This window comes from Spinacia oleracea, chromosome 4 (genome assembly GCF_020520425.1).
Source record: "Spinacia oleracea cultivar Varoflay chromosome 4, BTI_SOV_V1, whole genome shotgun sequence".
NCBI lineage: Eukaryota > Viridiplantae > Streptophyta > Magnoliopsida > Caryophyllales > Amaranthaceae > Spinacia > Spinacia oleracea.
In genome coordinates, this window is record NC_079490.1 from 71,833,653 (window position 1) to 71,905,741 (window position 72,089).

General features: G+C 41.7%; 1 protein-coding gene across 1 annotated transcript; it reads right to left on the reverse strand.

Moving 5' to 3' along the window:
- Positions 1 to 21,661: 21,661 nt before the first annotated feature.
- LOC130471626 (uncharacterized) lies at positions 21,662 to 45,972 on the reverse strand. Its single transcript, XM_056841861.1, has 3 exons — positions 45,885 to 45,972; positions 22,331 to 22,962; positions 21,662 to 22,255 (listed from the first exon to the last, which is right to left on the reverse strand). Exons 1-3 carry the CDS (start codon positions 45,970 to 45,972, stop codon positions 21,662 to 21,664), a joined length of 1,314 nt encoding a protein of 437 aa, XP_056697839.1.
- Between the last annotated feature and the right edge of the window lie 26,117 nt (positions 45,973 to 72,089).

Below are 72,089 nucleotides of genomic sequence, written 5' to 3' on the forward strand. Positions count from 1 at the left end.
TTAATAAATCATATTAGGATTTTTGGATAAAACCACCTTTTAATGTTCAACTTTTTGAAATAACCACTTTATATGTTTTTTTTTAAAAAAACCACCTTAAATTTCCAAAGTTTAAGAAATCACCACCTTCTGTTAACTTCCGTCAAATGTTCTGTCAGTGGGTCCCACATCCAATAGCCAAACATTCGGAAGTTAACGGAACATTTGACGGTAACATTTGACGGAACATTTGACGGTAACATTTGACGGAACATTTGACGGAAGTTAACAGAAGGTGGTGATTTCTTAAACTTTGGAAGTTTAAGGTGGTTTTTTAAAAAAAAAAACATATAAGGTGGTTTTTTCAAAAAGTTGAACTTTAAAAGGTGGTTTTATCCAAAAAATCCATCATATTAATTTCATAAATTTAGGGCGAAAAATCTAAAATTTATTATTCAAATTAAATTCCGATTATCATTGATTCAAGTTTAGGTCATAAAAATTTAAAATTTAAAACTTATCAATTTTAACAGTTTTTATGGTGGTTTTTAATCATGGATACCTAATTAAATTGTCAATTAATTATGAAAAACAAATCAAATTCTAAATTATTCGAATTTCAACAAATTAATTACAATTACAAATTAGGTTGTATAATTAACAATCTTAGGCATTTAAATTTGTTAAACATATACAGTAGGTCAATAAAAAATTCAAGATTTACAAACAAGAATCGCAAATATTTATTTTAACATCTTAAAAATTACAAATTTTGCATTCGAAAAACTAAAACCTCCGAAAAGTCATAGTTAGGCTTTGAATTTGGGAATTCTGGGTTCGGCATCAAATATATGATTTTAGTCAAAATTTGAAAACGCCGTTTACATGCTAAATACACAATAAAATTATACGATTCCGACCATTATTGACTAAACTGCCGAAAATTCTGCGAACATATAATTAAATAATCGCACGAATTTGCAATTAATTACAAAAAATCAAAATTTTCGAAATTAATCACCCCTTTTAATTCATTGCAAATTTATAAAATTTAAACATGTTAACTAATTATTATGGAATTAGTTAGAGGCTAGTGATACCACTGTTAGTGTTGTGGGATCTTTTACGGTGCTGATGTGGCACGCGTTCCTCGGAGGTACCAAGTATAACCTGGCACGAACTTCTGGCAACCTGCAAAACAAGAATATTCCCGTAGGAATATTCCCTCCGATGCTTAAGTAAGTATAAGCTAGAGAGATAAGTAATTTGTAGAGAGAAGGCAGAGCAAAGATAAGTGTTTTGTTGGTGCGGATGAATTGAATGCCCTTTTACCTTGGGATCTGAGCTATTTATAGTGTTAGGGTTTCTTGGGGACTGTGCCCTCAACCCTAGCTGTGGGGTGTGTGCCCCTTGGGGATTTAGGACACGTGGCATTCGGCCCGCAATGATGAACCTTTTACCATTTGGACCTGCCTTCTCAAAGAGGATGGGCCTTCCAAAATGGGGTTCTGCTCTTATTTCGTTTGGGTACCAAGGTTTGGGCCTTCTTTCTAGGTTTGAGCCCAGCTGGCCGGTATTGATCGTTGTATCCTCTTTGGGCTTTGTGGTGGAGATATTCAAGCCCACATCATTTGGAGTGAAAACAGACGTTAGTTTTCGCTGCTCTTGGAGTGTCCAATGAGGTGATGACGCGTGGCAGGGGTAATCATTTCTTACCCCTCTATAAATAAGTGGCCAATTTGAGTGATTTTCCCCCTCATTTCTAGTGATCATTTGAGAGCAATAGGAGAAGGCAATTTCCGGCGTCTAACATCCACCGAAATCCACTGTAGCACCGCCACGATCTTCAAAGTCGTGTTCTTGCAGTTCTTCATCAAAGTTCTTTCAAAAACTCTCTTTGATCTATCAGGTAAATGCTTTCTTTGAAAAAATTTGTTTGTTGATTTTGATTCTTCCCAATTCTCTTTTCTTAATCATGCAAGGGTCTCGTCAAACTTAGGGCGTCAACTTGTCCCTTTGACGCCTTCTCTTTTCAAGAATGCCCATGTCTTGAGCCAAGTCTCCAGCCTGTGCAGGATTAAATGGCGCGGATAGAGGACGAAGAGCAATTCGAAGGAGAATCATCTTCTCCTATAGAGGGGGACGTCCCCGAATGCACCGATGTCGCGCTGGCGAGCACGTCAGGTGGGGAGGAAGGTCACCTTCATCCCAGTGCAATCTTCCCACTTCAGACGTGGCTGAACTTTCTCACCCTCAAGGGGAAGGTCTATGGGAAGTCTCTGAATCTAGGTTCGGAGTACAAGTTTCGTATGCCGGCTGGCATGGACTGCACCAGCTTTGGACTGGTGGAAGGAGAATTCGCCGTGTACAGCTCATTTCTGAAGCTGGGTATGAGATTCCCCCCTCATCCCTTTGTGGTGGAGTTGCTGGACGGCTTCAATATTGGCATGAACCAAATGTCCCCCAACTCCTGGGCGGGTGTGTTTGGCTATATCGCCCGTTGCGAGCTTGCAGGTATCACCCATTCCCTTCCGGCGTTCCTAAGGATCGCCTCTATGTCCCAAGTTTCAAGAGCCGCCGCGGGCTGGCTAATTCTTACGTACAAGGGAGCTTATCGGACGGTGATGGGGAAGGCATCTAAATGGCATCACTGGAGGAAGAAGTGGGTGGTCATCAAAACCACAAATCTGGAGATGTGCGAGCGGATGAGGCGTTGGAACGTCAAGCCCAACTTGGTTGGAAAAGGCAGCTCTTTCCCTCCAGTCTCCGCCAATCTCTGGGAACGGATCTCGTCGTTGTTCAAGGCCAAGCCACTCGTCATTAAGGACAAGACGGCCTACATACCCGAGGGGTGGTTGCCTCATCTGGATCAACTGGGCGATCCCGTTTTCCTCTCGGCTGTGGGCTTGTGTCCGTATATGCCGAGAGGTAATGTATCTATACTTCCATTCCTTCACTGTTTTATCAAAATTGTACTAATGTCTTTATTTGTTTTTTCAGACGAGGCCATGGATAAGCTGGATGATGCCTCCAAAGGCCAAGTGGATATGCCATCCTGGTTGGCGAAGGTACTCGACGCCAGCACCTATAAGGCTTGGCAGCGTCAGCAGGTGGCCGAGCAAGCCATCCCAGAGCAAATGGCTCCCCCTCCTGCTGAGGAGAAGGTATTGATCGAATCTTCCTATGTAATTCCCTTTACTGTTTGCAACTTATATGTTTTCATTTCTTCAGAAGACGAGGAAGGCGGCCACGGACGCGGCTCCTTCTTCTAAGCGCAGGGCTGGCGGCACAGGGAAACCCGTCTTCAAGTCAGTGGCTTCGAAGGCTTCTAAGGGGTTTGTCGTCCCCAAGGCTGCATCCGCTTCTCCTAGCTTCCAAAAAGCTGGTGAGACGGCTGATCCTCTTGCGGGGATTCCTGAAGTCGTCCGCCGAAACATCCCTCTGAAGACGGCGGAAAGAGCTAGGAATTCTGGGGGTAAGTTTTACTCCAACATCGTAACCACCTGCCGTTCCTCGTCTAGCAGTTCTCTAGTTTCCCCCAGGGATTCTAAGGCCGTTGTTTTTCCCATAGAAATTCCCGATCCTCAGAAAGACATTGATGCTGAATTGGATCAAATCCCTTCTTCAGGCGGGTTCAATTCTCATGACCGCAGGAAGATAATGACGTTGATGCGCAATGCCATTCCTCCCCAATATGCTGAGACTCTCCCCGGGGCGGCCAAGAATATGCTTGCCGCCATGCAGTCCTCGGCACTGGACGTGAGTTTCATTATGCCTTTATTTTTACACACTCGTTTCTCTTTGTTTGACTCTTGCTATTTTTGTGCAGATGTTCATTCTGCTGGACTCACTGAAAAAGTGGTGCACTGCTTTAGTGCATGAAGAAGCTCGACACCGTCTTCTGGCCAGTCAGTGTGGCGACCAGCATTTTGCTGAGCTGGAGAAGCTTCGCTTCGACAGGCGGGAGCAGATTGACTACCGCCCTGGCCTCCCAAAATGCTGAGAACACAGCTCGTCTCCTGCAAATTGATCATAACTTTTCTGAAATGGAGGACCTTTCCAAGAAAATCAAGGAGAAAGAAGCTGAGTTTTCTCGTCTTCAGACTCAGTTTAAGGAGTTGGAGGTCCAGCTGGAGGCGGCTAGCAAGGAGGTTGCTTCGTCACAGAGCGTTCTCGACCAGTCGGCCATGCTAGGTGAGAAATCAACCCGAAGGGGTATGGAGCTTGCATGGAATGCTGAATTTGCAAGTGAACGTCCCATTAGCTGGTTCGAGAAGTTCCTCACTTATCAGATTGAGGTGGAGAAGGCTCAAAAGGAAGGACGCACTCCTCCTGAGTTTGTACCCAGCGAGGATGAGGAATGAGCTCCTACGCGTCTTGTATTTATTTTGAACATGTTTTCGTGACGCCTTGCTTAGTGGCTTTGTGCATAATTTTTGTAATTATGACTAACTTTTTGGGAATGACATGGCGTCTTTTGAACGTCTTATTGCTTTTTAGCTTTTGTCATCATTTTTTTTTGCTATGATTATGTCTGACGCCTCCAACTTGAGACGTCAGATGTCTGCCCTGGTCTTTTTGTCGAGGTCTTTTGCTACTTTATATAGTTATGTGTTAGAAATGTGTAACCCCTATGTTCTAGGTGATCAGCCTAGTGAGGGTGCTAATCTGGGCCACTTCTTACGCCTTTAAACGACTAGTCTTTTTTTGGGAGAGCATTAGTTTGCATTTCTCCGAGGAATTTGATAACATATTTGCCATAAGGATTTCCCAGCAAGGCCGGCTTGCAGGGAATTTTTCATTTAATGTTTAAAACATGCTACATGGTGCGTCTAGGTTCTAGACGTCTTTACAAAGCATATAATCAAGATAAGTGTCAATCTAGAAAAAGTACTTCTTGAGGTTATCCGCATTCCATGTACGCAAGATCGGACGTCCCTGCATGTCCTGGATCCGGTATGTTCCGTCTCGAACCTCCTCGTAAATCTCATACGGACCTTCCCAAGTAGGGGTGAGTTTCCCTTGTTCATTGGCGCGTCCGACGGCTTCCATTTTCCTAAGTACAAAATCTCCAACTTTAAGTATTCTTCAAGAAACCCTTTTGTTGTACTCCCTCGTCATTCGGAGTTTGTATAGCTGCTGTCGTAGAGCCGCGTTCCCTCTGGTTTCTGGTAAGAAATCCAAGGCCGCCTTCATCATTTCCCAATTGGCATCTTCATCAAACAACATGACGCGCAGGGTTGGTTCACACATTTCAATGGGTAGGACTGCTTCAGCCCCATAAGCTAGCAAGAATGGTGTTTCTCCTGTGGAATTTTTCGCCGTGGTCCGTACAGACCATAAAACATTGGGTAACTCGTCGGCCCATAAACCCTTTGCCTCATCAAGCTTCTTCTTCATCCCTTCAGAGATGATTTTGTTGAATGCTTCTACTTGTCCGTTAGCTTGGGGGCGTCCTACTGATGCAAAACATGCTGTGATACCATGGTCAGCCAACCAATCTTCCAATTTGGGCGTCTTGAATTGTGGCCCATTGTCGAAGACAATAGACTGAGGCACGCCAAATCTTGTGATTATGTTTTTCCAGATGAATGCTCTCACATCTTGTGCCTTAGTGTTCTTTAAAGCTTCAGCTTCTACCCATTTAGTGAAGTAGTCGACAGCTACTATTACATAACGCAGTCCTCCTGGTGCCGTCGTATAGGGGCCTAATAAGTCCATCCCCCACTTGGCAAATGGTATAGGGGTGGTGATTGGCGTCAGTTTCTGTGCTGGTCGTTGAATTAGGTGAGCAAATCATTGGCATTTATCACACCGCTTGACCAAATTGAGGGCGTCTTTTTTGAGAGTGGGTCAATAGTATCCGGTTCTTAAAGCTTTTTCGGCCAGGGCCCTCCCTCCTATGTGAGAGCTGCATAATCCCTGATGAAGATCTTCCAGTACCTCTTGCCCCTTCTCGGGGGTTACGCAGCGAAGAAGAGGCCGTGAGAAGGCTTTTTTGTATAGAGTTTCATTCCATATCTCAAACCAGGTGCATTTCTTTTGTAATCTTTCTGCCTGGTTGAGGTCATCAGGGAGTACTCCATTCATTTTGAAGTTGACAATATCATCCATCCAGGTGGCTGTTCGGTCTAAGATGTCTGTTCTCGAGGCGTCAATGCTTTTGGACTGTTTTACCTCCCAGAATACATGACGTGGGGTGTCGCAGGATGCTGAGCTTGCCAGTTTGGATAAAGCGTCTGCCTTGTTATTTTCAGACCGGGGTATGTGTTGTACTTCAAAGTTAGACAGCTGTTGAACTTCTTGACGGACTCTTTCCAGATATTTTATTATGGCCTCATCCTTGGCCTCATATTCTCCTTTGACCTGACTGACGATTAACTGCGAGTCAGACAAAACCAGGACGTCTGTTGCCCCTGCGGCTCTGCTCATCTGAATTCCACATATCAGGGCTTCGTATTCAGCTTCGTTTTTTGACGCCTGAAAGTTAAACCGCATTGCATATTCATAGATATCCCCTTCTGGTGATTCGCAGATAATGCCGGCTCCTGACCCGTTCTGAGTGGCAGAGCCGTCCACATGTACTATCCACTGGGTTTTCTCATTCTTCAAATAGGGTGGCTTGGTCAGTTCCGCGATGAAGTCAGCAAATGCATGTCCCTTTATTGCCTTCCGCGGTTCATACGAGATATCAAACGCGTTAAGCTCAATTGCCCAGTTGAGCATTCTTCCGAACGCTTCAAGGTTGGTGAAAGGCCGCTTTAGCGGTTGATCCGTGTATACTACCAGTCGATGAGCCAGGAAATATGGACGAAGCTTCTTACTAGCCAAGAAAAGAGCAAAGCCAAACTTTTCGACTGTTGGATATTTGAGTTCAGCATTCTGCAACATGTGACTGACAAAGTAGACAGGTAGTTGCGTCCCATCCCTCTCTGTAAGCAAGACGACACTTAGTGCGTATTCTGAGATGGCAAGGTACAGATACAAAACTTCCCCTAAGAGAGGGCTGACCAGTCGTGGCAAAGTATGCAGATGTTCTTTTAGGCGAAGGAAGGCAGCCTCAGCTTGCGGCGTCCACTCAAACTGGGTGCCCTTTTTGATGGTACTGAAAAAGTAGTGACACTTGTCTCCAGCTCTAGATAAAAATCGTCCCAAGGCGGCAAGACACCCAGTTAGGCGTTGCACATCTTTGACCGTCCTTGGCGACGTCATATTGATGACCGCCTGCACTTTGTCCGGATTTGCTTCAATGCCCCTTTCGTCAATCAAGAAGCCAAGGAACTTGCCAGAAGATACCCCAAATATGCACTTCTTGGGATTGAGTCTCATCTGGTATGTCCTGAGGGTCTCAAAGGTTTCTCTCAAATCGTCGAGGTGATCCATCTTCTGCTTGCTTTTTACAATCATGTCGTCGATATAGGCTTCTATATTCCTCCCCAGCTGCTTTGCAAAAACTGTGTTCACCAACCGTTGGAAGGTGGCGGGGGCATTTTTTAAACCGAACGGCATTACTTTGTAGCAGTACAATCCTTGTTCCGTGACGAATGATGTCTTCTCCTGATCTTCGGGCCATAATGGGATCTGGTGAAATCCGGAGTAGGCGTCCATGAAGCTCATCATGGCATGTCCGGCTGTTGAGTCGACGAGTCGGTCTATCTTTGGCAGTGGGAAATTGTCTTTAGGGCAAGCTTTATTGAGATCGGTGTAATCAACACACATCCTCCACGTCCCATTGGGCTTGGGTACCAGGACTACGTTAGCTACCCAGTCTGGGTACTGACACGGACGTATGAAGCCTGCATCCATTAGTTTCTTAACCTCGGTAGCGGCGGCCAAATTTCTTGCTTCTCCATGATTCCTCTTCTTTTGTCGTACTGGCTTTACAGCGCTTTCCACATTCAACTTATGCACGGCCACCGCCGGGTCTATGCCTGACATCTCCTCTACCGTGAAGGCAAATATCTCCTTGTATTCTCGGAGTAGTTGCACTAATGCTGCTGACATGGGGTCGTCAGGGTGGACCCCAATGGGGACCGTTCGAGACGGGTCTGCTAAGTCCAGAATTATAGCATAGTGTGCTCCCACTGGCTCAGGTCGTCTTTCTGCATTGTGCTCCGTTGGTGTCTCCCGGGTTTACGACGGCTTGCCAGAGGTTTTGCTTGCTCTTTTCCCTTCGGAGAGGCTCCCCAGGCCGTCGGCTCCAATGTCGATAAGTAACAATCCCTGGCCAACTGTTGATTTCCATCGAGAGACCCAACGCGTCCGTTACTTCCGACAAATTTGACCAACAGTAAATGAGGAACGATCACAGCTTTTAGGTCGTTGAGTGTTGGATGGCCAAGTATGATGTTGAATGTGGTGAGGTTTGCTACAATTATAAACCTGATGACAACTTCTTTGGTGACTGTGGGAACTCCAACAGAGGCCGGAAGCAAAATGGAGCCGATTGGACGAACGATGCTCCCTCCGAATCCTACCAAGGGCCCGTACACTTTTTCTATGTCTTCAGGATTGTGCCTTAATTTCCGCAGACATTGCAGACTGATTATGTCGGAGGAGCTCCCCGTGTCCACCAGTACTCTCTTCACCTTGAGATTAGCCACCTTAATCTCTATAACCAGAGGGTCATCATCATATGGCGCTGCCGCCCTTCTGTAATCGTCTTTGGAAATTTCTACAGAGGGTAGATTCTTCTGTGTTGGGCGAAGATGAGATGGACCTTTTTGCCGTCCTTCCTTACATGGTTCTCCTGCAGCTATTCCCCCTGATATTACCATAACTCTTTCGTTTGAATACTTAGAGGTGGGGCTCACTTCTTTGTGTGCGTCCTCTAAATGGACGTACTGGCGGAGGTGTCCTTCAGCCGCGCAATCAGTTAATATCTTCCTCAACATCCGACAACTTTGGGTGTCATGCCCTTCGTCAATGTGTAAAGCACAGAAAGGGGCTTGTGGGCAGGAGGTGGTCAATCGTCGGGGGGACGGTTCTATTCCCAGACTCGGTCCTTCAGCAAGGAGGATCTCGTCAAGAGCCGTGTTGAACATAAAGGGACCCCTAGAGGACGACCTCCTTCGCCCCCTTCTTTCCTCGGAGCCACAGTCATTCTTCCTTCGGGTGACGCTCTCATGCTGTCTTCTAGGAGTCTCTAGAGCCACAGTCATTCTTCCTTCGGGTGACGCTCTCATGCTGTCTTCTAGGAGCCTCTGGAGAGTAATGGCCCTCATTTTTCTTCTATAAAGTTCGTCTCGTCCATCTTCCTGGACGTTCCTCTTTGACATGCCGACTCGCTCCCTCCAGGGTGCGTCTCTTCATAGGTGAGTCGGGATCTTCTGACAAAAACTCTACCATCCTGCCATTATCGTGCTTAGGATTGACTTCGTGAGAACCATCCAACAAGGGCCGCACAGAAATGACGGCAGCAGGCTGGCTAGCTGCCGCGTCACAATAAGTGTTGGACCCGTCTTTAAACACCCCTTCTCTGGCTGGGAGTTCTGATTTGCCCTTTTTCCGCAGTTAGTTTGAAGTTCAGCCATGACACTGTACCTCCCCACAGACGGCGCCAAATGTTGTGGGATCTTTTACGGTGCTGACGTGGCACGCGTTCCTCGGAGGTATCAAGTATAACCTGGCACGAACTTCTGGCAACCTGCAAAACAAGAATATTCCCGTAGGAATATTCCCTCCGATGCTTAAGTAAGTATAAGCTAGAGAGATAAGTAATTTGTAGAGAGAAGGCAGAGCAAAGATAAGTTTTTTGTTGGTGGGGATGAATTGAATGCCCTTTTACCTTGGGATCTGAGCTATTTATAGTGTTAGGGTTTCTTGGGGACTGTGCCCTCAACCCTAGCTGTGGGGTGTGTGCCCCTTGGGGATTTAGGACACGTGGAATTCGGCCCGCAATGATGAACCTTTTACTATTTGGACCTGCCTTCTCAGAGAGGATGGGCCTTCCAAAATGGGGTTCTGCTCTTATTTCGTTTGGGTACCAAGGTTTGGGCCTTCTTTCTAGGTTTGAGCCCAGCTGGCCGGTATTGATCGATGTATCCTCTTTGGGCTTTGTGGTGGAGATATTCAAGCCCACATAAGTTAGGTTATGATACATATAAATCATATATAAATCATGCGGAAAAACCATAAAGCCAGGAATCCAAATTAATTGCCACATAACAATTAGCATAATTTAGGATACATACACTTTGTAGTGTGCCCTCCCTAGCTGCGCCCGAACCGAACAAGAACAAGTCTAGGACTCCAAATGTCGTCCCTCCGTAGATAGTCCACAGCACGTTCGGATCCGCCTTAGATTTAATTAAATAGAATTGCACCTAAGGTATTATGAATATTCGAATATTTGAGGCAAATATTATTGTTAGTTTTAATCCTTAAAACTAGATGAATACTTGAAATTATGTGTTCTTAAATTGTGAATGCCATCACATATTTATAGGGTAGGAATAATGGAATTAGAAGTCTACTAGGATTCAAGTAATCTAAATCTATTAGAATTAGAGTTTACTTAAAACTAGTAACTTTAGGAAATTAATCTTTTAATCTAATCCTAATTGCTTAAGGATTTGATGCATGCACAAACTTCAACACACACACGAGCACGACCCACAAAAGAGCAGGCCATGCCCGCGCGCGCGGAGAAGCCCAGTGCAGCTCGCAGCCCGCGTGTTTGCTCGCAACCATGGGCGCGCTAGGCCTGGCCTTGCGCTGGGCCTTGCGTGCCTTTGGCTGCTCGCTGCTCATGCCTTGCGTGCTGGGCTTGCTAGGCGTGGGCCTGGCTTCGTGTTGGGCCTTCACCTAGCAAGCTCGTCCGATGTTTATTTCGTACGACGCGCTTCCAATTAATTTTCCGATTTCGAAATTCATTTCCGATTCGAACAATATTTAATATTTCCGATTCCGGAATTAATTTCCGTTTCGAACAAATATTTAATATTTCCGATTCCGGAATTATTTTTCCGATTCCGATAATATTTCCGTTTCTGACAATAGTTCCGTTTCCGGCAATATTTCCATTTCCGATAATATTTTCCGATACGTACCATGTTTTCTTTTCCGGCAACATCTACGACTTGGGTAATATTTATATTTCCAATACGATCCATATTTCTGTTTCCGGCAATATCATCGTTTCCGGAGTATTCATAATTTGCTTTTTGACGATTTCAGCTCACACTGGAACCGGGATCCGTCTATTCCGAATATCCATAAATGGAGTATTTAATTCCTTTAAATACTTGATACGTTCACGTACTATTTTTGTGACCCTACGGGTTCAGTCAAGACTAAGCTGTGGATTAATATTATTAATTCCACTTGAACTGAAGCGGCCTCTAGCTAGGCATACAGTTCACTTGATCTCACTGAATTATTAACTTGTATAATTAATATTGAACCGCATTTATTAGACTTAGCATTAAATGCATACTTGGACCAAGGGCATTATTTCCTTCACAAATAGTTAGCAAGATTTGGCAAATGCAAACAAAAATAAGAAAAAATGGTCCTAAAACTACAAAGAGAAAGTAATCTCCGAAAGAAATGCATTTATCTTCCCCTAGAATGGTTCGGTCGCGATCTTGGGAAGGAAAAAGTCAAATTCTTGATAAAAGAAAGTCAATTCCATGGATCCAAGCCGCTCATGAAATGTGTTTGAGAAATAAGCTAGAAAAATAAATAATCCTCACACATGGGTAGCAAATAACATCCTTTCCGGTTTCAAATAACTAGAGAGAACGACACCATCTTACCACAAATCAAAGGTTCAAGAATCATGCTCTCCATAGTTCTAACCAACTACCTTTGCATGAAAATTCTAGGTTAGACCCTAGATATCCAAGACCGTGCACAACTCTACCAATTAGGAATGAAAGCATTCAAACACGCAAGTTCCATTTTTATTTTTTCCAAAACTAAGAACGAAACAAAATAAAAACTTGTCTTGATGAAAATATTTTTGCATTTTTCAAATATGATACAAATCAAAAGCGGATAAACACATATTCATGCCAACCAACAATCAAGGGTTCACCATACAAGGTGAAACACTCCCCCAAGCTTTAATTAAACATTGTCCACAATGCTTAAAATGAGAGTGAAGGGAGCCAACAACAACAAATCCATCCAACCCCATGATCCAACAACAGATATGCCCATCCCATGAAGAATGCAAAGAAAGAGATAGGAAAGATATTACCAGAAATATAGTGGGATAAAGTCTCGCAAAAGACCCAAATATACCATATCGAACAACTTTCTATACATAACGTATTGTGCGTCCCAAATGCTAGCACTGGTTGCCTCCCGGGAACCACTTTTTTTAACGTCATTAGCTTAACGACCTTTACCTTTAGTAAAATAGTCCGACAATAATCGCAATAGTTTGTCAAATGCATTAGAAAACATATCCAAGAATAACATATAGGCAAGAGTCAAGTATGAAGCATGCACAAAGTTAAATGCAACTCTATTCCTATGGGGGGTGGGGTGCCAAAAAGAAGAAAAATTAAAAGAAATTTTAGAAAATAAGAAGAAGAATCAAAAGGAGAGAGAGAGAGAGAGAGAGAGAGAGAGAGAGAGAGAGAGAGACAAGGACAAAGAGAAGGCTCGTTCTCCTCACAAAACATTTTTTGGGTGGCATTCGCACTTATTTCCTCAAACATGATCGAATTGGGCACTTGTTGATGAATTGAGGGGTGAGAATCCTCACGTGGTTGGGCTTGGAGAAAATAAGGAAGAGAGATAGTAAATGAAGGATAAAGGTCGGGCTTCTTGATTCGGAAAGGGGTATGTGGGGGAAGGAGTAGGAATAATGACTTCACAATCAACTTCCCTCATGTAACAAGGGATAAAAGAACTTTCAACCAAGGACCCTTCGATCAAATTCACATCATCAATTTTTTCAATATTCTCGAAAGCATCCAAAACCACCAAATGGGGTGCCTTATTCTCAAGGACATCCTAAAACGAGCTATCACATCCCAAATGAATTCTTAACAATTTGACATCTTTTTCAAAAATCTAATGGGCAATCATCAATGGGGTGAAGGTCAAATTATGGAGGGATCTCAAAAGTCACATTCACATCTATGTCTCCCACAAACATGCCTTTGCTTTCGCTCAAAGGAGGGGAGGTGGAAGAAAAAGGGAGTTCAAAGTTCAATACCTCAACCTCCTCAATATCATTACCTTCACTAATTCGATCATCATCCTTAGCAAAACACGAATTATAATCATCATCATCATCAATGACATCGTAACACATGAATGGGTTAATTGGTTGGCGAATGTCTTCTATTTGAGCATTAACATTGGAAACATGAGGTATATAATTGACATTCATGCAATGATGCAAAAAGTCATGAGAGTATTCATGAGTGACATTATCATGTGAATGCGCCTCATTAGAATGAAAATCCAAGGGAGGGGGTAATCTTCATGCAAAATTGGTTCAATGTTTGGAACATCAAAAGAATCATTATTCAACCTATTACGCTTATGTGTATCCCTAGGAAACCATAAAAATAATTTCACAACCTCTTCCAAATGCATCTCTTGAAGCCTCCCATTACAAATGGAATTCATAATCCCAAAGGTTTCCTTATTCACACCCTCATATATGACAACACAACAATCCCATACTTTTAAACCATTAAGAGTGCCATGGATACGACCATACTCAATCAAGTTAGTCAATTATTAAAATACCTCCAAAATAGTTCATGAACACCTTGAGGAAATGAAAAACTTAGCCACTCTTTTTAGATTTGAAAATGAAAAGAAAAGAAAATTAACTAGACTAGTGAACTAGAATGAAAAATAAAAAAATGATGCCATTCCCCGGCAACGCGCCATTTTTGTTGTGGGCAAAATTACCGTGCCTTCGTGTACCAATGAGGATGTGACACCTGGCACGTATTGCGCCCCCTAAGCAGAAATCATACGAAGTCTACTCCGGGGCATGAGTATTAATCTAGGTATCTACAATGTATGTATTTAAGTGTGTATAAATGTACGTATAAAACCTATACCTGGAAAAGGGCTTAATTAGTATGTATCCCAAGTGAATGACTAAGCACAATAGGCCCAAATAGCCCACTATTGCCAAAAGGGACCAGAGAATTGTAAGGAGAAAGGACACGTGTCCTCCTCCCATTCCCCAGCCAATCATGTAAGGGGAATATTAGGTCATTCCCACAAAAACCTAGTACTATAAATATTCCCACTTCCCTAGAAAAAGGGGTCACAATCAATACATAAAAAGAGCAATTGCTGCTCTGCCTTCTCTCTACTTTCTCTCTCTATAAAAATACAATCTTGTTAAATCCTTAAACGTTACCGGGAAACCTCCAAGGTATCTCACCGGAAAAACCCCACAACATTTGGCGCCGTCTGTGGGGAGGTACGGTAACATGGAAGATCAACGACAGGACAACGATGCTGGGCGGCCTACGCGAGTAGAGCGGCCACCCCTCGAAAGAGAAATGCCGACTGAACATCATACGCCGGCCACAAGAATCACCGAAGATGCCGCGCGTATATTTGCGGCCGGGCACACCCCTCGTCACACTGCCGAGGTAGAGGTGCTCAGCGAGGAGGACGACCAGACCAATCGCACCCCTCCTGGAGGACACCTGGATCCTTGGGTGGATACGGTAATAGAGGAGAACCCTGATATGCCTGTCTCTGTGGGTGCTCTTCGGGCTATTTTGGCTGAGTTCCAAGCTGATGTGGGAAAGACAGTTAATGCTGAGGTACAGAAGAGTATGCTGATTTACACCACTGCTGTGGCTGCAAATCATGAGAGGCCGGCAAGCAATAGGCCAACACTTTCTTTGCGCCCCCCAAATGTCTGGACCAGGCTGACAGGCGAGGACCTGAGGAGACAGCCGCCAACAAGTCAGCCCAATCAGGCAATGTCTTGCCTACCACGCCGAATGCCACGGCGGCTGATCGGAGAAACGTCCCGAGGACGTGAGCAGCCACGCGCAGAGCAGTTGCCTGACTCTGAGTCTGAACTTTCTGACACTGGGTCAACCCCCGTCATGCCGGATAGACCTCTCCCTCATCCAACTTATACGCATCTGAGCCAGGCGCGTCCAGGGGCCACCCGTCCAACCCGTCAAACTCGCGGACGCAAGTCTTCCCAGCGGCTACCCTACTCAAGGCGTCAAGACCCCGTATATCACATTCCGGAGGGGGTGTCCAACATGGCCCTAGGGCACACCACCCCATTTGCAGACTCCATCATGAGAGCCCCGAGGGAACCCAAAGTCAAGCCGCCCAACATTGATGCTTACGATGGTACCACAGATCCGGACATGCACCTCTTGGTTTACCGGCATCACATGTATGTCCAAGGAACAACTGACTCAACCTGGTGTAAGTATTTTCCGGGCACACTCAAAGGAGTAGCCTCTAAGTGGTTCGACAGACTTCCAGCCGGAACTATTCGCTCTTTTTCGGAGCTCGAGCTATTGTTCTCTACTCGGTTCATGGCTCACAAGGAAGAGAAGAAGACGAGCATGCATCTGAGTAGGATTCAGCAAGGGAAGGATGAGTCCCTGAGGAGTTATGTGAAGAGATTCAATCTAGAGGCAGGGCAAATTCCGGATTTGCCAGATGGTGTTGCATTCGATAACTTCATTCGAGGGCTTAAAAAGGGCTCTTTCAAGTTTGATCTGGTAAAGAAAAGCGTCCGAACAATGGCAGAAGTGCTGGATGAGGCCGAGGCCTTCATTCATGCAACAGAGATTTGCAGCGTCCCGAAAGATCCCAGAGGAAGTGATACCGCCGAGCTAGCGGCAAAAAAGGAGAAATTCGAAAAGAAGAACCGGCCTAACGGGACGTGGGCTATTGCAAAAGATTCAGACAGGGCTCCCGGAGCGGCAGGTCAGAAACAGCCCAGAACTTATGATCGGGAGCGGTTCGAGTATAACACAGACATGTACACAATTCTGATGGACGTCGGGTCCAAATATGACATTGATCGTCCATTTCCCATGAAGTCGCCACCAGAAAGTAGGGACCCCAAACTGTATTGTCATTTTCACAGTGACATTGGGCATGACACCAATGAATGTAAGAGCTTGAAAAAGGCATTGGATGGCCTAGCCACCAAGGGGTTCTTAAAAAGTTATATCAGCAGGAACACGGGAGGTTCTGGCAAACCCTTCTACAAGAAAAACAAATCCCCTCCCTCGGAGGAAGATGGGAATCGTACCGACCCAGAGTGCGTGGCAGTCATCTCAGGAGGATTGGCCGCCGACGGGCCGACCATGAGGGGCCAGAAGGATTATGCCAAGCGATTGGGGCAAGTGATGCTGTCCGGCAAGGCCACAGTTGATCCGTTTCCGAAAGTTGAAATCGGCGAGGCCGACCGTGGGAAAATCTCCACCCCGCATGACGATCCTTTGGTAATTGAGTTAAAAGTTGCTAACTTGAGGGTTAGGCGTATTTTGGTTGATACAGGAAGTTCGTCGGACATAATTAGTCTAGAGTGCTTGAATCGGCTGCAACATGATCCCTCAAAGATTGAGAAAATCCACTATCCCATTATAGGCTTCGGAGGTAGTGTCATCCACCCAGTCGGCATAATTACCCTTCCTCTGAGGATGGGAAATAAAAAGGAATCTCGGCAAATGGATGTCCGTTTTCTCATAGTGAAAGATCTGACGGCATATAACATCATCTTGTGGCGTCCCACGTTGAACAGGGCAAAGGCTGTCATTGTGACTCATCTGATGCTTCTTAAGTTCATTTGTGACGATGGGAGCGTCAGCACTATACATGGTGACCAGCAACAAGCTAGAGATTGCTACCTAACCACCTTGAGTCCAGAAGCATGGGGGACGGGTGAAGAGAAAGGGACATCGAGCAACAAACGAAAATGTGGCGACACGCAACCCAAGGTCGTCAAAGAAACATTAACTATCTCAGCAGGGCACATGGAAGAGAGACGCCCAGAGCCTGTTGGGGCCCATTTCAATGTGGTATTAAACACAGATAAACCTGACAGAGTAGTGCCCATCGGGATTTCTCCTGACGACCCGCTGGCGGCAGAGTTGGTCCACCTTTTGAGAGAATTTGAAGATATCTTTGCTTTCACATTGGACGAAATGCCGGGTATTGACCCTGCTGTAGCCGTCCATAAGCTGAATGTGGACCCAAACTTCAAACCGGTTCGTCAGAAGAAAAGGAACCATGGGGAAGATAGAAATCAGGCGGCAGCCGCCGAAATACAAAAGTTGATGGAGGCTGGGTTCGTCAGGCCTAGTCAGTACCCCGATTGGGTTGCTAACGTGGTCCTCGTCAAAAAAACTAATGGTACCTGGAGAATGTGTGTTGACTACACCAACCTCAATAAGGCATGTCCAAAGGACAGTTTCCCACTGCCCAAGATTGACCGGCTCGTCGACTCTACAGCAGGGCATGCTATGATGAGCTTTATGGATGCCTACTCAGGGTTTCACCAGATTCCGTTGTGGCCTGACGACCAGGAAAAAACGTCATTTGTTACTGAACAAGGCCTTTACTGCTACAAGGTGATGCCGTTTGGGTTAAAGAATGCACCGGCCACCTTTCAGCGTCTTATTAACACTGTGTTCATTAAGCAGCTCGGCAGGAATATTGAAGCTTACATTGACGATATGATCGTAAAAAGTAAGCTGAGGGCGGCGCACATAACTGATCTCAGGGAGACATTTGAGACTATTCGAGCTTACAACATGAGGTTGAACCCTAAGAAGTGTGTGTTCGGGGTGACGGCAGGCAAATTCTTAGGTTTCTTGATTGATGAAAGAGGAATTGAAGCCAACCCAGACAAAATCCAGGCAGTAATTGATATGAGCTCACCAAAGACAGTGAAGGAGGTCCAGCGGCTCACAGGTTGCTTGGCCGCCCTGGGCAGATTCCTTTCCAGGGCTGGAGACAAGTGCCACTACTTTTTTAGGTCTGTCAGAAAGAAGGCCAAGTTTGAATGGTCGGACGAGGCCGAGGCGGCATTGGTCAGATTAAAGGAGCACTTACATACCTTGCCTCGTCTTGTTAGTCCCTTGCTAGGAGAGACTTTGTACATGTATCTCGCCGTGTCCGAGCACTCGTTGAGTGCCGTTCTACTGACAGAGAGGGAGGGAATACAGATGCCGGTATACTTTGTCAGTCATGTTCTTCAAAATGCTGAAGTTAGATACCCTACAGTGGAAAAGTTTGTCTTGGCTCTGTTCATGGCCAGCAAAAAGCTCCGTCCTTATTTCTTAGCTCACAAAATAGTGGTCTACACAGATCAGCCGCTCAAACTGCCTTTCACAAAGCTGGAGGCGTCAGGACGAATGCTGAATTGGGCAATAGAACTGAACGCCTTTGATATCACCTATGAGCCGAGGAAAGCTGTCAAGGGGCAGGCATGTGCCGACTTCATTGTTGAAATGACGAGGCCAGACTTTGCCAAGAATACAAACACGGTGTGGACAGTGTATGTAGACGGCTCATCCACACAGAATGGATGTGGAGCTGGGATAATCTGTCACTCCCCAGAAGGAGATACTTTTGAATATGCTATGCGATTTAACTTCCAGGCGTCAAATAATGAAGCCGAATATGAAGCCCTGCTTTGTGGCATTAAAATGTGTAAGGCGGCAGGCGCCGAGGAGATTGTAGCACTATCTGACTCCCAACTGATTGTGAGCCAAGTTAATGGGACCTATGAAGCTAGGGATCCGACTATGGTCAAATACATGCAGGCCGTCCATCAGGAAGTAGAGCCACTGAAAAGTTTTGAAGTAAGGCAAGTCCCTCGCTCGGAAAATAACCAAGCTGATGCCCTGTCAAAGTTGGCAAGTTCCGCGTCTTGTGATACCCCTCGGCACGTGTTTTGGGAGGTAAAAGAGCACAAAAGTGTTGAGCAAATGGAGGTGGAAACTCTTGACAGAACGTCCACATGGATGGATGACATAGTAAACTTCAAAATGAATGGAGTCTTGCCCGAAGACTCAAGGGAAGCGGCAAAACTTCAAAAGAAATGTTCTTGGTTTGAAATGTGGAACGGCACCCTCTATAAAAAGGCCTATTCCCGTCCTTTGTTAAGATGTGTAACACCTGAGAAGGGGCAGGAAATTCTAGAAGACCTTCATCAGGGGTTGTGCAGCTCGCATATTGGTGGGAGGGCTTTGGTTGAAAAGGCACTTCGAACCGGCTATTATTGGCCGACTCTTAAGGAGGACGCAATTTCACTGGTCAAGAAGTGTGACAAATGCCAGCGTTTTTCTCACCTAATACACCAACCGGCACGAGTTCTGACGCCCATTACAAGCCCAATTCCATTTGCTAAATGGGGGATGGATCTTCTAGGCCCATTCACGACCGCACCAGGAGGAAGGCGTTATGTCATCGTTGCTGTAGATTACTTCACCAAATGGGTGGAGGCAGAAGCGCTCAAAAACATAAAAACTACTGATGTGAGAGCATTCATTTGGAAGAACATCATGACTCGCTTTGGGATTCCACAGGCTATTGTCTTCGATAATGGGCCCCAGTTTGAGACGCCTAAGCTGAAAGAGTGGCTGGCAGATCACGGTATACACACTTGTTTTGCATCAGTCGGACGACCCCAAGCCAATGGTCAGGTTGAGGCGTTCAACAAAATTATCTCCGAAGGAATGAAAAAGAAGCTTGACGAAGCCAAAGGTCTATGGGCTGATGAGCTGCCAAATGTCTTATGGTCCATCCGCACCACGGCTAAGAATTCAACCGATGAAACACCCTTCTTGCTAGCCTATGGCGCCGAGGCTGTCCTACCCATAGAAATGTGTGAACCAACGCTGAGAGTCATGCTGTATGAAGAAAATGCTAACTGGGAGACAATGAAAGCAGCCTTGGACTTTCTGCCCGAGGTTAGAGGAAATGTAGCGCTCAGACAACAGCTGTACAAGATAAGAATGGCAAGAGAATACAACAAGAGAGTCTCTAATAGAGTGCTCAAGGTGGGAGATTTTGTCCTCAGGAAAATGGAGTCCACAGGACGAGCAAATGAACAGGGTAAGCTGACGCCCACTTGGGAGGGACCTTACGAGATCTATGATGAGGTTAGAGATGGAACCTACCGCATTCAAGACATGCAAGGCCGGCCTATTTTGCGCACTTGGAATGCCGACAATCTCAAGAAGTATTTCTTCTAGATATGTGCTAAGCTTTGTCTTACTTACCACGATCCATTGCCCAAGGGGCGGCCTCTAATGGTCATAGTAGGGTAGTAATTACTTTTGTAACCGGCTAAATTCGCCTTGCAAAGTTATAAATAATACTACTCTATTTGTCTCGTAATATTTATTGCTCGCACAATGAATATAAAAATATACACTCCAATGCATAACCAAAGCCTAATTGTATGACGGCCTGAGAAGTGGCCCAGATTAGCAAAAACTCAGCAAGACTAATTGTTTGAAGCCTAAGAAGTGGCCCAGATTAGCACCAAGTTATAGGCTGATCACCTATCCAACTCCCTTCCCAATATAAGCAAGCCGCTGGCCGACCAGTACAGCATAATAAGTGCCAGCGGCACAAATAAACTTTAATCATAAGTTATTTGTTCAAAAGCCCAGCGGCATGTACAACTTTGAAACATAGGTTGTTTGCTCAATAGCTCAGCGGCACCAAAAAAAAAAAAAAACCATAAATCATAGGTTGTTTGTTCAAAAGCTCAGCGGCATGAACAACTTTGAAACATAGGTTGTTTGCTCAATAGCTCAGTGGCACAAAAAACCATAAATCATAGGTTGTTTGCTCAAAAGTGCGGCGGCACGAATATATGGCCGTCCAGTCCATTTGACGAGCGTATCTAGCGGCAATCATACCTATTGATTGACTTGCGTCAATCAATAACGTTATAGACACGCTCGCCAAAGAAAGAGACGACCACATTAGTGCCTAGCGGATGCTCAGTTGCCTGCGGCACCAATATCAAAGAGACTAAGGTTGTTTGCTAAAAAACGCGGCGGCACGCACGTTTGGCCGACCAGTCCATTTGACGAGCATGTCTAGCGGCAATCATACCTATTGATTGACTTGCGTCAATCAATATCGTTATAGACACGCTCGCCAAAGAAAGCGACGATCACAGTAGGGCCTAGCACATGCTCAGTTGCCAGCGGCACCAACAACTTTGAAACAAAGGTTGTTTGCTCAGAAGTTAGGCGGCACGAACGTTTGCCCGTCCAGTCCATTTGACGAGCATGTCTAGCGGCAATCATACCTATTGATTGACTTGCGTCAATCAATATCGTTATAGACACGCTCGCCAAAGAAAGAGACGACCATAGTAGTGCCTAGCGCATACTCAGTTGCCTGCGGCACCAACGTGCTTAGTGTACACTCAGTTGCACCTTGGCTACCATACCTATTGATTAAGCCTATTGATTAAGGAATAATCAAATTATGAAGAGCAAATAAATGCGAGATAAGAGAAGCATCAAAAACAACCTATTTACTTATAAAACAACGCCCGTAGAAGGGCGTGTAAAAGTAGCTCAGAATTCAAAAACAAAAAGAAAATTGTTGTGTGCTCAGCAGGCACAATGGTACAGACGCCATCAGCGCCAAAACTTTACAAAATAATTGTTTTTGCCCTTAGGCACGAGAACGCTTGAATAAAATTTTAAAAAGCGGGAAAGGAAGCAAATCAGGGAGCGGCCGCATCGTCCTCGTCATCAGATGATACAAACTCAGGGGGCGGCTGACCAAGACGTTCAGCAGCCAACACAGCGGCACTGTGCTCCATTCGCCGCTGGAACCACGCAAGATCATACTCTGACATGTGGCTCTCCCAGGCGTGCTTAACAGCGTCCTTGGTCGCTTGTTCCCCCTGATCATAGGATTCCAGAAGACGCTCACGCAAGGTGCGAACTTGCGATCTGGCCGTCTCCAGCTCCCCACGAAGATGCTCGGCTTCCTCAGCCGCCTCTTTGACCTGAGGGTACTCCCGCAACTGGTCCTGAAGCGTCCGTATTTCCGCCGCCGCTGTCTTGGCCTCCTCGACCATTGCCACCATGTCTTTGTCCTGCGCCAAGATCTTCTTAAGCAGCTCGGCCTTGTCAGATCTCAACGCAGCTACCTCCTTCGCTTGAAGGTCTATGGTCGTCTGCATCTGCAGGCGGACCTCTTCAATGGACTTGAACGCATAGTCGCCATGGTGGGTGGACTCAGCCACCTGAGCTTTGAGCTCCTCAGCAGTGCGGGTCTTCCAACTCTTGCAGAATTCCATGCGGCAGAACAACTGCAAAAGGAGCTACATATTAGTAAATGACTCTAAAAGAGAAGACAAGTACAAGCAAGTTGGAAATAGACTTACGTCGAGAAGAGTGGCCTGGATCGCACCAAACTGGGCGTCAGTCTTGCGGCCAGGAAGAGAAGCAACATACTCTGCGGGGACGGCCTTAAAAACCTTGCGGCATATAGCCACCCTATCCTTTGACGAATAGTGGGGAGTAGCAGGTACGTTCTCGTCCTCTGCAGCAGCTGCATCCTTCCCTTTGTCTTTGGCTATAGGAAAAACAACGGCCTTAGGATGACGCGGAGAGTAAGAAGACCTGCCAGAGGAGGCTCGATACGTCTGAACGACGTTCGAATAATAATACTTACCGCCCGATGACCTAGCTCGGCGGGCCACCTCCGCAGGTATCTGAGAGCGGACGTCGGCCGGGATTCCAGAAAGAGGGTCCTCCAGCTCGTCCGGATGCCCACCGGACCTCGATTTGGACACCAAGTCCACCACCAGAGACGGCTTGTCCACGCCCATCTCATCGTCATCAGGGCATCCCCCCTCAGCAACCTTCGACTCGTCTTTCTTCACGAGACGGCGGGGTAGGGGTTTTGGCTTCTTGAAGGTACTCGGAGTCTCCGAGCCAGCTGGCACAGCTCTCTTCTTCAGCTGGGACAGAGTCGTCCCCTTCTTCTTCCCTGACGCCCTAGCCGCGTCCTTAGCTTGCTAAAAAAGAAAGTAAAGGACAGTCAAATATTAGGCCTCGTCATCCATCACAAGTCACTCACCAGATAGTGGCTCGTCATTAAAAAGGACGCCCATCTTAAAAATGACGAGGCGTACCTTATCAATCACAAGTCACTCACAGAATAGTGGCTCGTCATTAAAAAGGACGCCCATCTTAAAAATGACGAGGCGTACCTTATCAATCACAAGTCACTCACCAGATAGTGGCTCGTCATTAAAAAGGACGCCCATCTTAAAAATGACGAGGCGTACCTTATCAATCACAAGTCACTCACAGAATAGTGGCTCGTCATTAAAAAGGACGCCCATCTTAAAAATGACGAGGCGTACCTTATCAATCACAAGTCACTCACCAGATAGTGGCTCGTCATTAAAAAGGACGCCCATCTTAAAAATGACGAGGCGTACCTTATCAATCACAAGTCACTCACAGAATAGTGGCTCGTCATTAAAAAGGACGCCCATCTTAAACATGACGAGGCGTGCCTTATCAATCACAAGTCACTCACCAGATAGTGGCTCGTCATTAAAAAGGACGCCCATCTTAAAAATGACGAGGCGTACCTTATCAATCACAAGTCACTCACAGAATAGTGGCTCGTCATTAAAAAGGACGCCCATCTTAAACATGACGAGGCGTACCTTATCAATCACAAGTCACTCACAGAATAGTGGCTCGTCATTAAAAAGGACGCCCGTCTCAAAAAGGACGAGGCGTACCTTATCAATCACAAGTCACTCACAGAATAGTGGCTCGTCAACTAAAAAGGACGCCCGTTTCAAAAATGACGAGGCTAAACTTATCAATCAAGTCACTAAATAGTGGCTCGTCATTAAAAAGGACGCCCGTCTCAAAAATGACGAGGCGTACCTTATCACTCACAAGTCACTAAATAGTGGCTCGTCATTAAAAAGGACGCCCGTCTCCAAAATGACGAGGCGTACCTTATCAATCACAAGTCACTAAATAGTGGCTCGTCATTAAAAAAGGACGCCCGTCTTAAAAATGACGAGGCGTACCTTATCAAGTGCAAGACACTCATAGAAAAATGGCTCGTCATTAAAAAGGACGCCCGTCTCGAAAATGACGAGGCGTACCCTATCAACCACGAGTCACTTGTAAAAAAAAAAAAAAAAAAAAAAAAAAACAAAAAAAACAAAAAACAAAAAATATACTAACTAAGGGGCCCGTCATTAAAAGGTGACGAGGCGCACCTTGGCAACCGCAGGAAAAACACTAACTAAGGGGCCCGTCATTAAAAAGTGACGAGCACTAAAAAGACGTCCACTGTGGACACTGGACGGGGGAAGCTTAACTTGCAAAAACAACCTAAGAGAATACTCACCTTCTCCTCCAACTCGGCCTTGGCTTTCTGCATCTTGGCCTCATAAATGTCTGCCATCCAATCGGTCATATCGCCCTTCCCGGTATCCGCCGCCGACAGCTTGCTCATTCCTTCCTCTGTGAACAAAAGAAATCCAAAGTTAGAAAAATGAATAAGACCAAGGCAGAGCGGCACATAAATTGGCATACAACCTCGAGTCATGCAATATCCTAAGCCTACGGCCGCTAGAAAGGCCTCGTTCCGAAACTGGCTAATGTGCGGCAACCATTCGACCGGCACATGGAAACTCTTATCCACTGTTAAGTGGTAAGTGTTGGCCCTGAACAGGACCATTATCTGATCCCACTCTTCGGCAGTAAGGGGTGGAAGGGGCTCGTCACGATCCATGTAGTTGGCATTGCAGTTCTAGCGGCTCATCCGCTCATACATCTCCTGGTCGTCCGTGTAAAACACGGCCCACCTCTTTCTCCACATATGCCACTTGCTGAGCTTGCCGACCACTGTCTGGTAGGTACCACGGCTGCTCAGATTAAACCACCCTTTGGCGGCACTAGGGGAACGAGAGAGGGAGACTAGATGCAGAAAAGCGTTGAAGGACGGCTCCACGTCGTTCAGCGCACATTTGGCAATATAGCCAAAGATATCCGCCCATGAGTTGGGGGTCAGCTGGGCCACCCCAATGTTAAAACCATCTAACACCTCCACAACGAAGGGGTGTGGAGGGAATCTCATGCCGAGTTTGATGGATGCGGCATACACAGGGAATTCTCCCTCGGCAAGCAGGCTGACGGTCGAGTCCAGACCGGCCGGCACGCGCATTTGATACCCTTCCCCCACACAGAGGTCATCCCTCATCTTGGCTCCGTGCCTGTCTAGCCTCCGCATCCAGCCCACGTCTGGGTGAATCTCTGACGGAAGCAATTGGGCCTCCTCCCGTCCTCTGGGCCTAACAAGCTGGGGAGCAGCCTCTTGCTCCTCGGCGGCCGAAGACAATGGAGCGACGCTTGGCTCCCCCACTGCCTGGGTCGCTGTACCCTCCTACGAGCTTGCCGCCTGCTCCCCCGCCTCGACATACTCGTCGATCTCTTGAAAGAGTTCCGCAAATTCTTCGTCGACTGCCGGGGCGGTGGAAGAATATCTCTCCCTAGGGGGTGTCGATGCTTCTTCCCGCAAGCGCAGGCGCGTAGGATCTGCCGTTTGCTTGGTTCTAGCCATGCCTTCTGCATAGTGAACGAAGCACGGCTTAGGAGTGACCAACAATGAAGAAAAAGACGCGATTGGACGTCCGCCCCGACAAAAGATGAACGGCGGAAAAATCTTAAATAAAACCTTCAAACCCTTACTAAGAGGTCGGCCGCTAACAAAGAGAAAAATGACGAGAGGATAACAAAAACAAGAAAGAAAGGCGAAAACTAACCTTGAAATATCTGCGAAGTACTCGGTGAAGAACAGGATGAGTTTCGCGAAGAACAGGATGAGTTTGACGAGGAAAAGGATGAGTCTCGTGGTGGCCGGAAATCGCCTGATGGTGGTGGGAATACGCCGGAAATCGCCTATGAGAGCTCTGTGAAAACGAAATGTAAAAAAATGAAATTTACCCCCCCCCCTATATATATAGGGAGGGGCAAAATGGAGAAAGGTGACACGTGTCACCACCTCAACACCTGACCCAAAGATGAAGATGCAAATCAAAGGTCAAGAAGCGATACCCGAAAAGTGTTTCCAGAAATGCCCTTCTTGAGGGGCAAATGTTGTGGGCAAAATTACCGTGCCTTCGTGTACCAATGAGGATGTGACACCTGGCACGTATTGTGCCCCCTAAGCAGAAATCATACGAAGTCTACTCCGGGGCATGAGTATTAATCTAGGTATCTACAATGTATGTATTTAAGTGTGTATAAATGTACGTATAAAACCTATACCTGGAAAAGGGCTTAATTAGTATGTATCCCAAGTGAATGACTAAGCACAATAGGCCCAAATAGCCCACTATTGCCAAAAGGAACCAGAGAATTGTAAGGAGAAAGGACACGTGTCCTCCTCCCATTCCCCAGCCAATCATGTAAGGGGAATATTAGGTCATTCCCACAAAAACCTAGTACTATAAATATTCCCACTTCCCTAGAAAAAGGGGTCACAATCAATACATAAAAAGAGCAATTGCTGCTCTGCCTTCTCTCTACTTTCTCTCTCTATAAAAATACAATCTTGTTAAATCCTTAAACGTTACCGGGAAACCTCCAAGGTATCTCACCGGAAAAACCCCACAACAATTTTGATAAGCGATTTTTGCGTCGTTGACGAACACCACTTAATCAAACAAAATTTATAAACTCCGAAACGAACCAACTATATTGATTGTAGCGGCAAGCATACGGATCGTCCAAAGAGAATGGATGGTTCGGAAAATGTATGTATGTATGTATGTATGTATGTATGTATGTATGTATGTATGCATGTATGCATGCATGCATGCATGTATATATGTATGTATGTATGTATGTATGTATGTATAAAGCCATGAAATCAGAATATATGAAATATGTGTGAAGTTATGATACATATGAACAACATAAATCATGCGGAAAAACCTTAATGCCAGGATACATATTAATTGCACATAATCATATAATTAGTCTAGGATGCATACACTTTGTAGCGTGCCCTCTCTAGCTGCGCCCGAACCGAACAAGAACAAGTCTTTAGGACTCCAAGTGTCGTCCCTCCGTAGATAGTCCATAGCACGTCCGGATCCGCCTTAAGATTGACCAACTAGAATCGCCCTTAAGGTAAGTAATATGGCTGATTTTTCTGCTTAAAAATCCCAACTTTTATTGTTTGAATACTTATTGAAAAACTCGTGTATAAATTTCTAGGCACATATTTATAGAATCATGGAAAAGGATTTCGAATCCTATTAGAACACTAAATTAATTAATTAGAATCCCTTTAGAACTCTATTTAATTAATTTCTATCTTCTAGGATTAGGATTTAATCATAGCACGAATTCAGATAACTTTAGGATTCGTATAGCACGCACACGAGCACGAGCACCGCACCGCACAGCCCGCGCGCATGCCTCGCGGCCCACACGAACTGGATGGCGCCTGGCCCATGCTTGCAGCCCATCTGATCCGCGCGCGCGCCACGCCTTGCTGGGCCTGGCCTTGCGCTGGGCCTGGCGAGGCTTCGGCGTGTGGTTTTGATGTGTATCGCTTGCTGGGCGAGGGCCTGGCTTCGTGCTGGGCCTTTGTCTAGCAAGTCTCGTCCGATGCTAATTCGTACGATACGCTTCCGATTAAATTCTCGATTCCGGAATTCATTTCCGATACGAACAATATTTAACATTTCCGATTCCGGAATTAATTTCCGTTTCGAACAAATATTTAATATTTTCGTTTCCGGAATTATTTTCCGATTCCGATAATATTTCCGATTCTGACAATATTTTCGTTTCCGGCAATATTTCCGATTCCGGCAATATTTTCATTTCCGATAATATTTTCCGATACGTACCATGTTTCCGGCAACATCTACGTCTTGGATAATATTTATATTTCCGATACGATCCATATTTCTGTTTCCGGCAATATCATCGTTTCCGGAGTATTCATTTACTTGCCTTTGACGATCTTAGCTCCCACTGAAACCAAGATCCGTCGATTCCAAATATCCATAGATGGAGTACTTAATATCGTTAAATACTTGATCCGTTTACGTACTATTTGTGTGACCCTACGGGTTCAGTCAAAAGTAAGTTGTGGATTAATATCATTAATTCCACTTGAACTGAAGCGGCCTCTAGCTAGGCATTCAGCTCACTTGATCTCACTGAATTTATTAACTTGTTAATTAATACTGAACAACATTTATTAGACTTAACATTAAATGCATACTAGGACCAAGGGCATTATTTCCTTCAGTCTCCCACTTGTCCTTAGGGACAAGTGTGCATTTCCTAATTCCTTTGTCGCTCGATGCTTGCTCTTGAACATAAAGTAAGAGTTGTCATCCTTATTATGTCCAGACGTGTTTCTCGGTTTCAGAGTTCAACTGATCAAATAAACAGATAATCAAAGCCTATGATTCATCTGAGCACGGCCATGCATTTTACAGTTTCTAGCACTCCGAGTGGCCTTGTACAACTTTTAGCATCTCATCCCGATTTATGGGAGGACAATCCCAATCTTGCGATCTTGAGATTAAACTTCGTTTGATAGGTGATTACCTGAGCGTTGCCTTTATCGCCTCCTTTTACGGTGCGACGGTTGACAACGTCAAAGTAAGCAGTTCTAAAAAACAAGTAATCTCAAATCACTCAGGTATTGAGGATTAGTGTCTAATAATTTTAATGAAATGACAGATTTTCATCTCTTACAGTAAAGTTTCATAGGTCTGTCTGATACTAGTCTTCCCAATGTAAGTATCTATGCAAATGATTACGACATTGCCATGTCCACATAGTTTAAGAAACAGAACTACTAGTCATCTTGCATTCTAGTCGTCTAACGTTTTCTATGCGTCCATCTTTATAGAAAACTCCGACCAGGGACCTTTTTTTCAACTTTTGACATTCAAGTTCACTTGATAGACATTTCTTAGTCACAGGACTGGTCCTGACAGTCTATCTTGAATATATCGTCAAATTTGAAGGGACTCATCATTTAATACTAAACCAAGATTAAATGGAATATGAAAATACTCATATATGATAAATGTTCAACCCCAATGTTTTACAACCATGGGCCTCAAACCCATCTTTAAAACAGTTCATGGAATTCAAAGCTATGCTCGATTTCCAGTGCTACAACGTGAGTGTTGCTTCTCACTTGTTGCATAGGTTTAGTTATCATGCTTTGCCAATCTTAATATTCTTTTCATCGAATGTTCTTCGAGATATGATGATAAGATCTTTTGAGTATGTTTATTTTGTGATCTAGTCTTTCTTGCTACATTAGTGGGTTCTACGCATTTTGCAATGAAGAACCATTAAGTCAACAGACATGTGATCTTCCCATGTTCAATGAAGAACTCATTAATATAAACAACGCTGTTTTATTGCTTCTTAGGCAATAAGTACTTTTACTTCAACTGTTTAGGTTGCTAGTGATGCTTTGTTTGGATTAACTTATCCAAGCAGTTCACAAATATGTGGAAGACTTTCCAGCTGTATCTTAGAACATAGAAATTAATATTTAATTTCCCACGCAACAACTCATGGTCTCCGATCCATGTTGCCATTTCAAAACACGATGCTTTATAGCTCGTCATTGCCAATGGTTAACTCCAAAGGGATCTTGCTTGATCCTTTACCAGTGTTTATGCGTGTAGAATCAATATTTAGCATATCTTTATTTCCTTGAATCAAGAACTATTCCTATGTACCTTTTCAAGTACCATAAGTATTCTTGATCTCAATCTAGTTGATCTTCACTTAGATCAATAGAGATTGGTATATGTTCGTCATGCCTAAAGTCATACGATACGTTTTTGGCGATCCTCATATTATATCATACATGATAAATTCTTTTGCAGAATAATTCTCAATTGAATTCTATTCATGTAACTTTAGCTCATTCTAGTTTCAGTAGATACTAAATCCAGCTAAATTCTTTGACATAATATAGGTTAAGAATCTCACTTAGATCCTTTGATGTTTAACTTAGTAAATGCTTATACATAGTTCAAACATTCATTACTTAGATTTACTCATATGGATCGAATATCTCCAATGGAGTCTTTCGTGTTTGATTTAGTAAATGCCATTACTTAATCCAAAATAATATTATAAGATCTTTGTAAATAGATCTTAATACCCAGTATGTACTAAGTTTCGCCTTGGTCCATCATTGATGAATAATTTCAAACCTAAGTTATTAGCATTTGAATGTTATTTCACAATAGAGAGATATGTGTGTGATACACATAGGACCAATTAAGTTTTTATGTACTCCCACTAAACTTCTTATATATCTATAAGAATCATGTACATTTTATGAAACTAAAATACTTATTAGCTTCACTAAAATACAGTTTTAATTCCTAATTTGCTTGCTTAAATCTGTACTTAGATTTCATAAGCTAGCTTTCCTTTTCAAGTATTTATTTGGATCCACAAATCCTATGACATGCCACATACATAGTTTCTTCCAACATTTGATTGAGGAATTCGTTTTTGTCATCCAATTGCCTTATGTACCAATATGCAATCATGGCTTGAATTATAGACTTAAGCATTACGATTATGCATGAGGTTTCAACACAATCCACGCCGTGAATTTGCTTGTAACCTTTAACAACTAATCTAGCTTTGTGTGTGAACACAATTCCATGTTTGATGGTTTTCATCCTTAAAACCAATTTGCAACCAATAGGTGTTAACCCATTCTTGCAAATCGACAAAATTTCAATTTTGTCATCAAAACATTGGTTATGTTTTATGGCCTTTAACCATCTAAAACATTTGAGTCTATATATGGCCTTTAACCATTTTAGGGAATCTAGGTTTCGTCATATCTTTCTTACAAGTCACAAACTTATTAATCTACATGATAATAGTTTGACTGCAAGTTGTAGGTTTCTTCACTATCTAATAGAAGAATCGCATAGCTTCAGTGACTTGAACTCCATGATTCTTCACTATCTAATAGAAGAATCTCATAGTTTCAGTGACTTGGACTCTATGCCTACTTGGGTATAGAACATCGATCAAACAATAGAATATCAACAGCCACTTGAAAGTCCTTTGAATATTATGTTCTCCTTGAAGCACTTGTAAAGTCTTCTAAGAGATGTCTATTCTTTAAAATCCACTTCTAAAGTCCTTAAAGAATACGTGTTCGGATTTTCTAAAGAACTTCGAAAAGCCTCCGGAATGTCCGTTTATGTTTGTTGTTCGCCTCGAAGATTTTCGAGGTCTATTTTCTCCCACTTGTCATTTTGGAAACGAATCTCCAAAAGGACATCATTTCGAGCAAACAAACATTATGTTCTCAAACATTCGTGGTAGAAACAATACCCTTGTGTCTCATTTGAATAAATCACAATGAAACATATATCTATACTTGGGCCTTAGTTTGTTAAATAACAAACATTAAGCTCCCACTGAGTTTAGCAACTCTTTAGATATATAATTATGAAAAGATGTTCTGAAATTACTTTTCAATAGCTTTGACGAATTTGGTTTAGTTTGGTGGTAGTTGAGCATTTTGTTTTAGAAATTATAGGAAAAGTCTTTATAATTCATCATTGATCGAATCAAGTACTAATTGAATTCGATCATTCCAACGTAGATATTTCATATCTTATGGAGCTCGATCGTGAAATTACAACGCACAATCATTGATGATCATATTTGGTCTTAAAGTAATCATCGTCATGATCTAACCTAGATCTTTATGATTTCTTGCCAAGTGGATTTATACTTCTGAATCTTTGAACTAGCCAAACAGATTCAAATTTATATCACTCAAATCCAGGTGAAATAATAAAGTCATAAAATCTTTCTTTAGCTTTGAACTCTATTTTCTAGGCGTTCTAACAATAGTTCATATCTTTTATTACTTTCAACAAGTAAGACTAGCTTGTCTTGAATTGATCTAGAAATCAATCAACTTTCAAAAGTCCATCGAAATAGAGCTTATGAATGTTAACTTGTTGATATGGTCTAAGCAACAATGCCAAAGATTAGCGGAACTCAAATCAAGGGGGATTTGAACCTAGTAAAGTTTTTATTGTTAAAGAGTTGTTTGTTTTTAACCAAGCATATTGACTCAAACCGTAAATGACCATTTCATTCAAATAAACAAAGAAACAAACAAACAAGCATTGTTTTCGTTCTTCTGAATGTGAGTCTTTCTGTGTTTGAAGCAGAAATTTAGGTATGCTGATTATGGAACAAAATAGCCATTAAGTTCCAGCCTTGAAAGGACTTAAAACAAACTAGATGACCCTACAACTAATGTAGCATCGCCGTGCTTCATTTCCCTGTTGTAGGTCATTAGTGTAGCCTAGCTTCCATTGTTTGAGTTATTACCGAAGTAAGAACCTCAAGCGGTATATGATACCAAGGAAGTTTGATTGCTAGGAGACTTCTCTTTAAACATAAACTTTTAGGTAGAAACGGAATCGTAAATTCCTTTCATTTGTTCCTTGTTTTCCTATTTCTTGTACCCTTTCTTATAGTCTTAAGAATTGAATTCTTTAGTGTTGACTTTTATACATTGTTTAGACATGTCCAATGTCACTCCAACAAAGTTCTTACCATTTAATTTTTGTTGAATGTTTTGTTTCAACTAGATGATCTTACCAGAAGCTTCTAAAGTTCTCTAAGCATCGATATATTCGAATGTCTAGGGTCTAGACTCATTCGAGAATTAAACGGAAAAAGATTTTAGGTTGTTAACCATTGGTAAAGCTGAGCGTTTAAACTCAATGTTTTATGATCTCAAAACTACATTGTATTTTGAATCCACAAGCACCAATCGGTTTTCCATTCGACTTTGATACTCGAAAACAACCATAAAAGTCGCTAAAAGAAACATACATTTTAAATTGCTCATTTTCTCTCATTTCCGTGAATCGTTCTTGGATTCACTACCAATCGAGGAAATTTACTGTTACCTTTCTAAAAGGATTTACTGCAGTGTAAGATATTTAATTATAAACAATAATTAAAACATACATTGAAGCATGCAAAGTCTAAACATTTATCATGAGTAATACTTGAAAATTAAAGCATTCATGCAATTTAAACAAGTCATTAGCATTTTATTCGAATTTATTCTTCCGCCAGGTGTGAATAAAATGATTCCAAGATCCTTAAATCATTGAAGAATTAAGCACATTATGTACTTTGACTCAATTCTAAAATATTTTAGGTAAGAAAAAGCCTTTTGCTAATAGTCTAGAAACTACTCTTGGTTGATAGGTACGTCTAAGAACTTATTAGGAAAACCTATCGAATTTGCCACGCCATAAAAGGACTCCTTACTTATATCGTTGAGTTTCACCAAAACTAACATGTACTCACAATTATTTGTGTACCTTACCCCTTTAGTATCGATAAGTAACACCTCGCTATGGCGGAAAACTATTACTAAGATCAATGTAAAGGATATCCAAGTAAGTGTTATTTTGGCATGGCACCTTTTAACTCAATTTTTAAGTTTGGAACTTAAGGCTCTTACTATGTTGGTTAGATTTTAAGTGAACTAAAATCCTTAATCATGCAACATAATCAAGCTTCGATCTCATGCATATTTAAGACATATTTAAAAGCAATAAATAACTTAAAACATGCATAAGATAAATGTGATCTAGTATGGCCCGACTTCATCTTGAAGCTTCAACTTCAAAGTCCGTCTTGAAAATCTTCGTGGGAGGCGCCATTTTCTTTAAATAGGATAAGCTATAATTAAACTAATTACAACTATTTGATGGTACGCAGACCATATTTGAATTGAAAAACAAATTTGGTGCTTTAGACCAATTACATTCAAATTAATGGTACGCAGACCATATTTTCTATCCTATTTGGGTCATACTAGTCACTTCATAACCTGCTAAACAGTACATATACAATATATACCATTCACCCATTCATTATCATGAATGGCCCACATAGCTGGTTAGTAAAACACATTGTAATGCATCACATAAATATTTGCAGCAATTAATCAAGGGCACCAATAATCTACCAATTATTCAGTCCTTATTAATTATAATCAAGTTGTTTTAACCTTAAAGGATTTGTACACCTAATTAAGAGTTTATGACTAAAAATGCTCCCACTCAAACCAATAACTTTATATGCTTTACTAATTTTAAACATAAAAATGTATTTCTAGTCTAACCGGAAACATACAAGTTTATTTAAAATTTAAAGCTCATATAAAATTATAATCGAATCCATTTATTTAATTTATTTTCAGTTGAATTAAACGAATTTAAATTAATTCAAGGTTTAATTTTAGTAAAATAATTAGTATAAATTAAGATTTATAATAATTATAATATTCAAAATTAAATTCCGAGAAAACAATTTAAATTATTAATTTTAAAGTTAATTAAAATTATATCCGAACTGAAAATCTCAAATTAAAAACAAAACATATCAATCGTAGCAAGACGAGGCACTTGGTCTTGCGCCCAAGCCCCATCGAGCCATGAGGCCGCATCGCCCCTCGACTGACCGTTGCACAAGGCACGAATAGCAGCAGCCACGCGCAAACGCAGCAAGCCAAGCCACGCTTGCGCGCAGCCTGCCCACACACATCGCATCGCAGCAGCTCCCCTCGCGAGGCATGGCTCGCTGCACGCGAGCCATCGCTCGCTGAGCAAGCCAGCGCTCGCTGGCGCGAGGCAGTGCGCGCTGTGGCGCAGCACGCTTGCTGCCCACACGCGACTGCTCGCAGTGCCTTGCCTGTCGCCCATCGCTCATTGCCCATCGCATAGCACACACGGCCAGCACCATTGCCTCGCGCGCGCACCATGCTATGTTGCTCGCTGCATTCGTACTGCACGGGCGACGAGCTCCCTTGCTCGTCGTCGCGTGCCCGCACTATACAACACCCCTTAAGGGTAACACGTAGCTTCCATTGCTTTGTGCGTGCAACATTTATGAGCGTTTTTCATACAAATTTAAAATTTTTAATTCAAAATTAATGACAAATTAATAAATCATATTAATTTCATAATTTTAGGGCGAAAAATCGAAAATTTATTAATTAAATAATTTCCGATTAACATGGATTCAAATATAGGTCATAAAAATTTAAAATTTGTCACAAATTAACAATTTTTATGGTGGTTTTTAATCATCTAATTAAATCATTAATTAATTATGAAAATCAAATCAATTCTAAATTATTCGAATTTCAAAAAATTTATCATAATTACAAATTAGGTTGTATAATTAACAAGTCTAGGCATTCAAAATTGTTAAACATATACAGTAGGTCAATCAAAAATTCAAGATTTATCAACAAGAATCGCAAATATTCAATTTAACATCTTAAATTTACAAACTTTTGCGTTCGAAAAATTAAAACCTCCGAAAAGTCATAGTTAGGCTTCGAATTTGGGAATTCTGGGTTCGGCCGAAAAATAGTAATTTTTTCAAAATTTTACAATTCCTTTTACATGTGGAATTGACACAAAAATCACTCGATTTGGATGAGTAACGAAGAAACTGCCGAAAAACTGCGTACATATAATTAAATAAACGCAATTTGCAATTAATTAACAATTACGAAAATTAATCACCCCTTTTAATTCTTTGCAAATTTGTAAAATTTAACCATGATAAGCAATTTATAGATTATGCAAATAATAATAGGCTCGTGATACCACTGTGAAGTTATGATACATATGAACAACATAAATCATGCTGAAAAACCTTAATGCCAGGATACATAATTAATTGCACATAATCATATAATTAGTCTAGGATGCATACACTTTGTAGCGTGCCCTCCCTAGCTGCGCCCGAACCGAACAAGAACAAGTCTTTAGGACTTCAAGTGTCGTCCCTCCGTAGATAGTCCACAGCACGTCCGGATCCGCCTTAAGATTGACCAACTAGAATCGCCCTTAAGGTACTATTATTTTTCGGCTAAAATAGGCAAGTAATATGGCTGATTTTTCTGCTTAAAAATCCGAACTTTTATTGTTTGAATACTTATTGAAAAACCCGTGTATAAATTTGTGACACTAGGCACATATTTATAGAATCATGGAAAAGGATTTGGAATCCTATTAGAACACTAAATTAATTAATTAGAATCCCTTTAGAACTCCATTTAATTAATTTCTATCTTCTAGGATTAGGATTTAATCATAGCACCAATTCCGATAGCTTTAGGATTCGTATAGCACGCACACGAGCACGAGCACGAGCACCGCACCGCACAGCCCGCGCGCATGCCTCACGGCCCACGCGAACTGCACAGCGCCTGGCCCATGCTCGCAGCCCATCTGATCCGCGCGCGCGCCACGCTTTCCTGGGCCTGGCCTTGCGCTGGGCCTGGCGAGGCTTCGGCGTGTGGTTTTGATGCGTATGGCTTGCTAAGCAAGGGCCTGGCTTCGTGCTGGGCCTTCGTCTAGCAAGTCTCGTCTGATGCTAATTCGCACGATACGCTTCCGATTAAATTCCCGATTCTGGAATTCATTTCCGATACGAACAATATTTAACATTTCCGATTCTGGAATTAATTTCCGTTTCGTACAAATATTTAATATTTCCGTTTCCGGAATAATTTTCCGATTCCGATAATATTTCCGATTCTGAAAATATTTCCGTTTCCGGCAATATTTCCATTTCCGATAATATTCTCCGATACGTACCATGTTTCCGTTTCCAGCAACATCTACGTCTTGGATAATATTTATATTTCCGATACGATCCATATTTCCGATTCCGGCAATATCATCATTTCCGGAGTATTCATTTACTTGCCTTTGACGATTTATCTCCCACTGAAACCAAGATCCGTCGATTCCGAATATCCATAGATGGAGTACTTAATGCCATTAAATACTTGATCCATTTACGTACTATTTGTGTGACCCTACGGGTTCAGTCAAGAGTAAGCTGTGGATTAATATCATTAATTCCACTTGAACTGGAGCGGCCTCTAGCTAGGCATTCAGCTCACTTGATCTCACTGAATTTATTAACTTGTTAATTAATACTGAACTGCATTTATTAGACTTAACATTAAATGCATACTTGGACCAAGGGCATTATTTCCTTCAATATGCACAAGTAAAAAAACTCTAGAGATTTCGGGAATTTGCAAAGGAATTTGAATTGGGAACACCGGTGATCCTAAATGCTCATGACATGCAACGACTAAATGAATGAATGCATTGACCAATATATGGCTTCGAAAACCTTTTTGTTTCAAGCACTTTTCAAGTAATCCTAATCTAGATTTCGCTAAAATCAAAACTTGAAGAGGGACTCAAGAACGAACGAGCCAAAGTAATGCAAGCCCCGAATCACACTTTCGTGCCCATTCGTAACTAAGCACTCCAACATTCTAGCCATTTAGGTTAGCTAATCCTAAACTAACTAGACATAGAATCAAAACTTATGTATTCAATTTAATCATATTAACATTCACACAATAATCTCCAAACTCCCCAATCCTACATCCAAATCTCCGACCCTAATATCTAGATTATAACTACACTATAAGTATGCTTAGAACTAGAATTAAACTAGAATAAAACCTAATCAAGAGTCTAAGTAAAACAATTAAACTAATTCAAACATTAAAAATCAGAAATTTCAAATAACAAAAACAAACCAAAATGTCAATAAAATTCAATCACCAATTCAAAAATTAAATAACAAAATCAAGCATAAAATTAATCAATTACTAACAACAAACAATTAAGAGAGAATTAAAGAATATGAGGAAGAAATTATACCAGTAATAATCGAACAAAAAATCATAAAGTTGAAGAACAAATATTCATAAAATTGAAGAACAAACTCAAACCAAAAGAGAAAGAGAATCTGAAATTTGTGAGTAGTTCCTAAAATCGAAAATCTAATAAACTAAAATTGAATTCTAAGTGTTCTAGTCTTATCTATGTTGCTCCTGTTGTTCCCCTACTCGCAACTGGTATTCGCTGCTGTAATCTTTTCCCATAATCGCAGCTCAAGAATGAAAAAATAAGAAAACAAAACGAAAAAGAAATATAATCTGAAAACGAAATTCAAATTCGAGGATATGAATTCTCTTCTAATTGCTACTAATATATCCTGTAACCCTGCGCTATTTTCTACTCCTAATCGCTACAGCTTCGCTCCTCTATCGATCACAAAAATCAGAGATCATATGAAATCGCTGCTTTGCTTTTTTTTATACGGGTTGCAGCGGTAGCCGGTGCGGGCGCACAGATTGTAGGTGCGGGGGCACAACTCTACAATGTAAAATTTGACTCCAAGGGAGAATGAATTTCAGGTACAAGATCAAAGAATATGCGGGAGAAATGATTTGCTTTGCGGGCGTAGCGGGTTTCTGTGTGGGCGCACAACCTGTCTGTGTGGGCGCACGAAGTTGTATGCTAGCTGCTTGCTATTCATGGCTCGGTGGCTGCTCATGGCTTGGTTGCGGCCCATCGTCGCTGCCCATAAAATGCATCGTACAGCACGTTAGAAAATCGTATAGCATATTATTATAATCGGATAGCACGTTATTTAATCGTCTAGCATTTTTACAAATCGTAAAGCATAATAATCACCGGCTAAGCATAAAATGAAACAAGTTAATACTCTGAATGACCCTACGCAATAAAATTGAGCATATACCCAAAACAAATAATGATACAATTTGTGCAAAAACACGATAAATAAACTAAAAATGATAAAAATAAGTAAAAATAATAACAATAAAATGCTAATAAATTGAAATAAAATCCTAGTCTAAGAGCGACATAAATGTCGCTCATCATTTATCCGTTTTTCCAACATAATCTTAACCACGTTACAACCCCATAATGGCCCTCCTTGAGGTTAAAAAAAACATAAATCCTTCTCAAACTGTATAACAGAATCCAAACTCGGGAATACCTGAAACCCGAGCACCAATCACTCGGCAATAAGAATTTAATCAACTTTTCAAAATGAAACATAAAAAGTAAATTGATTCCTGTGAAAACTGCGGGTACCAACCGGTTGGCGCTAGATATTTCTAATAGGGATAGAAAATTATAGCGCTGGAAAGCTGCGCACAGGATTTTTCAAGCGTCTGCGCTTAAGTATTCTCAATTTTCCTGCACCTTTACAGAAAATTTTGAACACTTGAAGGGTACATCCGTGCATGTTCCGATTATTTTTTTGGAATATCGAGCAAATAAAGTTGAATTCATATAAAAGAGTGACTCAATATCAAAAACCAGAACCTTATAAGGCCTGATTCCAACCTAGATACGTATGCAACCTCCTAAAGGCGCGGACACATTAGTCCAAATTCATTTTGGACATTTAATCTCAGCAAAACGAGCGACCCACTCCGGCCAAAAGTAACTAAAGCCCATGCCATAACATTCAACTTAAGTCATCAAATACAAAAGTTATAAAAGTCTTATTAATTAGGCACATGATTCTATTATCAACCTAATTACTTTGCCATGGAAGGAACTTGTCTCTTTAGGCATAACTTCGTCCAAAAAGGAAGCATTAACTTCCTTAAATAACTTTATTCAAGTCATTCGAACATATAAATAATTTTCTTAAATAAAAGACGAATGTACGTCGTCTTAAACCTTGCTAAAAAATACTAAGTAAGACAACAAAGCCCTCTTTATAAACAGCAATAGGTAGGACAAACTATCCTTATTATCTCCTGACATATCTTCATGCAAGGATATCTTTCACCTTCTTACCTTTGAGCATCTAAACTTCATCCCGAATCGAGTGACTATACTAAAGGAAATATGCCCTTGGTCCAAGTTTGCAGTTAATGCATTTAACACAGGTTCAATAAATGAGCTTTATGATTTTAGTTCATTTTATTAGCACTTTATTATTATTTTTGCTTAGTTTATCGTTTTTAGTTTGTTTATCGCATTTTTGCATTAATCATAATATTTTCTCGTCTTGCGTATGTTTTAGTCGTTTTTGCTCTAAACGTGCCTTTTGTGCGCATTCTCATTGCGTAAGGGTCGTTTTGAGCATTGACGTGTTAAATAATGTGTCATTATGCTTGACGATGTTTAAAATGATTTTACGATTTGTAAAAATGCGATGCGAATTAATAAAATGCTTTGCTGATACGGTTATGGATGAAAGTGATAGTCTTATGCTAGCAATTGGAACCAAAACTGATTTGGGTTCAATGGCTCATTTTGTGTGCATGGTGACTTGGATTGAGTGAGCTCGTTATATGGTCCTTATTATCAAGGTGGTACGTTAATCAAACTGGTCCGTTTAATCACATTGGTCCGCTTGTTTAAACAGATTGTACGCACTTATTATTTTTAATTGCTTTGGTTAAAGTCGGTTTAATAAAGGGATATTTGTTTAAATCCCCAATTTAAATTCAGTCATTACTTAGCTTTGATTATTGCTGTTTGTAAGGAGAGTTTTAAGCCTTTGTAACCTCCAATTTAGTGACTGAATTAGGAGGCTTTAGAGCTTGTAACTGCCAGTTTTAAAGGCTCTTAAATGGCTCTTAATTAGCATTTTAAAGCTCTTGTAGCTGTTGGTTTTTGGCTATTTATAGTCAGCTTTGTGATTGGAATAAACAACCAACTGGATGATTAAAACACTTGTTTGTTACATTTCGAATTATAGTTTATAATTCAGCCTTTTTCTTTGTTTTGGACGCGTTTCCTATTCAAAGAACTGATTGTGAGTCAATAGGTCTTGTCTTGCATTCACGATCAACGAGTTAAAGGTCTAGCTTGTTAATCAACTATCCTTGTTTATACAACGAGTTTTAAACTCGTATCATTAGTGGTATCAGAGCTGCTGTTCGTGTGATCCGCCCAAAAAAAAAAAAAGAAAAAAAAAAAAAAAAAGAGCTGCTGTTCGTAATTCTTACAAACTGAAATATGGATTTTGATGATCCTGACTTTCTACAACATCTCCAAGAAGCCTTGAAGAACGTTAGAGATGGGGGGTATCGTAGGCCTCCTAGGCGTGATCTACGGGCTATGGATGAATTCAAAGTCACCGAACTTCCTGAATTTGTTGGTGGAACAGATCCGGAAGCCTATTTGGAGTGGGAGCGCAAAATAGAGAGAATGTTCGATTTCAAGGACATTGATGATGAGAAGCGTTGCAAATATGCCATATTGAAGCTAGGACGAGGGGCTTCATTGTGGTTCGAGGGACTGAAATCCAAGAGAATACGTGAAGGGAAGGAGAAAATTACCTCTTGGGAGTCTTTGAAACGTAAGCTACGTAAAAGGTAAGTGCCAACAACTCATAAAATAACAACTTATCGTAAAATTGCCGAATTGAGGCAAGGAAAAATGAGTGTGGCTGAATATATTGATGAGTTTGAAAAGTTGTCCTTAATGGGAGAAATTGAGAAAATTGAGGAACAAAAACTGTCCAGATTTTTAAGGGGTCTAAATTATAATATTGCCAATACCGTAGACCTTTATCCATATTCTGATTTTGACACTCTTTGTGGACTTTGTTTAAAATTGGAAAATCAAGGGAAGGCAAAATATGGGGGAGGGTCTAGTATGGATGGTAAAGCCAAGTCTTGGGCTAAATCCGAACCTAGCTTGAAACCAAACACATCACCTAGTACCGTAGGTTCAAGTAATTCTACGGCTGCCCCTAAACTATCTAACCCAACCAAAGAAACAAGTCTGTCCAAGGTGCGTTGTTTTAAGTGTCAAGGGTTTGGGCATTATCAAAATGCGTGTCCAAATAAACGAGTAGTGACCTTGAGAGAAGCTGTTGAATGTCGTGAGGAGTTGTTTGAAGAGGAAAAGAGGTTGGGGGACGTATTTGTGTTTGATGAGAGTGGTGATGAGGAGGAAGAGGAAGGGTATGAGGCTCCAATTTATGACACAAATCTGGTTCTTAGAGCGCTACAAACTCAAATTTCACCTACTGATCTAGACCAACGAGATCAGTTGTTTCATACTAAATGTCTAGTGAAAGATAAGTGGTGTAGTGTAATTGTTTATGGGGGGAGTTGTACCAATGCTGCTTCTAGTGAAATGGTGTCAAAATTAGGCTTAATCACTACTGCCCATCCTAGGCCATACGCACTCCATTGGCTTGATGATGGTAATAGTGTAAAAGTGTCGAAGCAAGTAAGGGTTGGTTTGACTATGGGTTCGTATGTGGATGAAGTTCTTTGTGATGTTATTCCTATGGATGCTTGTCATATTTTGTTGGGTCGTCCTTGGCAGTTTGATAGGGACGTGATTCATAAAGGGAGAAGCAATGAGTATGAATTGAGAGACAAAGCCAAGAAAATTGTGCTAAAGCCTATGTCATCTCAAGCGGTTCGATCCATGAGTGTGAAACAAAAGAAAAAGCCGAATCTCACCATGTTGGCAAGTGAACGAGAAATTGAGCTAGCTCTTGATCATGTAGAGTTGGTGTATTTGCTCGTGGCTAAGGAGAGTCCAATTGAAGGCCAAAATTGGAAAGAAGGCAGTCCCATTGCCGAATTGCTGTTTGAGTTCAAGGATGTATTTCCGGATGAATTACCACCAGGTTTGCCCCCTATTCGTGGTATTGAACATCAAATTGATCTTATTCCAGGAACTTCTTTGCCTAATAAGGCTGCCTATCGTTGCAATCCGGAGGAAACAAAGGAATTACAAAAGCAAATTGATGAACTTGTGAATCGAGGCTATGTTAGAGAAAGCTTGAGTCCATGTGCTGTTCCGGTGTTGCTTGTGCCTAAGAAAGATGGAACATGGCGAATGTGTGTTGATAGTAGGGCTGTGAATAACATTACCATCAAGTATCGTTTTCCAATTCCGAGACTTGATGATATGTTAGATGAGCTCCATGGTTCGAAGTTGTTCTCAAAAATTGATTTGCGAAGTGGTTATCATCAGATTCGGATGCGTGAAGGAGATGAGTGGAAAACGGCTTTCAAGACAAAACATGGTTTGTATGAGTGGACCGTCATGCCATTTGGTCTCACTAATGCTCCTAGTACGTTTATGAGGCTAATGAACGAAGTGCTTAAATCATTGTTGGGCAGATTCGTTGTGGTATATCTTGATGACATCTTGGTGTATAGTAGGAACGAAGAGGAGCATCTGATTCATTTGAGGGATGTTTTTGAAACACTAAGAGCTCAAAGACTCTATGGGAAGCTAGAGAAGTGTTCATTCCTTGTTGACAATGTTGTATTCTTCGGCTATGTGGTTTCGAAAGATGGAGTGTCCGTGGATCAGTCCAAGATCGAGGCTATCAAATCGTGGCCTAATCCTAAAACTATAAGTGAGGTGCGTTCATTTCGTGGTCTTGCTTCATTTTATAGACGTTTCATTCGTGATTTCAGTACTATTACTAGTCCTATCACTAGTTGCTTGAAGAAAGGTGCTTTTGTATGGGGAGAGGACCCTCAAAAGGCGTTTGATGTGATTAAAGAGCGTTTGTGTGCTGCTCCTATTTTGGCGCTGCCAGATTTCTCTCAACCTTTTGAGGTCGAGTGTGATGCTAGTGGAGTGGGGATTGGTGCTGTTTTGATCCAAGGTAAGCGTCCCATAGCTTATTTTTCGGAAAAGTTAGGGGGTGCTCGTTTGAATTATTGCACTTATGATAAAGAGTTCTATGCCATTGTTAGAGCTTTGGATCATTGGAGTCATTATTTGCCTTCTAGCCACTTTGTTTTGCATTCTGATCATGAATCTTTGAAGTATATTAATGGGCAACAAAAATTGAGCCCAAGGCATGCTAAATGGGTTGAGTTCTTGCAATCCTTTCATTTTTCTTCGAAATACAAAGATGGTAAAAGCAATGTGGTGGCTGATGCATTATCACGAAGGTACACTTTGCTTGCTACACTTGATGTTCGTTTGTTGGGGTTTGAGACCTTAAAAGATTATTATCATGATGATGGTGATTTTGGGGTTCCATTCGAGAAATGTGCAGTTGGTGCTTATGGGGAGTACATGTTGCAAGATGGGTTTCTTTTCAAAGGTAATCGCCTTTGTATTCCTAAGCATTCAATTCGTGAGTTACTAGTGCGTGAGGCTCATGGTGGAGGATTGGCTGGTCACTTTGGCATAGCCAAGACCTTGGAAATCTTGAGAGAACATTTCTTTTGGCCTAAAATGTTAGGTGATGTAACGAACATTGTGAATAAATGTGTGACTTGTCATATGGCCAAGAGTTCTTTCAAACCCGGTTTATACTCACCTTTGCCGGTTCCAGTTCGCCCTTGGGAAGATGTATCCATGGATTTTATAGTGGCTTTGCCTCGTACTCAAAGAGGTAAGGATGCTATTATGGTCGTGGTGGATAGATTTTAAAAAATGGCTCACTTCGTTGCTTGTCACAAAACGGATGATGCTTGTAATGTGGCTGATTTGTATTATAAGGAGATTGTTCGTTTGCATGGAATTCCAAAGACTATTGTTTCTGATCGAGATTCCAAGTTCTTGAGTTACTTTTGGAATACATTGTGGAGAAAGGTGGGAACCAAGTTGTTGTTTAGCACTTCACATCACCCTCAAACTGATGGGCAAACAGAGGTGACAAATCGAACCTTGGGAACGCTATTGAGAGGGTTGGTAAGTAAAACGCAAAAGGATTGGGATGTCAAGCTTGCTCACGCTGAATTTGCTTATAATCGGTCTCCTACTTATGCTACTGGTCATTCTCCATTTGAGGTAGTATATGGGATTAATCCATACTTGCCCTTGGATTTAATTCCATTACCAAAAGATGAGTTGGTTCACAAGGATGCCGATGCTAAGTTAAAGTCTATGATGAAACTGCACCAACAAGTTCGTGAGCGAATTGAAGCTATTAATGCCTCTTATAAACAGAAATCAAATAAGAATCGCAAACCGAGGTTGTTTGAAGAAGGTGATTTGGTTTGGGTTCATTTAAGGAAAGAGCGTTTTCCAAGCAAACGCAAGAACAAGCTTATGCCTAGGGCTGAAGGTCCTTACAAGGTGGTTGCACGTGTGAATGATAATGCTTACAAGATTGAGCTTCCGGGAGACTATGGTGTCCATGCTACTTTCAATGTAGGTGATCTTTCACCTTATCTTGATGATGATGGCCTTGCTGAATTGAGGTCAATTCCTTTTAAAGGGGGAGGGGATGATACGGTTATGGATGAAAGTGATAGTCTTATGCTAGCAATTGGAACCAAAACTGATTTGGGTTCAATGGCTCATTTTGTGTGCATGGTGACTTGGATTGAGTGAGCTCGTTATATGGTCCTTATTATCAAGGTGGTACGTTAATCAAACTGGTCCGTTTAATCACATTGGTCCGCTTGTTTAAACAGATTGTACGCACTTATTATTTTTAATTGCTTTGGTTAAAGTCGGTTTAATATAGGGATATTTGTTTAAATCCCCAATTTAAATTCAGTCATTACTTAGCTTTGATTATTGCTGTTTGTAAGGAGAGTTTTAAGCCTTTGTAACCTCCAATTTAGTGACTGAATTAGGAGGCTTTAGAGCTTGTAACTGCCAGTTTTAAAGGCTCTTAAATGGCTCTTAATTAGCCGTTTAAAGCTCTTGTAGCTGTTGGTTTTTGGCTATTTATAGTCAGCTTCGTGATTGGAATAAACAACCAACTGGATGATTAAAACACTTGTTTGTTACATTTCGAATTATAGTTTATAATTCAGCCTTTTTCTTTGTTTTGGACGCGTTTCCTATTCAAAGAACTGATTGTGAGTCAATAGGTCTTGTCTTGCATTCACGATCAACGAGTTAAAGGTCTAGCTTGTTAATCAACTATCCTTGTTTATACAACGAGTTTTAAACTCGTATCATTTGCGACTTATTGAATATGCTTTCCGATTTTATAACGTGCTTTACGGCGTTTATAATGTGCAGCGAGGCAAGCATTTAGCTGCTGTACACGAGCCTTGCAGTGCCTCCATAGCAACAGCAGCCATAGCAATAGCAAAAGCCACAACAACAGCAGCCAAAGCAACAACACAAGCCATTGCAGCAGTGCATAGCTGCTGTTCATGGGCCTTGCAGCAGCCCCGTGGGCTCGCCAACAACAACAGCCATAGCTACAGCCTTGCAGCATAATAAGAGCAACAATAGCAGCTATAGCCCAGCAGTATTACACGCAAACAGCAGTTCCAACCCGAGCAGAAGTGAGCAGCAACGCAACAGCAAAAGAACAGCAACATTGCAGGCCGTGTGTTCGCACAGTTTTGCTGTGCGTTCGCACAGCCTTGGTAGTGCGACCACACACTGTAACTCAACCGCACAAAATCGCTAAGAGCTTCCAGTAGCTGCTGTCTTTTGTCATGCGAACGCCCGCACAGACCCTTGTGCGGTCGCACGGCTACGCGGAATTGCTGATATAAACGCGAAATCGCAGCATTGTTCGAACACGTAGTTTTTGATAATTAAAATCAGTTTTCAGATTCTAGAGAGAGGTTAGAGATTATAGTTTAGATTTGTGGTAAGAATTAGGATTCTTATCTTAAATTTCAATTTCTTAGTGAATTCAAACACTAAAATTCAGATTTTCTTTTCTTTAATTTGAGCTTAGTTCTTCAATTTTCTTGTTCTTCAGTTTCGGTGCAATTTCAATAATTCAAGGTATAATTCTTACTCTTCTCTTTAATTTGTTCTTTCATTATTTAATTGCTTCATTAATTTTGTTCAAGCTTTGATTTCATCATTGAATTCTAGAATTAGTTTCATATTTTGAATTTTCACTGATTTTTCCCCCGATTTTGATATTTGAATTTTCTGATTTTTGTGAATTCAATTAGTTTTATTAATTCAATTAGTTTCATGATTAGGATTAGTTTTAGTTTAATCTTAGTCATAGTCATGCCTATTGAATAGTTCATAGTCTAGAGATTTGGGTTGAAGCCTTGGATTAGAATTAGGGATTTTGGAGATAATTTTGTGATTAAATGGATTAATTGATGTTTGATTCCATGTCTAGTTAGTTTAGGATTAGCTAACCTAAATTGCTAGAATATTGGAGTGTTTGGCTTCGAATTGGCGCGAGAGCGTGATTCGTTGCTTGTATTACCTTGGCTTGATTTTTTGTTCATAATTTCCTCCTTGAATCTTGATTGTAGCGAGAGCTACATTAGGATTGGTTGAGCATGGCTCGTCGAAGCCACAAATTAGTCATTGCATTCATTAATTAGTCATTGCAAATCATGAGCATTTAGGATCTTCGGAACTCCCAATTCAAGTTCCATAGCCAATTCCCGAAGTCTCTAGAATTTCTTTACTTGTTCATATTTCATACTTTTCTCGATTTCAATAGAATATACATACATAAATACATTTTCCATTCGAATTAGCTTTTGAACGCATTAGATTGAAAAGTCAAACATATTCATTCTCTTGGGACGATCCCTAGCTTGACACTATAATCCAATATAGTCGGTTAGTTTAGGAGTTTATAAATTTTGTTTGATTGAGCGGTATTCGTCAACAACCGGAAATTGGCTCATCAGTTTAGCATTAAATAAGCAAGTTAATTATTCAATTAGATCAAGTTATCTGAATGCCTAGCTAGAAGTCGCTTAAGCTCAAATGGGATTAATATTATTGATGCCCCAATATACTCTTCACTGAAATCGTAGGGTCACACAAATAGTACGTGAATGGATCAAGTACTTAAGTAAATATTATATTCAGTAAATACTCTAATAATGGATATTCAAAAAAAAATGGTTGTTGGTTTCATTGGGAGCTAACCAAATCATCAAAAGGCAAAACGAGAATATATATCTGAAACGTAGATATTGCCGGAAGCAGAAATATGGTTTGTATCAGAAATATTATAGGAATTATACATATTACCGGAATCGAAATCATAAACGGAAATATGGTTTGAATCGGAAAATATTATTGGAAATAGAAATATTGCTAGAAACAGAAATATTTTCGGTATTAGAAATATTGTCGGAATCAGAAATATTACCAGAAACGGAAATACTGTTCGAATCGAAAATATTACAGGAACCAAAAAAAGAACCGGAAGTGAGCAACAAGTGACAGGCCAGCGCACAAGCGCCAGCACAAGAGAAGCGAGCACATCGTAAGGTAAAAGGCCCAGCCCCAACGCGGCGCACAAGGCATAAGGCCCAGTGCGCAGGCCTTGTTGTTGGCCAGCGCTGAAGGAAATGTGTCCTTCACCGAAGGTGTATTGGCCCAATATTAAGGTTCAGATTAATTGCGAATAATTGATTCAGTATCATCAAGTGATCGGAACAGCTACGTGGAGCAATGTTTTCGATCAGTGAGTTCTAATCCTTATTAGGCTCACAACTTACTCTTGACTGAACCTACAAGGTCACACCAATGACATAAACCAGATCGGTAAATGAATAGGAAATTCATTTAATATCTTTTCGTGAGATTAGTTCGGAAAACATAAACATACGATAAGACGTTGTGTCGTAATCGTATATCGTATAACGTATATTCATAAGCTAGGAAAAACGAATAATTTTATCATACGACGTTGGATCGTATCGTAATATACGATAAACATTGGCCGAAAGGGAATCGGAACCTATACGAGCACGAGCGCACGAGCCGAGTTCCCAAAGGCCTATGGGCGCGTGGCAAGTGCAGCAGCGCGCCAAAGTGCACAAGCAGGCCCAAAGCCTTGCGGCTGGGTGCGCGCACGGATCAACATCAGCAACACACACACAACGCGGCCCAAGGCCCAACGCTTGTGGTTGTGCGTGTGGGCTTGCGGGGCTGCTGGCCGGTCTTGGCCTTTGTGCCTAGGCCGGTTTGTGTTATAACCATAGGGTTATAACAATAAATCCCACACTTGTTCTATTCCATCTAATTGATATACACCAACCCTAACACACTTTGAGATTCCCAATTCTCTATGTGACTAGATTGTGTGTTCATCCCAAATCCTAAACCCTTGAATATGGATCTAAGTTACCAATACTCAAGGTGGATCTGCACGTGTTAGTGGACGATTGTAGAGGAACTACGTTTGGAGTTCTCGATCGTGTTTGTAGACTAATTCCGGAGTACACGGTACAAAGAATGTATTGGTTAAACTATACTTGTTACATGGATCCTGGAATTCGGATTATTCCGCTTATATGTTAATTTGATTGAGTGTATATCCTGTTGTGGGATCTTTTACGGTGCTGACGTGGCACGCGTTCCTCGGAGGTATCAAGTATGACCTGGCACGAACTTCTGACAACCTGCAAAACAAGAATATTCCCGTAGGAATATTTCCTTCGATGCTTAAGTAAGTATAAGCTAGAGAGATAAGTAATTTGTAGAGAGAAGGCAGAGCAAATATAGTTTTAGGTTGGTAGGAATGAATTGATTTTCTTTTACCTAGGGATCTGCACTATTTATAGTGCTAGGGATTCTTGGGAACTGGTCCTGCATGATTGGATGTTATGCAAGATCAGGACACGTGTCCTGCTAAGTTTTGGGGGCTTGGTTTAGACCTGGTGGGCCTCTCAAGCGTTTGGGCCTTTCTTTTTGGGCTTTAATGGTACAGCCAGGTGGCGTTCTTTTAGGCCACATCATTTGCCCCTCAAGGAGGATGCCCCTCGCCCCTGTGGGGTAGGCTGCTTGATCGGAGGGAGTGCCACGTGTGAGGGCTTTTCAGAGCTTAGGTTTTCCTTTAAAACCTTCAGAACTTCTTTCATTTTTCTTTTGTTACCTCAGAGCAATTTTCTTAGAGAGAGAAAGCGAATTTCGTTTTGCCAAAGATCTGCTTGTGTTTGCGTTTGAGTGTTCTTGGATTCTTTGTTCAGTGTTCTTGAGGATTTATAAGATTTGTCAAGACTTCTCATCAGTTTGATCATTTTCTGGTAAGTTCTCTATCAAAACTCTTGTTTTCTGCATGCTTATGGGCCCCCTCTTTTTTATCGTTTATAGTGTCCTGTGGAGGTGTCCTGGGGGTTATGACGCCCATCTCTTTCTTTCTTTTGCTAAAGTCAGACGTCCTGTTCCTTATGCAGGATGGCATGGCTCGAATTAGACAAACAGCCAACGTGCGTGCATGGGCTGCACCGCGAGAGGGGGACGATAGGGTTCCTTTTTCGAACCCGTCCCAAGGAAGTAGGAGTGGAGTCCGTTCATGTCGTAATACAGGAGACGGGGCCATAAGAACGGCACATTCTCCTAGAAGAAGGAAGAATGTGGCTTGCCGTCCCCGTGTTCCACGCGAGGATTTTGAAGATGACTCCTCTAGTTCTTCAGACGAGGAGTTTGCGAAAAACCTTCCTCCTATGGTCCGGGGGAAGGAGGATGTCAATTTGTTTCCTTCTGACATCTTTCCCAGCATGAAATGGCTGAGGTACCCGAGGGAGCAGGGACGTGACTTTGAGCGTTTTCTGCTTCTGCCCCCAGGTTTTAGTCTTAGGAGCCCTCGACCCCATGATTCCGTGGACCAACTCTCTCAGGGAGAGGTAGCTCTCTATACTGCTGCCTTTAGATTGGGTCTTAGATTTCCTTTGCATCCCTTTGTGATGGACGTCTTGGAGGGGTATGATATTGGCCTTGCTCAATTGACGCCCAACTCTTGGGCAAACGTTTTTGGATTTATTGCTAAATGCGCTTTGAGCGGCATCACCCCTTCCTTTCCTACTTTCCTTCGTCTTGTAGTTATTGCCCCTTCCTCTCGTTCTCCCCAGGGATGGTTCACCCTTTACAGCCGTTGGGGATATAAGACGGTGGTGGGTAAGACTTCTAGTTGGGTTTGGTGGAGGAAGAAGTGGTCTATTGTTCGAATGGAAGACCTCTCTCTTTCAAGGCGTCTTTCTAGGTGGAACCGTCGGCCCCGCTATTTATCTAAAGACGACGCCTTCCCTCGCCTTTTGTCAAGGGAAAGGGGACTAGTAAAGCCCTTGTTCCAGGCCGAGATGTATCGGTTGTCGTCAAAGAGCCATGCCTGGGTGCCTAATGCTTGGCTTCCCCATGTAGGCCAGTTCACCAATATAGTCTTTCTTTCGGCCGTTGGTCTTTGTTCCTATTTGAGTAGAGGTAGTTTTCCATAGACTTTCACTCAACATCGCTCTTCTTTTTCTTCTACTAACCCTTGGCTTTGTAGATTCTGCCATGGATCGTCTATCCTCCGAAGACAAGGGCGTAGTGGACGTACCCGCTTGGCTGTCCGAGGTATACACTGAGGACATTCTCAAGGCCGTGGAGGCCAAGAAAAAGGACTCCTCCAAGAAGTCTGGCGAGGATGCCTCTGGTGACGTCGCCAAGGTAATTTTTTTTTTTACTATGCCTCTGTATTTTTTTCTGATTTCGATTTGGTCGTTGACTTCTTACATTTTTTAGGAGCCCACTTCGTCAGTTACGAAGAAACGTCCTGCATCTTCGACGGAGGCTCCTAAGCCAAAACGGCCCTTCTTTAAGAAGATGGGTACGGCCGATGCTGCAGCAAAGCCGTCGGTACCAAAACCGTCTACTCCCCTAGCTGGGGGAGAGGTTCTTTTTAACCAGGCGTCCATTCCTCCACCTGAGCAAAAGGTCTCTCCCCAGGTGAACACCGAAGGGGATTTCCCTGCCGGAGCGGCTGCTGGCGAAGTAGCAGCTGAACAGGCTGAGGCTGCTGACGCCACCACCTCGTCCAAGGGTAAAGGCAAGGAAGCTGAAGCTCCTTCTACTGATAATGCCTCCATGCCTCCTGCAGCTTCGCCAATTGGTTAGTGTTTCTATACTTTCAATCTGTTGTGTCAAGTCGGTATTTACATGGTGTTTGATAACTTGACGTTTGGTTCAGTTGAGATGTTCAAGCGGATGCGGTGGGCCGAGGTGGCGAGCATCCCCCCTTCTGACGGTTTTAGCTCAGAGGCGAAGGATAAGATCCTTTCGGACGTGTATGCGGCCATTCCTGAGGAGTATGTGAGGTCACTCCCCGGGATTAACTTGGGGTTCTTTGGGTCCATTCAGTCCCTCGTCCTTGATGTGAGACACTTACTCCCGGTTCTCTTTATTTATTATTACATATACCCCTTTTTACTCTATTTCGTCTTCGACAGCTCTTCATCCGTTGTGCCGAGAGTAGGAACTACCGCTTTGATATGCATATGAGATGCTCAAGCACAAGGACCAGATTGAGAATCATGAGCAGTATGCTGAGAAGACAACCAGATTGATCAACTTGGACGCGGACAAGAAGATTAAGTCCGAAACGGAAGCTCTGAGGAAGACTGAGGAGGACGCCCAAAATTATGAAGAGAAATTGCTGGAGCATGAGGAGAGGCTGGCCGCGCTCAGAAAGGAGTACTCGTCCGTCTCGAAGCGGGTGACTAATTTCTCTTCCAAGGTGGACGTCCTTGAGGGTCAGCTCAAGGCCATGCAGGGGAAGATTGAAGCCGTGCGCAAGGAGGCTGCGAGCTCTTTCAAGTTGGGCGAGGAGTCCATCTTGAAGAGTGCCCAAAGGGCGTGGGATCAGTCTATGGATGGGAAAGATTTTTCCTGGTTCAAACGTCGTATCTCCTACCAGATGGCCGTTTCGACGGCTAGACGCCTAGGCTTAGATCCCCCTGAGTTCGTTAGTGACGGGGAGGAGGACATGGAGGAGGACGAGGTGAACTCCCCTGAAGGCCAAGACGTCCAGGACGGGAGTTCTATCGCCCCTCATCCTTGAGCAGCTTTCATATGGTTGGTTTGAATGACGCCGTGGGCGTTTGTAATAACTTTGGTGCCTTTTGGCATTTATTTGATTTGGTTTGTTTGCGCCTTGAGCGCTATGTATAAACATTTTGTGCCTTCGTACACTTATTTTATTTTAATTCCTTTTCAGTTCGTTACTGATTTCTTGGGAATTCTTTTTGGGTCCATTTGATGGACGGGAACCTCAGTGTTTTAGGTGATCAGCCTAATTTGAGGTGCTAATCTAGTCCACTTCTCAGGCCAACAATCGACTAGTCTTTTTAGACACCATCCAAGGAGGAAGTCTCATGTCTGAATGTTTGCTCTTGTTGAGTCTTCTTTCTCTCTTTTTTGGGCGCCTTCAGAAGAGAAGGCGTCATGTTGGATGTCTGAACCCTTTGTGTTTATTAGCACTGGGTATTGTTTATTTAGTAGATATTGACGCCACTATTTAAGGATTGTTTTCTTGTGAGTTTCTTCACCCCTTAGTGTTTTTTTTAAGGGTTTAACTGAGACTTGTATTCGTCAGATAAGAAAATATTCATTTACTAAATTGCACGCTAAATTCACCGCGTCTTAGGCGGGCATTTACAGGCCGTTTTGTGGGCTCTAGTACAATAGCTAGGCCGTTTTGTAGGCTCTGAGTACAATAGTTAACCTAATGATATTCTATTTTAGCCACTTTCTTCAATCTTGACTGTTTCTATTTGGACGGGTTTAGTTTCTTTGGCGACTTGAGGTTCATCTTCTTGCTTTCGTTTGCCTCTGACTTCGGCAGAATCTTGCTTCCATGCTGACGGGTTGAGGGTCGTCAGATAACAGTCCCTAACCTGTTGTTGATCTCCATGTATGGTGCCTATCACTCCATCATTGCACACAAACTTCAGAAGCATCAGATGGGTGACGACTACAGCCTTAATCTTGTTCAGGGTGGGTCGTCCCAAGATGACATTGTATGCAGTCAAGTCTTTAACAATTAGAAAGTCTACCTCCATCTTTCGTCCATTTTTCCTACCCCCAATTCGAACCGGCAGAGTGATGACACCCACAGGGTGAATGATGCTCCCTCCGAAGCCAATGATGGGATAGTGAATTCTTTCGATGGTTTTGGGGTCATGCGCTAGGCGATTGAGGCATTCTAGACTCATTATGTCGGACGAGCTTCCCGTGTCTATTAGAATGCGTTTGACCCTCATGTTAGATATCTTAAATTCGACCACAAGGGGATCATCACGCGGAGTGGCTATCCGTCCACCATCTGACTCACATATCTCTATCCGTGGGAATGGATCCATGGGTGATTTTGCTGACAGCAGTACTTGTCCTAGGCGGCGAGCATAATCCTTTTGTCCTCTCATGGTGGGTCCTCCAGCGGCCGGTCCTCCAGATATGACGGCTACAAATCCTCCGTCGCTGTGCTGTCCCTTGGTAGGTGAGGCAGGTGACATGTTCTTTTTGTATTGGTTTTCTCCAAAGCCATGAGCATTCTTCTGTAAGTAGTTCTTGAGGTTTCCTTTGGAGGCTAGGCCATCTAAATCCCTTTTCAAGCTTCTACAATTCTTGGTTTCATGTCCTATGTCTTCATGGAACTGGCAATATAATTTGGGATCTCGACTCTCAGCAGGAGATTTCATGGGGAAAGGTCGATCAAGGTCAAACCTAGTCCCAACGTCTTTTAGTATGGTGAGGAGATCTGTGTTATACTCAAAATATTCCCTCTCCTGCGGACGTTCTCTCTTGTGCCCAGGAGAGTTGGTGTCATGCTCTTTTGAGAGGGCCCATGTGCCATTCACTCGTGGGGCTTTTCGGTCCACTTTATCTTTCTTTCCGGAGGAGTCTGTTGTTTCTCCAATCCTTCCTTCCTTGGACGCACTGCATATTTCTGTTGCATGGATAAACGCTTCAGCCTCGTCCAGGACTTCGGCCATAGTCCTTACACTCTTCTTAACCAGATCAAACTTAAAGGATCCCTGATACGAGTTTAAAAACTCGTTGTATAAACAAGGATAGTTGATTAACAAGCTAGACCTTTAACTCGTTGATCGTGAATGCAAGACAAGACCTATTGACTCACAATCAGTTCTTTGAATAGGAAACGCGTCCAAAACAAAGAAAAAGGCTGGATTATAAACAATAATTCGAAATGTAACAAACAAGTGTTTTAATCATCCAGTTGGTTGTTTATTCCAATCAAGAAGCTGACTATAAATAGCCAAAAACCAACAGCTACAAGAGCTTTAAACGGCTAATTAAGAGCCATTTAAGAGCCTTTAAAACTAGCAGTTACAAGCTCTAAAGCCTCCTAATTCAGTCACTAAATTGGAGGTTACAAAGGCTTAAAACTCTCCTTACAAACAGCAATAATCAAAGCTAAGTAATGACTGAATTTAAATTGGGGATTTAAACAAATATCCCTTTATTAACCCGACTTTAACCAAAGCAATTAAAAATAATAAGTGCGTACAATCTATTTAAACAAGCGGACCAATGTGATTAAACGGACCAGTTTGATTAACGTACCACCTTGATAATAAGGACCATATAACGAGCTCACTCAATCCAAGTCACCATGCACACAAAATGAGCCATTGAACCCAAATCAGTTTTGGTTCCAATTGCTAGCATAAGACTATCACTTTCATCCATAACCGTATCATCCCCTTCCCCTTTAAAAGGAATTGACCTCAATTCAGCAAGGCCATCATCATCAAGATAAGGTGAAAGATCACCTACATTGAAAGTAGCATGGACACCATAGTCTCCCGGAAGCTCAATCTTGTAAGCATTATCATTCACACGTGCAACCACCTTGTAAGGACCTTCAGCCCTAGGCATAAGCTTGTTCTTGCGTTTGCTTGGAAAACGCTCTTTCCTTAAATGAACCCAAACCAAATCACCTTCTTCAAACAACCTCGGTTTGCGATTCTTATTTGATTTCTGTTTATAAGAGGCATTAATAGCTTCAATTCGCTCACGAACTTGTTGGTGCAGTTTCATCATAGACTTTTAACTTAGCATCGGCATCCTTGTGAACCAGCTCATCTTTTGGTAATGGAATTAAATCCAAGGGCAAGTATGGATTAATCCCATATACTACCTCAAATGGAGAATGACCAGTAGCATAAGTAGGAGACCGATTATAAGCAAATTCAGCGTGAGCAAGCTTGACATCCCAATCCTTTTGCGTTTTACTTACCAACCCTCTCAATAGCGTTCCCAAGGTTCGATTTGTCACCTCTGTTTGCCCATCAGTTTGAGGGTGATGTGAAGTGCTAATCAACAACTTGGTTCCCACCTTTCTCCACAATGTATTCCAAAAGTAACTCAAGAACTTGGAATCTCGATCCATGGATACATCTTCCCAAGGGCGAACTGGAACCGGCAAAGGTGAGTATAAACCGGGTTTGAAAGAACTCTTGGCCATAAGACAAGTCACAATTTATTCACAATGTTCGTTACATCACCTAACATTTTAGGCCAAAAGAAATGTTCTCTCAAGATTTCCAAGTCTTGGCTATGCCAAAGTGACCAGCCAATCCTCCACCATGAGCCTGACGCACTAGTAACTCACGAATTGAATGCTTAGGAATACAAAGGCGATTACCTTTGAAAAGAAACCCATCTTGCAACATGTACTCCCCATAAGCACCAACTGCACATTTCTCGAATGCAACTCCAAAATCACCATCATCATGATAATAATCTTTTAAGGTCTCAAACCCCAACAAACGAACATCAAGTGTAGCAAGCAAAGTGTACCTTCGTGATAATGCATCAGCCACCACATTGCTTTTACCATCTTTGTATTTCGAAGAAAAATGAAAGGATTGCAAGAACTCAACCCATTTAGCATGCCTTGGGCTAAATTTTTGTTGCCCATTAATATACTTCAAAGATTCATGACCAGAATGCAAAACAAAGTGGCTAGAACGCAAATAATGACTCCAATGATCCAAAGCTCTAACAATGGCATAGAACTCTTTATCATAAGTGCAATAATTCAAACGAGCACCCCCTAACTTTTCCGAAAAATAAGCTATGGGACGCTTACCTTGGATCAAAACAGCACCAATCCCCACTCCACTAGCATCACACTCGACCTCAAAAGGTTGAGAGAAATCTGGCAGCGCCAAAATAGGAGCAGCACACAAACGCTCTTTAATCACATCAAACGCCTTTTGAGCGTCCTCTCCCCATACAAAAGCACCTTTCTTCAAGCAACTAGTGATAGGACTAGTAATAGTACTGAAATCACGAATGAAACGTCTATAAAATGAAGCAAGACCATGAAATGAACGCACCTCACTTATAGTTTTAGGATTAGGCCACGATTTGATAGCCTCGATCTTGGACTGATCCACGGACACTCCATCTTTCGAAACCACATAGCCCAAGAATACAACATTGTCAACAAGGAATGAACACTTCTCTAGCTTCCCATAGAGTCTTTGAGCTCTAAGTATTTCAAAAACATCCCTCAAATGAATCAGATGCTCCTCTTCGTTCGTACTATACACCAAGATGTCATCAAGATATACCACAACGAATCTGCCCAAAAATGATTTAAGCACTTCGTTCATTAGCCTCATAAACGTACTAGGAGCATTAGTGAGACCAAATGGCATGACGGTCCACTCATACAAACCATGTTTTGTCTTGAAAGCCGTTTTCCACTCATCTCCTTCACGCATCCGAATCTGATGATAACCACTTCGCAAATCAATTTTTGAGAACAACTTCGAACCATGGAGCTCATCTAACATATCATCAAGTCTCGGAATTGGAAAACGATACTTGATGGTAATGTTATTCACAGCCCTACTATCAACACACATTCGCCATGTTCCATCTTTCTTAGGCACAAGCAACACCGGAACAGCACATGGACTCAAGCTTTCTCTAACATAGCCTCGATTCACAAGTTCATCAATTTGCTTTTGTAATTCCTTTGTTTCCTCCGGATTGCAACGATAGGCAGCCTTATTAGGCAAAGAAGTTCCTGGAATAAGATCAATTTGATGTTCAATACCACGAATAGGGGGCAAACCTGGTGGTAATTCATCCGGAAATACATCCTTGAACTCAAACAGCAATTCGGCAATGGGACTGCCTTCTTTCCAATTTTGGCCTTCAATTGGACTCTCCTTAGCCACGAGCAAATACACCAACTCTCCATGATCAAGAGCTTGCTCAATTTCTCGTTCACTAGCCAACATGGTGAGATTCGGCTTTTTCTTTTGTTTCACACTCATGGATCGAACCGCTTGAGATGACATAGGCTTTAGCACAATTTTCTTGCCTTTGTCTCTCAATTCATACTCATTGCTTCTCCCTTTATGAATCACGCCCCTATCAAACTGCCAAGGACGACCCAACAAAATATGACAAGCATCCATAGGAATAACATCACAAAGAACTTCATCCACATACGAACCCATAGTCAAACCAACCCTTACTTGCTTCGACACTTTACACTATTACCATCATCAAGCCAATGGAGTGCGTATGGCCTAGGATGGGCAGTAGTGATTAAGCCTAATTTTGACACCATTTCACTAGAAGCAGCATTGGTACAACTCCCCCCATCAACAATTACACTACACCACTTATCTTTCACTAGACATTTAGTATGAAACAACTGATCTCGTTGGTCTAGATCGGTAGGTGAAATTTGAGTTTGTAGCGCTCTAAGAACCAGATTTGTGTCATAAATTGGAGCCTCATACCCTTCCTCTTCCTCCTCATCACCACTCTCATCAAACACAAATACGTCCCCCAACCTCTTTTCCTCTTCAAACAACTCCTCACGACATTCAACAGCTTCTCTCAAGGTCACTACTCGTTTATTTGGACACGCATTTTGATAATGCCCAAACCCTTGACACTTAAAACAACGCACCTTGGACAGACTTGTTTCTTTGGTTGGGTTAGATAGTTTAGGGGCAGCCGTAGAATTACTTGAACCTACGGTACTAGGTGATGTGTTTGGTTTCAAGCTAGGTTCGGATTTAGCCCAAGACTTGGCTTTACCATCCATACTAGACCCTCCCCCATATTTTGCCTTCCCTTGATTTTCCAATTTTAAACAAAGTCCACAAACAGTGTCAAAATCCGAATATGGATAAAGGTCTACGGTATTGGCAATATTATAATTTAGACCCCTTAAAAATCTGGACACTTTTTGTTCCTCAATTTCCTCAATTTCTCCCATTAAGGACAACTTTTCAAACTCATCAATATATTCAGCCACACTCATTTTTCCTTGGCTCAATTCGGCAATTTTACGATAAGTTGTTATTCTATGAGTTGTTGGCACATACCTTTTACGTAGCTTACGTTTCAAAGACTCCCAAGAGGTAATTTTCTCCTTCCCTTCACGTATTCTCTTGGATTTCAGTCCCTCGAACCACAATGAAGCCCCTCGTCCTAGCTTCAATATGGCATATTTGCAACGCTTCTCATCATCAATGTCCTTGAAATCGAACATTCTCTCTATTTTGCGCTCCCACTCCAAATAGGCTTCCGGATCTGTTCCACCAACAAATTCAGGAAGTTCGGTGACTTTGAATTCATCCATAGCCCGTAGATCACGCCTAGGAGGCCTACGATGCCCCCCCATCTCTAACGTTCTTCAAGGCTTCTTGGAGATGTTGTAGAAAGTCAGGATCATCAAAATCCATATTTCAGTTTGTAAGAATTACGAACAGCAGCTCTTTTTTTTTTCTTTTTTTTTTTTTTTTTTTTTTTGGGCGGATCACACGAACAGCAGCTCTGATACCACTAATGATACGAGTTTAAAAACTCGTTGTATAAACAAGGATAGTTGATTAACAAGCTAGACCTTTAACTCGTTGATCGTGAATGCAAGACAAGACCTATTGACTCACAATCAGTTCTTTGAATAGGAAACGCGTCCAAAACAAAGAAAAAGGCTGGATTATAAACTATAATTCGAAATGTAACAAACAAGTGTTTTAATCATCCAGTTGGTTGTTTATTCCAATCAAGAAGCTGACTATAAATAGCCAAAAACCAACAGCTACAAGAGCTTTAAACGGCTAATTAAGAGCCATTTAAGAGCCTTTAAAACTAGCAGTTACAAGCTCTAAAGCCTCCTAATTCAGTCACTAAATTGGAGGTTACAAAGGCTTAAAACTCTCCTTACAAACAGCAATAATCAAAGCTAAGTAATGACTGAATTTAAATTGGGGATTTAAACAAATGTCCCTTTATTAAACCGACTTTAACCAAAGCAATTAAAAATAATAAGTGCGTACAATCTGTTTAAACAAGCGGACCAATGTGATTAAACGGACCAGTTTGATTAACGTACCACCTTGATAATAAGGACCATATAACGAGCTCACTCAATCCAAGTCACCATGCACACAAAATGAGCCATTGAACCCAAATCAGTTTTGGTTCCAATTGATAGCATAAGACTATCACTTTCATCCATAACGTTATGTGCCTTAACGTTAGATTGTTAAACCCTTGCTGGATATGATAAGTTGGTTCACGGCGGTTGGATAGCAGGCGGGTGCACATGCTTACTCTGTTGGGCGTCATCTGGGTCTATCCACGTGTAGTGGGGTAAAATGGCAGGTCTTCCATCACAGGAGTGGACCCGGTGTCTGATAGTTCAGATTCAGCTTCATAATATTCTTGACGCCTTGAGGCAAGCCGTATGACGGCTGCTGGGCTTCCCCTAGACGATGGTCGTATGACCTGGTCCCTTCGAGGTAAGAAAGTAGGGGGTCGCGGGCGTTTCCCGAGTGCTCAGGCACAGGGCTGACTCCCCTGCTTGCTTGTGGACGAGAACCTTCTCCAGCCCTCCATACGTTGGATCTGAGTGGCATTCTGCTTATCCGATTGACGCCTAGGCTGAGGGGTCTTTGTGGAGCCGTCCTCTCAGCGTTGTAGATTAGCATATTTTTCCGAATTTCATTTTGCAATGTAGTGCTCATCTGTTGTCGAAAGGTCTGATTCATTTGCTGTTGGAATCCTGCTAAGATCTCGCGTAGGGAGCCTACCGAGACTGGCAAATCTAGATTCTCATCTAGCATGGCGTCTCGGACGCTAGGACTTAGATGGCCGCCTGGCGGAGACGCCTCGGTCATTGGTTCTTCTTCTACAACCACCTCAACCTCCTGCACCCGTCGCGGTGTGTTTCCTGCATTTGCGATTCGATTGGCTTCTTCTATGTGTCGTTGACTCCTTTCGAGGGGCCGTCTCTCTTCTCCTTCACCAGTGTATTCTCTGTCAGAGTGTAGTTCGGCCATGACACTGTACCTCCCCACAGACGGCGCCAAATGTTGTGGGATATTTTACGGTGCTGATGTGGCATGCGTTCCTCGGAGGTATCAAGTATGACCTGGCACGAACTTCTGGCAACCTGCAAAACAAGAATATTCCCGTAGGAATATTCCCTCCGATGCTTAAGTAAGTATAAGCTAGAGAGATAAGTAACTTGTAGAGAGAAGGCAACGCAAAGATAGTTTTAGGTTGGTAGGAATGAATTGATTTTCTTTTACCTAGGGATCTGCACTATTTATAGTGCTAGGGTTTCTTGGGAACTGGTCCTGCATGATTGGATGTTATGCAAGATCAGAACACGTGTCCTGCTAAGTTTTGGGGGCTTGGTTTAGACCTGATGGGCCTCTCAAGCGTTTGGGCCTTTCTTTTTGGGCTTTAATGGTACAGCCAGGTGGCGTTCTTTTAGGCCACATCATATCCCAACAGTGGTATCATGAGCATCATGTACTTAAAGTATTTTTTAGCAATTTTTTCATGTTTTTAATCTTGTTGAATTTTCTGATTTATTTTTTCGAATTTTTTTGTCGTATTATGGATGAATCGTGAAAAAACTGTTGTTTACGAAAAGTATCGGATTTTCAATTTTTCTGAGCCCGAATCGATGGAAATGACGTTCTAAGAAAATCATGAGAGCAGATGTGCGAATTTCAGCCCCGGAGTTTGATTTTTTGTCGTTTATCGTGTTTAATGAATTAAAACGTGAAATTTGACGGCTTTAAAAATTAATTATAATATCTACTCGACTTATAATTAATTTAATTTTATGCTGCATGTTTTTTATGATTATTATAAGGTTTTAAAATTTAATTCGTTCATAAATATTAATTATAAACCATAATTCTGAAAACCGTAAATTAATGATTTTTATGATCGAAAATTAATTTTATTAATTGCTTAGATTTGGAATTTTGGTAAGGAGAGTAGGTCAATATGATTTCATGTTCAAAAGTCTTATTTAAAAATTCATTGATTAATTTTTTTATTAGATTCGTTGATTTTAATCATCCACCTAAACGAATTTGATCTGAAATTTAAATCTTTAGAACGATTTAAATGTTTGGATTGGTTTATCTAATGTATTCATATTTTTGTTGATAATAATCTTTCGTTAAACTTGAATAATTGTTAGCGTAGATTTATAAATTTCATAAATTGGATTGTTTAAAATTTTTACAAATCACCAACTTTAATTATTTTTCGTAATTAAAAACGATTGGAATTGTCAAAATTATGAAAAATTTAATCGTGCAAATTTTGTTTCGTAACGCTGAATTGGATATTGATGTTCATTAGACGAGAACTCCACTCGAACAAGGGCAATGGCTGATGTCCATGTGCTCATGTGCGTGAGTGTGCATAGCATTGTCTCGTGCCAAGGTTGTAGCGCGTGCATGCAGCGAGGCAAGAGCAGGGGCAGCGAGCCAGCGCTGGGATGCGCATGGCTTGGCGTGTTGCCTGCATGTGTGCAGCCATGCGCGAGGTGTTGGGGGAAGCCTACGGGCGAGCTCCTTGCACGTAGCATGCAAGGCGCAGTGACGTGCACAAGCGAGGGAGCTTGCGTGCCAACGCATGTTGGACAAGCGCACGAAGCTGCGAGGCAGCGACTAGCGATAATCGTGCACAGGAGCGCGTTGCATGCCTTGTGCGATGTTCACTAGAGGAAAAATCCTTATAGGTTGCTCATCAAAGGTTGCCCTTATTAAACAAGTGCAACCTTTAAGAACAAAAAAATTAAAAAAAAAAAAAGAAAAATTAAAATGTGAACTTTTCCCTCAAAAAATCGCAACCTTTAACCTAAGAACTAAAAAAAAAAAAAACCAACACTGCTCTCCTCCCTGCAACCAACGTACTTCTCTCACCAGCGATACCATCTCCCTGCTGACCGGCGAAGCCACCGGCGCTCTCCTCCTTCTCAGGTGGCCGGCGAAACCACACTCACGTTTCCGAAAATAGCCCTAATATTTATTTCTGCTTTTTAGGCCGGCAATTTCAGTTAAATTAGGAAATTTCGTGTTTTTGGATTTTCAAATTGAAGTGTTAAAGAGAGAGAAGGAGAGAGAGAAAGTGAGGAGACGAGGAGAGAGAAGAATTTGCGGTGACAAAAATATTATCCAAAATTGTTAAAAACAAATCAGTTTTTTTGGAGGATCTGATACTATTTGTTGGGGATTTTTCTGAGTTTTTCAAGAGGTACACTATCTTAAATTCTTTAACTTTGCTTATATTTTACGAAATATCTTCAACTGTCAAATATTTAAACGGCATTGTTGTTTTAATTTTGAAACTAATTACTGTTGTTGTTGTGATTTGTGCAGATAGTGTTTAAAATACTTAGTATTAGGTTTCCAATCTTCATTCTCATCTACTTTGGTCAATTTATGCACATTTAAGGCTCGTTTGATCGTTATATGTCATACTTTGACTAAATTAGCCGTTTTTCGCTCCCAACTCTCAAATAATGAACCAAAATAGGAATACTAAACCTTTTGAATGTTTAATACTTTTGCAATCCTCATTCTCATCTATTTTGGTCAATTTATGCACATTTGAGGCTCGTTCGATCGTTATGTGTCATATTTTATCTAAAATAGTCGCTTTCGCTCCCAACTCTCATCTAATGAACCAAAATAGGAATTCTTAACCCTTTACATGTTTAAAATACTTATTATTATGTTGCCACTACTCATTCTCATCTACTTTGGTCAATTTATGCACATTTAAGGCTCGTCCGATCCTTACATGTCATATTTTGACTAAAATAGTTGTTTTCGCTCCCAACTATCAAGTAATGAACCAAAATAGGAATTCTTAACCCTTTACATGTTTAAAATACTTAGTATTAGGTTACCAATCCTCATTATCATCTACTTTGGTCAATTTATGCACATTTGAGGCTCGTTCGATCGTTGTGTGTCATATTTTGACTAAAATAGCCGTTTTTCGCTCCCAACTCTCAACTAATGAACCAAAATAGGAATTCTTAACCCTTTACATGTTTAAAATACTTAGCATTAGGTTTCCAATCCTTATTCTCATCTACTTTGGTTTCCAATCCTTATGCTCATCTACTTTGGTTCTTTTGTTGATATTTGGGATCGAAAATGCCATTTTTGGCCATAAATGACCTATATCGACCCAAATGACCCATAGGCGTGCATAACGAACTTAAAATGAGTCTTATAAACATATAAATAATCATATGAATCATGAAAAACGTTTAGAATATGAAAATAGGTTTGTTTGTTGGTAGTTGGGATCGAAAATGCCATTTTTTGGCCATAAATGACCTATATCGACCCAAATGACCCTTAGGCGTGCATAACGAACTTGAAATGAGTCTTATAACATATAACTAATCATATGAATCATGAAAAAGGGTTAGAATGTGGAAAGAGGTTCGTTTGTTGGTAGTTGGGATCGAAAATGTCATTTTTGGCCATAAATGACCTATATTGACCCAAATGACCCATAGGCGTGCATAACAAATTTAAAATGAGTCTTATAAACATATAACTAATCATATGAATCATGAAAAACGTTTAGAAAATGGAAATAGGTTCGTTTGTTGGTAGTTGGGATCGAAAATGCCATTTTTGGCCATGAATGACCTATATCGACCCAAATGACCCATAGGCGTGCATAACGAACTTGAAATGAGTCTTACAAACATATAACTAGTCATATGAATTATGAAAAACGTTTAGAATATGGAAATAGATTCGTTTGTGGGTAGTTGGGATCGAAAATGCCATTTTTGGCCATACATGGCCTATATCGACCCAAGTGACCCTTAGGCGTGCATAACGAACTTGAAATGAGTCTTATTTTTATATATGAATCATGAAAAAGGGTTAGAATGTGGAAAGAGGTTCATTGATTGGTAGGTGGGATCGAAAATGCCATTTTTGGCCATAAATGACCTATATCGACCCAAATGACCCTTAGGCGTGCATAACGAACTTGAAATGAGTCTTATAAACATATAACTAATCATATGAATCATGAAAAAGGGTTAGAATGTGGAAAGAGGTTCGTTTGTTGGTAGTTGGGATCGAAAATGCCATTTTTGGCCATATATGACCTATATTGACCGAAATGACCCATGGGCGTGCATAACAAATATAAAATGAGTCTTATAAACATATAACTAATCATATGAATCATGAAAACGTTTAGAAAATGGAAATAGGTTCGTTTGTTGGTAGTTGGGATCGAAAATGTCATTTTTGGCCATAAATGGCCTATATCGACCCAAATGACCCTTAGGCGTGCATAACGAACTTGAAATGAGTCTTATAAACATATAACTAATCATATGAATCATGAAAAAGGGTTAGAATGTGGAAAGAGGTTCGGTTGTTGGTAGTTGGGATCGAAAATGCCATTTTTGGCCATATATGACCTATATCGACCCAAATGACCCTTAGGCGTGCGTAACGAACTTAAAATGAGTCTTATAAACATATAACTAGTCATATGAATCATGAAAAAGATTTAGAAAGTGTCCTTAAGTTCATTTGTTGATATTTAGGATCGAAAATGCCATTTTTGGACAAATATGATCTATATCGAGCCAAATGAGACTTAGATGTGCATAAAGAACTTGAAATGAATCTTAGTACACTCAGAAAGTTTTTTTCGCGACCAATATAATTTCTGTTTTCGCATATGAAACTTAATTTAATTTATTGGTTTGCATGTACGTTGTTCTTTTAAAGGTTTTCAAAACTCCAAGGGAGGGGCCCTTTACCAAAGAGGAGTTGGATGAAGTTCGAGACAAGTGGGCTACTTATTTCAACGATTGTGAACTACCCTCAGTTTAATAAATAGAGCATGCTTGTAGTTATCCGTGACTCTTACATTTTTTTTGCTATTTATTGATTTAATTAATTACATTTGAATTAATTCGGTAGTATTATTGGAAATTTGAAATTTATATCACTTTTGAGGAATGTCAAGCTCATGTTTGATGAAACAGTATTCTATAAATTATAATGCGGAATTTTATAATGTAGAATTTTTTATTTTTTTTAAAAAAAAAACTCAAAAGTTGCCCTTGTTTGCAACAAGAGCAACTTATGTGAAGCTTATAAGTTGCCCTTGTATGCAACAAGGGAAACTTATAAGTTTCACATAAGTTTCCCTTGTTGCAAACAAGGGCAAGTTATAAGAGTATAAGTTGCCCTTGTTAAGGGCAACTTTTGATAATTACACAAAAGTGACCCCCCATATGTTGCCCTTATAATTGGCAACTTATAAGCCTATTTTAAGGGCAACTTATGATGTTTTTTCCTCTAGTGGTAGTTGTGTAACGCGAGTGTAGACACCTAATTCGTGTCTCCCCTAATGAGGAAATGAGGAAACCATTACCCTTGCTAGGTGGTTGGTACAAATCCGTGCGGAAGTCCCAATTGCTAAGATATGTTCCAAAATCCAAAATCAAAAGTCCAACTTTTGAGCCAGTTCCCATTCAGGAGCTCGGTACAAAATTCAATTTTTTAAAATCAAATTCAAAATCCAAACACAGTCTCACCCAATGGACCTCTCCATTGGTTTTACAAGGCTATTTCCAGTCGAAATCACATTAAGCATTCAAAATTCGGGCGCCGACCCATAAAACCGAGCATGCCGGGCCCTGTCCCGTAAAACCTAGTCCAAAATACAAAACCCGGAAGCGAAATGGTGTGTTGTTTTAGTCGCAAAATTCCTTAACCACCAAGCAAAGCTACACTCTAAATTCGTACAAATTCGTACAAGGTACAAAGCTACAATACAAAAACAAAAGGACGGCGTCATCGTCCTTTGGTGGGACCTGGGACACATCACCTGCGTCGAGTGCTGGCCTTGCGCTGGGCGCTGACGTGGCTAGGCATTTAGGCACATAATCTTCTATTTAAACCCCTCATTTTCACCCAAATGAGGGGAGGAACAATTCAATACAACGTCGTAATACTGGTTTTTCCTCTCAAAAAATTCAAACATTAATTCAATCTTCAACTTTCAATTTTCCTACAATTTTCTAAAATATCAAAGCAATTGGGGGTACAAATAAAAAAACTAGCCTAAACCTAGCAAGGTAAACCGAATCCCTAATATAAATTACCATGATTCAATCAAAGTTTCTACCTTTCTAATTTCAAGTTTACTAATCTTATGATGTTCTTTTGTTGATTCATACACACTTGAACTAGGAAATGTCAAAAAGGAGTAATCTTTGAGGGGATTTCATGCTTGAAACCCCCCCTCAAATGATCATACAAACTCCTTCTACAAGTTTCAAGTTTCAATCTTTATCCTTCTACAAGTTTCAAGTTTCAAGTTTCAAGTACAAGCAACTTATAAGCAATCTTCCACTGCTACGCTCAAGTTCTGGATGGCAGCAGTAGCGTTGGGCGCAGGCCTGCGTCTGGCACTGCTGCCTGCTTTGGCTTCCAGTGGCTGATTGCCCATTCTCCCCAAATATTCGAGTGGGAGTTTAGCACGGATTTTGATCTTCGAAAGAGCGCTCCAAACTTCGAGAACAAAGGCCGAAAGGTAAGCTTTTCAAATACAATATTCAAATACAATTGTGATTCTAGGCATCTCATGCATGTTTTCGAAAATACTATTTGTGCAAAATGAATTTCTACCTTGCCCAACATGAATGTGTTCTACATTCGGGTTAGCCCCGGGGGTAAAGGAGCGGTCACTCTCCATACGGTTCCTGACCAAAGTGTTTGACCACTTCTGAGCCGACCGAACCTTGACATTTGCTTGATGTTCCTGACATCTTGCATAGAGTTCGTCTGCCAACAAACACTTCCCCTAGGCAGAGGTGAAACGATTGTTGCCGGATCCGCCTCTTAGTCAAGGACCTTTTTCCTCCTAAGCCGACCACTTGAATCATACAAAACTTATCCCGACCCTAGGTTGAGAACTTTGCATGTCGCATTCATATTCATGCTAATGTGACAACGTGCTATTTGTGCATTGTGTGGGCGTCTTTGCACGCGTGAATGACTAACCTCGAGTTCTAGCTTTTCCAAAACCATTAGCCTCCAACTAGGAAACCTAACCCCTAGGAGCATCATTCAAACCTCATGCATCTAAAATCGCCGATTTAGGGTCTTCTAGGAGTGCCACTCCATTTGAATCAAAACCCCTTAACACGCTTCACGCACAAATTCAAATCCAATCCAACGGCGTCATACTGCCGAATTTCCAAGTCAAATTTCCAAGTCAAATTTCTAAATCCAAGTTTCAAAAATTCAATCCAACAACGTTGTAATGCCAGATTTCCAAGTCAAATTTCCATGTCCAAGTTTCAAAAATTCAATTCAACGGCGTCATAATGCCAGATTTCCAAGTCAATTTTCCAAATCCAAGTCCTATGCTCAAAATCCTAAGTTCAAGTTTCCAAATCTTTGGTGGCGTAATGCCGAACTTTCAAATCCTTACTCAAAACCTTTCAAAAATCTGGTTCCAACTTTAAATGCCTCAAGCCTATGGCGGCATAATGCCGGATTTTCATGTTCAAAAATTTTAAATTCCAAGTTCAAGGTCTCATCTAATATAGAAATCTTCTCTTTTCTAATTCCAAATTCAATTTCTCAAATTAAACTCAAGTATCAAAATTCAATGTTCGAGCTTCAAAGATTCTTATCTACCATTACTCTCAAATACAAGATTCCAAAAACACTTCCAACGGGTTGAAAATCCCTAGAAATAATACAAAATTTAAAAACATTCCTATTGGGTTGAAATTTCCTAGAAATAATGCAAGATTCAATCTCCCGCGGGTTGAAAGTCCCTAGAAATAATTCCAAACCTTTGGGTTGAAAATCCCTAGAAATAGTACAAAATAAAATGGGTTGAAAATCCCTTGAAATAATCCAAACCCCTTTGCTAATTCCAAATACAAATTCCGATGGGTTGAAATTCCCCTAAAATATTCAAATTCTATCGCGGGTTGAAAGTCCCTTGAAATAATACAAATTCAATTTCTAAATTCTACTGGGTTGAAATTCCCTTGAAATACTCCATGTCCTAATGCCGGTTTGAAATTCCCTATAAATATTCCATGTCCTAATGTCGGGTTGAAGTTCCCTTTAGATATTCCAAGTCCTAATGTCGAGTTGAAATTCCCTTAAATATTCCAAGTTCTATTATTTGGTCGAAATTCCCTTGAAATATTCCAAATGCTTATTCAAAAGAAGGTAGTCTCCACAAAAGAATGAAGCTCCTTTTTAAATATTTCCAACAGGTCGTAAATCCCGATACAAGTGCAAATTCCATACAAAGCTCCAATAGGTTGAAATTCCTCTGAAATATTTCCAATGGGTTGTAAATCCCAATATAAGTACAATTATCCAAAATCCCGAGTCTTCGGAGTGGCACTTAGAGGCAGGTCTATGTCTCATTCACCTGCATGCATATCATGTCATGTGTCGGGAAATCTAAATTCTAAATACAAGTCATATATCTCATAGGTGCTTGGACTCATTCTCTCATAATACAATTCAAGATGACGTCATTGGCAGCCGTTATCGCAGAGCTCTTTGACCGCGTTGATGAAGCCGAAGCTCGGATAAGGGCTCTCGAAGACAATCAAGAAACTCTTTTCAACGTTGTAGGGTCTTTCGACGCGGAGGAAATTTCTCTTACCCCTGTGAGCTATCTCAACATCCTAGAACATACACTTGATCCTGTGCAATCTAATGTGGAAAATGAAGATTCAGAGTCTGGGTACATTACTGGGTTTCCTCAAGAGGATATCTGTGGGATATGGGCTAGCGACGACAAAGATGTATACCATTGCCCCCCTATCGAGAGCATCTCTGATGATCAGTGCCAAGAAATTGTGAACGCCGATTGGTACTTGGGCACAAAGACAGAAAACAGTGTTCAGGTCATGACTCGATCCGGTAGAATTCAAGAACCAGTCCACAGGGTTGTCCCGGAACTAATATCCCTCCGCTCATTGTGGAGAATCCCCTGATCAAGCAATTGAAGCGTACAAAAGAAGAATTTAACATTTGGAAACTCATAACTTCCTCAGTTGCGCATCGCACAGTCCTGATCAATGCTCTAGTCAAATTGAACTTCACCCCCGAGGTTACCCCTGATGAATTGGTACGGTTGTTATTAAATCTAGAAGGGGGGATTACTTTCACGAATGAAGACCTTCCACCTGAGGGGGCGAGCCACCATAAGGCACTCTATCTGACTGTTGAATACACAGATAAAACCATTCCTATGACTCTAGTAGATAATGGATCGGCCATCAATGTGTATCCACTTCACACTGCTGAAATTTGGGGTTTTACTACAAGTGACTTTTCTAGTTCCTCCCAGGGCGTTCGCGCCTATGATAACACTCGTCGGAAAGCAAGGGGAACCCTCACCCTCCTACTAAGGACAGACCCGATTGAACGCAAAGTGAGATTTCAAGTGCTCAACATCAAAGCAAGTTTCAATCTCCTTATGGGCAAAACTTGGATCCATGATCTCAAGGTTGTGCCTTCTTAGCTCCATCAGAAAGTTCGAATGGAGGTCAAGGGGAATACCATCACCCTGAATGCATCTCATCTAAGGACCAAGGTAGCTGACAAAGCCCTGATATTGATAGAGCATGATGACAATGATGAAGACCTTTGGGGGTTCAGTGCTGAGGTAGGAGCCATCAAATCCAAAATGAACCCCATGACAAGGCATATAATGATCAAATGTGGACGATTCTTGGGTGCCACTCTACTACCACCTAATGAGTCTCCTTTAAAGACTTCGGGACAAACTAATTGCTTTGGTCTGGGATACAAGCTAACTAAGCACGAAGGCAAGAAACAAGAGGCCAAGCTAAGGGCTCGTCGATCCGGTAACGATCAGTTGAAGCTACACCCCCATCAGCGCACACTCTCAATGGGCAATTCGTGAAGGAAGGAGAAGATAACTTGTACTTCGAATTTCCGGATCCTTTCTATGACACTTCAAATGGGATCATCTACCCTGGGTTCAAGATCTTGCAAGACTGTCATTTCCTCGAAGATTTCCCTCCAATACAAGACAAGGTTGTCTCTGAATGCCTTGATTCATCAGCTTTTAGTCTTCTGTTCGGCCATTAAACAACATCAATCATCTCCGAAGACACCATGGTCCAAGTGATCACTCAAATTGAAAGCTTTGACCCATCCAAGCTTATTGCTCCCAGTGAAAAGATGGTCAATGGCTGGAGGAAGTCCCTCAAGATTACTGCTCCAAATGGCAAGATGTTCAAGATTACTGTGGGCAAAGGATCTATGAGAGCGAGTCTGAGGATGAGTCTGGATCTGATTCTAGTGATGAGTCTAAGAGTCTAGAGTTAGAGTCTTGTATCAATGAAGTGCCCTTAGAGGCCGAACTTCAAGTCAAAGCTGTCGATTGGTAATTTCAATAACACTTCAATTTTATCATACTCTTCAAGTCCAACTTCGAAACACAATCCTAATCCAAATAACTTTGCTTCTCAAGAAACTGACCTTGAAATCTTATAAACTATCGAAAATCATGAAAAAAGGAAGCCCATAATTGAGGAAACAAAAAAGTTAACCTTTCTAACAACAGTGATCCAAAACTAGTTCATATTGGTTTAACTCTATCGCAAGTAGAGCAGGACGATCTGGTCAAGCTACTCTCAGAGTACGTCGACGTCTTCGCATAGTCCTATCATGATATGCCAGGGGTTGATCCAAGCACCGGTCAGCATACAATTACCCTCATTCCAGGTTCAAAGCCCATCAAACAGAAACTCCGTCGCATGAAATCGGATGTTTCCCTTAAAATTCAAGAAGTCTCTAAGAAGCTAGAGGCTAGGTTTATTCGATAGTCCAAGTATCCAGACTGGATTGCAAATGTCATCCCAGTTCCAAATAAAGATGGCAAAGTCCGAATGTGCGTCCATTACAGAGAACTTAACAGGGCCAACCCTAAAGATGGTTTTCCACTTCCACACATTGACATTCTGGTCGACAACACACCAAATCATGCCTTACTCTCTTTTATGGACTGGTACGCAGGCTACAATCAGATTCCCATAGCAGAGGTGGACATGGAGAAAACAACCTTCATCAATGAGTGGGGTACATATTTCTACACAGTTATGCCGTTTGGACTAAAGAACGCGGGGGCTACTTATCAAAGAACA

Excerpts from the sequence above, each read along its gene's own strand:
- LOC130471626 (XM_056841861.1), bottom strand. The coding sequence starts at position 45,972 with ATGGCTTGTGTTGTTGCTTTGGCTGCTGTTGTTGTGGCTTTTGCTATT. Across the intron at positions 22,963-45,884 it reads GGAGGCACTGCAAGGCTCGT|CTAAGGACGCGGCTAGGGCG; the intron begins GTACAGCAGCTA and ends TTTTTTAGCAAG. Across the intron at positions 22,256-22,330 it reads TCCAGGCCACTCTTCTCGAC|TTGTTCTGCCGCATGGAATT; the intron begins GTAAGTCTATTT and ends CTCCTTTTGCAG.